The sequence below is a fragment of the Antechinus flavipes genome, chromosome 2, assembly GCF_016432865.1.
Source record: "Antechinus flavipes isolate AdamAnt ecotype Samford, QLD, Australia chromosome 2, AdamAnt_v2, whole genome shotgun sequence".
In the NCBI taxonomy this organism is placed as follows: domain Eukaryota; kingdom Metazoa; phylum Chordata; class Mammalia; order Dasyuromorphia; family Dasyuridae; genus Antechinus; species Antechinus flavipes.
The window spans coordinates 260,988,712-261,060,800 of NC_067399.1; the positions used below are offsets into that span (position 1 = coordinate 260,988,712).

General features: G+C 35.2%; 2 protein-coding genes and 7 non-coding genes across 10 annotated transcripts; 2 read left to right on the forward strand and 7 right to left on the reverse strand.

Moving 5' to 3' along the window:
- Positions 1 to 8,791: 8,791 nt before the first annotated feature.
- Positions 8,792 to 39,927, reverse strand: LOC127549136 (ribonuclease 4-like). 2 transcript variants are annotated; one of them, XM_051976958.1, is made up of 4 exons: positions 39,666 to 39,927; positions 39,384 to 39,477; positions 10,476 to 10,529; positions 8,792 to 9,752 (listed from the first exon to the last, which is right to left on the reverse strand). In XM_051976958.1, exon 4 carries the CDS (start codon positions 9,738 to 9,740, stop codon positions 9,312 to 9,314), a length of 429 nt encoding a protein of 142 aa, XP_051832918.1. In that variant the 5' UTR covers positions 9,741 to 9,752; positions 10,476 to 10,529; positions 39,384 to 39,477; positions 39,666 to 39,927; the 3' UTR covers positions 8,792 to 9,311. The 2 variants fall into 2 exon arrangements, with proteins under 2 accessions (XP_051832918.1, XP_051832919.1); XM_051976959.1 differs by lacking the exons at positions 39,384 to 39,477; positions 39,666 to 39,927 and adding an exon at positions 20,170 to 20,187.
- ANG (angiogenin) lies at positions 15,845 to 20,201 on the reverse strand. The gene is made up of 2 exons (XM_051976957.1): positions 20,170 to 20,201; positions 15,845 to 16,728 (listed from the first exon to the last, which is right to left on the reverse strand). Exon 2 carries the CDS (start codon positions 16,697 to 16,699, stop codon positions 16,247 to 16,249), a length of 453 nt encoding a protein of 150 aa, XP_051832917.1. The 5' UTR covers positions 16,700 to 16,728; positions 20,170 to 20,201; the 3' UTR covers positions 15,845 to 16,246.
- Positions 39,928 to 40,395: 468 nt separating the features above from the next.
- Positions 40,396 to 40,467, reverse strand: TRNAP-UGG (transfer RNA proline (anticodon UGG)). Its single transcript has one exon. It is a non-coding gene; the product is annotated as a tRNA-Pro (tRNA).
- A 1,524-nt stretch (positions 40,468 to 41,991) lies between these two features.
- On the forward strand, positions 41,992 to 42,081 carry TRNAY-GUA (transfer RNA tyrosine (anticodon GUA)). The gene is given in 2 exon segments: positions 41,992 to 42,028; positions 42,046 to 42,081. It is a non-coding gene; the product is annotated as a tRNA-Tyr (tRNA).
- Positions 42,082 to 43,077: 996 nt separating this feature from the next.
- TRNAY-GUA (transfer RNA tyrosine (anticodon GUA)) lies at positions 43,078 to 43,167 on the reverse strand. The gene is given in 2 exon segments: positions 43,078 to 43,113; positions 43,131 to 43,167. It is a non-coding gene; the product is annotated as a tRNA-Tyr (tRNA).
- A 13,855-nt stretch (positions 43,168 to 57,022) lies between these two features.
- TRNAT-UGU (transfer RNA threonine (anticodon UGU)) lies at positions 57,023 to 57,095 on the reverse strand. The gene has a single exon. It is a non-coding gene; the product is annotated as a tRNA-Thr (tRNA).
- Positions 57,096 to 57,954: 859 nt separating this feature from the next.
- Positions 57,955 to 58,026, reverse strand: TRNAP-CGG (transfer RNA proline (anticodon CGG)). Its single transcript has one exon. It is a non-coding gene; the product is annotated as a tRNA-Pro (tRNA).
- A 5,455-nt stretch (positions 58,027 to 63,481) lies between these two features.
- TRNAL-AAG (transfer RNA leucine (anticodon AAG)) lies at positions 63,482 to 63,563 on the reverse strand. Its single transcript has one exon. It is a non-coding gene; the product is annotated as a tRNA-Leu (tRNA).
- A 1,067-nt stretch (positions 63,564 to 64,630) lies between these two features.
- Positions 64,631 to 64,702, forward strand: TRNAP-AGG (transfer RNA proline (anticodon AGG)). The gene has a single exon. It is a non-coding gene; the product is annotated as a tRNA-Pro (tRNA).
- The last annotated feature ends 7,387 nt before the right edge of the window (positions 64,703 to 72,089 follow it).

Here is a 72,089-nt window from a genome sequence, read left to right on the forward strand (position 1 = left end):
AAGTTTCCATGCTGATTTCTTTCCATTCTATTTTCAATGTAGTCATTGACTTCCATGCGCAAATGGTCCTTGAATGGCTTGTTTATTGCAATATCAAGGGTCTGGAGATAGGCAGTCATTCCTACAGGAATCATTACTTGATCTATTCTTCTCTCTGCAAGGAAGTTCTTCATTTTTTTAGCGCAGTGAGTGCTGGCTGAGTTCTTCTTTTATCCTCCATCATGCCCCCTCATTCCTGCTTACATATCAGGTTTTTATGTTGTCCTACCTCAGCTCTCTTCCGCGGCACTGCTCTCAATGGCGCCAGCAAGCAAATCACTGGGGAAGAACAGGATGACGTGCTCACTGCTGCAGTTCTGATTGGATTCAGCTCAGAGCGCGGTGTGCGTTTTACCCGGGGAAGGGGGGAGAAGAGGGGGAACGGTGCATACAGAGGGTACCATAATGTAGCTTGTAGTGCAGGGGATCACCTTCACTACAGTAGCAATCTCAATAGGGCTTATTTTCGGGGGAGGGCTTATTTTAGAGGAATCATACACAGTAAGGGGAGGGCTTATTTTCAGGATAGGTCTTATTATCGGGGAAACATGGTATTACCCCAACAATAACAAATGTTAAGCATGCCTTTTAAAATGTAAAGGGTACTTGACTTGTGAGGCTCCTGACTATTAGATTTTTTCATATTCCTCACTTCTTACTGTCAGATATCATCAGAGTATAGGCAGGGTGGAATAGTAGGATAAATCAATGAACTTGGAGTTAAGAATCCCTGAGTTCAAATCTTCTCAACCCAGTTATTAGCTAAATAACATCAAACAACTCATCTTCTTTATGCCTCGGTATCCTGTTTTTAAGATTAGAGGGTCAGTTATTAGTTTTTAAATTATAGGGTCAGACTCAAAGGTCTCACAGGTTCATTCCAATTGATGCTATAATCCTCTGATCCCAGGAAAACCCTAGCTCCTCAGAAGCAACCAATTGTGAATATGATGACTGTTACTGAAAGATTGCTCATATCTTTATGGTAGATAACTCTTGGCGCATATCTACTTAGGGCATCTCATGTAGTGTGTAGTAACTTCTCAGACTTCCAACTAACAAGTTTAAAAACCTGTAACTGACAAATTATAATACTGAACAACTGAATTTCTAACAGCATGCTCCAGTGAACAAAAGATTTCAATAGCAACTTGATGTAATCCCTGAACTTTAATGACATTCACACTGTTTGGATCTAGGATCAGTTCTCAGACAAAGGTCTCCCTGCATGCCCTGGGAGTATAGCTACCATTGTTTAAATTTAAGTGAGAGATTTCTTCAAGAATAATCACCACTGCTAGAAAGGTCTATGAGGAGGTAATAAGTGAGGAGAAAGACTGAAGGAATCTGTCTGTCCCTCTCAGATTAGTTTAGATTAGAAAGAATTAATAAATGAAGGTCAAATATCTGCCTCATAATAGAAAATTTTTGCTAGGAAGTTCAGTGTACAGAGTGCTGCCCCTGGAGCCAGGCAGACCTGAATTCAAATCCAGTCTCAGATTATATATATACAATACATAACATAATATATAATTTTCTTTTTAACTCAGGACAGGATCTTAATAAGTTTTCAAAACCATTTTAAATAAGTCCTCTGGTTATATTAGACTTATTCCTCTTGTCCTGTATCAAATGCAAGACCCATATGTTAATTTAAAGACTATATATATGGGCTTTAATTAGATAATATTAATCACTATGAGTGATACATATACTTTTAGTTGGTTTTTCTAGTAGGGAAGAAAAAGGAAATAAGCACACACACACACACACACACACACACACACACACACGTACCTTCTCTGTACCTGGGCTAGGAAATTAGGGGGATATCACTGGGATGTAATAATGATGTATTTGTTAAGTGAGATCAATCAGATCCATGAGGGTCAGAACATATTTTAAATGAATAATTGGGGGAGACTAGATAAAACCAGAACTATTTCGAAATTGCTTTTTCTCCTGTAGTACAATGTGTAGTTGATTATGTGCACACAGGTTAGGGGTAGGAGCATACGTATGAAAAGAGGCAAATGAAGTTGCAAGATTTATAGCTATCTGGCCTGATCACTGGTGTACCTCAAGGAAAGGTAGAAGTGGTAGTATGATTGGAATGCACAAAGAATATTAAAAAAATGGTAGAATTGGGTTTGGGGAGGAGAGATTTCAAAGAAATAATTCCCTTATAAGGACTCTCAAAGGAAAAGGAGTCTCATACTTAATCCAAAAGAGTTTTAATTTGTCAATTTAATTTATTATTATAAATTATTTTATTACATTATTATATTATAAATTATATTATATGTTATATTATATTATGTTATATATTATAATTATATTTATATAATATAAATAAATTATATTATAAATTATATAAATTATAAATTAATTAACAATAAAGTGTTGATTTAATTGGTCAGATGTTCATGAGTAGGATAGAATCAGGAATAAGGGTGGATATGTTATCTTTTTGTAAAAGAAAATATATAGATAGAAGATTGAAAGATCAATATAAGCTCTTCCTGCAGACATTTTTATGCCTATTTAACTGATATCCAGTTCATGTAAGTCAGGGTATTTTAACCTGAGGTCCAAAGATCTCAGGACCAAGGATAAATTTCAGGGAATCCATGAATTTGGATGTTAAAAAAAATCTTTATTTCAATATAACTCCTTTCCTTTGTTATTCTATTTATTTTATTTTAGGAATTTAAAAACAAAAAACTAGGTTGAGATCACCTGTTCTAAATGAACCAGCTCTATAGAACTTGAAATAAGGACCTTCCTCCAGCATGGGATAAAATTGTTCTATTCCCTCTTTTGGGAACACTAATGTTGAAGGTGGGGAGAATGATAGTCATATCTCCTTTGTAAACAGATTCTGTATACAGTTGTTCTTTTGGAAAGGAGAAGTGGTTATTTTAGGCCTTTATCAGAAGCAGGGTAATTTTATTTCTCAATCCAATTAGTAAGTGAAATCTGTAATCTGAGTGTGTGTTCCTCAGTTAAAAAGGAGATAAAAATCTTTTTTAAATTAACTTTATGTTTCTCATATCATTATCATTATACCAAGTAATTCTACTTCTTCCCTTTCTAAAAAACCTTCCAACTTAACAAATACTATTTTTAATACAAGGGGAAAAAAATCAGTACAATTGAACAATTCATTGAAAAAGTCCAAAAGCCTGGATTGTACTTGTGGATCTCCCACCTCTATGAAGGTTGGAAGATGTCCTTTTTAAATATATATATATATTCATTTGAATTCTGCTTGATCTTTTAAATTTTGTTACATTAACTTCTGATTTTTTCAGTTTATAGTTGTTCTTTCCATTTATATTGTTTTATTATATGTGTGTGTGTGTGTGTGTATAAAATTTTCTTGGCTCTGATTACTTCACTGTGTGCAAGTTAATACAAATCTTTTCATGCTTCTCTATATTTATCGCACATATCACAAAGTAATATTCCATTATATTCATGGTCTACAATGTATCTAGCCATTCCCTAGTTAATGGGCATTGACTTGGTTTCTTTGTAAAATATCCTGCTATAAATATCATGGGACTTTCTTCTTACCAATATTTTCCTGGAGTATAAGCCCAGTAATGGAATCTTTGGTTCAAAGGATATGTACATTTTTATTTGTGTAACTCCAAATTGCCAAGATAAAAATTTCAATGGGAATAGGAGCACAAGCTATTTTGATAGAATCTGTGAAATGAGTTATGATCATAATATTTTAAATGTTTTAAAGAGGTAAATTGGAATACTTTCATGGTATTGAAGTTTGCATGGATTTGCATGGAGACCAGATGGTAAATACTCTAATCACCTTCCATCTTCATCTTATATACATATAAACCCTAAACTAAATAAGATAAAACTCAAGCAGACACAAGAAAGCTAGGAAGAGGAAACATGTAAGAAATCTAGATTGGCTTTGGTTTGCTGCCCCTCTTCATTATCTAAGGCATATTTTGAAACTGTACTCCTGCAACTGCTCCAACCTCACCTCTTGAAAGCAACTGGCTATACTTAGTTTGCCCAACTATCTTTCCAGTACCCAAATGTGATATTTGACTTTACTGTTATCTAAATGCTCTCAAGAGAATGTAAATCTTTGCCCTTCTTCCACATCCTCTCCACTTTTTGACTCTTCACTAAGCTGTAGATGCCTTCAAACTGAGGGAGTATCATATTACCATCCACTACTATTACTTATGGAGTAAGAGTTAAATGAAGCTATTTGTACAATACCCCAAATATATTGGTCAGAAGTGCCATTAACAATGAACATAAAGTTGAAAGTGACCATGATGTATAGGGACAGAGTCTCAGTGGACAGAGCCCTCGACCATATGGATACTATTAGCTCCTGAAAATGAACTTCCTATATAATTATTTATTTAGTCTGTGACTTGAAAATGTATGTTTTTTTTTTTTTTGTTAGTTGGCCAAAATGTTTGACTTCTTGGTGTAGAAACTGACCAGCACATGCAGTCTCTCATCTAATACAGAGAGCTAGTGCTCTGTAATTTATAATCTTAGGTATTTCTTTTAGGCAATGCAAGTTTCTGCAACTTGCTTATGGTTATATAGGCAGTACGTGTCAGAAACAGAATCTGAATCTTCTTCTTGACTACAAGATCAATCCCCAACTCAGACGCTCAAACCAGGGGATCTTGGAATCAGACCAGAAGAGTATCCCTGGGATACCATCCCTGATACACAAGATGGTTTAGGAAGTGGGGAAGAGTGCCCAAAAGTTTAGGAGGAATTATGGGTAGGAAAAAATGTTTGTATATCTGTTCTTGCTACACATTTGAAATAAATATTCTTTTAAAAAGCTAATCTAAAAGTTTAAAGAACTGGGTTGCTTAGACTTCCCCCTCCCCAGGGGAACATAATCAGTGGAAGCTTCAACTAGTGGCAAAAATGAGGAACACTTGCCCAACTTCTATGTATACAGGCCAACTCTGAAGGAGGGAGCAATGGGAGCCAGAGCCATCATTGATAGATGTAGAACCTTTTCTGGTATAAAATTGTGGGAATCCTTGGAGAGATTTCCTACCTAGGACTTTAAATTTTGGATATCTTAGTTTGTAAGATCTTAGAGAAACTGTCAAATATATTTAAGAATATAAATTTTACAGTTGATATTTTTCTAGTGTGTGTTTTCTTCCATTGATGTATTTTGACAAACTTTTTACTTTATATTAGTTGAATCTTTGAGTGTTTAGATATTTTAGGTACTATTGCTGAATTTTGCATGATTGATATTAAGTTACTAACAAAAATATGAAAAGTGTGGAATTTATATCATTTGAATGCCCTGAACTATTAAAGAATTGTTTTTGTTCTCCTCCTCTTCCTTCTCCTTTTTTCTTCCCGTCTTCTCATCTAAACAGACCTACACTTTTTTTCTTAATGTAAAAGTGTTTTCCCTACAACATCTTAAGGTAAAAACATTTTAGAATAGATAGGTTTTTTTTTTTTTTTTTTTTTTTTTTTTTTTTTTTTTTTTTGCTATGTTTCGCTAGCTAGGGCTACTTTTTTGTCTTATTGGTTGAATTTTTAACTCTACATGAATTACCATGTGGTAGTGGTAGGGACCTATTGACGTAATCTGGAGTGCTCTTTGCAATTAAAAACTCAGAGGAAATTTATCTGGAATTTTATAAGAATTGCCTATAGTACAGGGAGTCTTAGAGAATTTTTTGATGTACCCTTGTGGAGAAAGAGACACTTATCTGAGAGAGGAATGATGCCTAATTGAACCCAGGTCATAAATCCCTGGATGTAGAACTCCATAAAATATTCCTTATTTGTTGAATTTGCAAAACCTTTCTCCAAACCCTACTCAGCTATTTTAAATGAACTGTTGAAGCCTGGGTTAGGATCTTTTGCCTGATTAGTGATTGATAATACCATAAAGATGACTGAGAGGAGGAGTATATAATAACTGTCATTGTTAAAGATGAAGCTCAGGGAAGTACATAATCACAACAGCAATAACAATGACAATTATAATGAATAACAAAGTATCTTAAGATTAGAAACACAGTTTCCTCACAGCAATTCTTCAAGAGGAGTAGAAAACATTTATTATAGCTACAGTTACCTTTCCTCTAAGCAAGCTCCTTTCTTCTTAGTATCTCATGCAAATAATTTATCTTCTTAAACTAAGAAGAAAGGATTGTTATAATTGTCATTGTGATTATGTACCTCCCTGAGCTTCATCTTTAAAATGAGAGGTTTGATGGATCATCTCTAAAATTCCTTTTTACTCAAACATTATGAGTCAAAATGATGGAGTGGAAATAACTATGGGCTGAGTCCATAAAATCTCTTTTGGAATCACTAAAGTTCTACCTGTTCTGTGTATGACCCTGAATAAGCATTTTCCCATTCCAAGTCCTCATTTTCTTCATCTGTAAATGATGAACCAATTTACAGACCAATTAATCTCTAAAGTGCATGTCAACTATCAATCTTTGCAATCCTATAAATATAAAATTTCATATGTAGTGTCAGCAGATCATAGAGTGCAGTGGAGGAAAGAACCTAATGAAGAGGGATCCAGACAAAGTATCTTGTTAGAATAGAATGACACTAAACAGCAATCTTTTTGTAGACTACAAGTATAGATTTAATGAGAGTTTCAGAGAGACCTGGATAAATCAAATAATCCCCTGAAATTATACTAAAAGCACTATTATCAGACTGACCCTAGCCTTAGTCCTAGTAGGATATCAGCTAGGATATTTCTTTCATTCACAGCAAGAGAATCTATAATCAGTATAAGGATCAAAGAACATTCATACATACATACACATGTTTGTATATATATATGTATTGTTTATAAGAACCCATACGTACCTACATACATACATACATACATACACACACACACACACACACACACACATATGGTTGTCAAACTTCTCTTAGTGGTTTCTACACTCAAATTAAGAGGTATCAGGTTTCTAGTAATAAATATATGTTTTTATAATATACACTGCTTCTGGAGCCTTCAGAGCAGATTGTCGAGAGGATACAGAAAACTGCATTATGATAAAGTTTATCATAAGTCTCTTGGTAAACATAGGCCTTAGATCCAAGTGTTAGCTGCTTGTTTGGAGTGGGAAGGTAACTAGCTAAGGATCTTTAAGATGTGTGGATATTGAAGTAAGGGAAAAGAAAAATAACCCTCCTTGTCCCAAATATAACTGGTACCTCACAGTTATAAGTTAAAGTCTTTTATTACAAGACTTTCTTTATTACAGAAATGATAGAGAAATTCAATCATATCAAGATCTCTAACAAAGTATTAAGGTAATAATTGCTTTTTAAACACATGATTCTGAATCACTAAAGCAATTCCCAGGCTTGGGAGAAGGGAAAAAGGAAATTCAGTCTGATAATTTGATCCTATTCTAATATAGATAGAAACTGATGGGGCTGAAATCTTTCTACCATCCCAGCTCCAGAACTAATAAAGGCCTTTCACCACAATTGGTATTATTTGACTACTAAAAAGATTCTGATGCTTATCTCAGTATAGGGAAGAAGGAATCAGATTAGCAGACGTTTGGCTAAACCCTCCCTAACTAGCCTTTTGACTGAACAAGTCACTTAACCTCTCTAAACCTTATGGTCTCCATCTTTGAAGTGAGAATAGTAACATTTTTTGGGTTCATGTAATAACAGAAAAAGGTCTATACCTAAAGTCAAAAGTGACCAAGTTCTGCCTCCAACAATTATTTGTGTGAACATGGACTAGGTACCTTCTCTTAGCTTTAGTTTTCTTAGTCTTATGACAGGGATTGGGAATGAGGTTTATTGGGTTGTTATGAAACTAAAAAAGTGCTAAGTAAATTTGGAACTATGCTCAAAAAGTTATCAAACTTTGCATACCCTTTGAACCAGCAGTGTTTCTACTAGACTTATACCCCAAAGAGATATTAAAGAAGGGAAAGGGACCTGTATGTGCCAAAATGTTTGTGGCAGCCCTGTTTGTAGTGGCTAGAAACTGGAAAATGAATAAATGCCCATCAATTGGAGAATGGTTGTGTAAATTGTGGTATATGAGTGTTATGGAATATTATTGCTCTGTTAGAAATGACCAGCAGAATGAATACAGAGAGGATTGGTGAGACTTACATGAACTGATGCTAAGTGAAATGAGCAGAACCAGGAGATCATTATATACCTCAACAATGATACTGTATGAGGATGGATTCTGATGGAAGTGGATTTCTTCGACAAAGAGATCTAACTCAGTTTCAATTGATCAAGGATGGACAGAAGCAGCTACACTCAAAGAAAGAACACTGGGAAATGAATGTAAACTGCTTGCATTTTTGTTTTTCTTCCCAGGTTATTTTTAACTTCTGAATCCAATTCTTCCTGTGCAACAAGAGAACTGTTCGGTTCTGCACACATATATTGTATCTAGAATACACTGTGACATATTTAACTTGTACAGGACTGCTTGCCATCTGGGAGAGGGGGTGAAGGAAGGGAGGGGAAAAGTCAGAACAGAAGTGAGTGCAAAGGATAATGTGTAAAAAATTACCCAGGCATGGACTCTGTCAATAAAAAGTTATAATAAAAATAAAATAAAAAAAAGAAATAGAGAAAAAAATTAAAAAGTGCTAAGTAAAACTTTAGACACAATATAGTCTGTTAGCAGTGGTATCAAGAATCATTATATCATAAAAAAGAATACTGCAAGCCTCATATTGACTCAGTTTTAAAATGTACGATAATCTATATTTTATTGTATTTTTATTTATTTTCTTAAATGTCTCCCAATTACATTTTGGTCTAGTTTGATCTACACTCAGGAGTGTTACAGGCTATATATGACCCATAGGCCTAATGTTTAACACCTCTGGCATGTTAGTGTTATTGGGAGTATTATGACAATCACATGATAAAATAATATATCAAAAATGTTTTGGAAAGGAAAAAGTGATGTATATGTAAAAGCATTATTATTTGTCCTTTCTGCTGTTAAGAGGACAAAAAAAGAAGATTTAACCCTTCCACAACTATACAAGGAGATTTGTTAGGGGATATAATTCAGGTCTTTTGCAGATTTAGTTTCTTTTCCATTAGGATTAAAGTATACAATATCATGGACTAGTTATAGAAGAATAAACAAAGGATATTAGGAAATAAGGCCCTGGATAGCTCCCATCTTTCATTAGCAGACAATTATAAAGTGGGAACCAAGGCTGAGGATGAAGCCAGCAAGATGGGTCTTAATCATCAAAGTGAACAGGTGTTAAATTATCACAGGCAATGACAATATGCCTGGTTCTGGCCAGAGCCCGATACCTACAGTTTGGGGAAGTGGAACCACCTGTCACTCGGCAGTCTGTGACTTTCATAATGCCTTCATGGCAGTTCATTTGGCCATTCTTGCATTTGATGGCAGTGGTATGGCAGATACTATTGATGTTCCATATACTCTCATGGATGAAGGTGTTAACAGGCTTGCATCTTGGTATAGTCATTCGCCTCCTGTGCATCATCTGGTTGCAGTATGTAGCATCACCACCATCACTATCAGGGTCCACATGCTGTCGCAGGAATTTCTGGTATCTCCGATCCCCAGAAGAGGGATGCACCAGACATAGGCCAAGCAAGGTCAAAAGTAGCAGCAATGATCGAATCCCTTGCATGTCCATTATCTTCTGCCCCTAAAAAAAGAACAAAGCAAGTGGGGGGAGAGCAGACCATAACAATGCAGCATGAACTGTTCATCCCTTGCCAAAAGACAAAACATTCCTATTCTATACTTCCATATCCAACTTGTCCCCTCTCATACAAATTCTACTCTAGGTTTTCATTTCCCTGTTGTTCTAGATCAGTGGTTCTTAACCAGGGATTACTGACCATAGATTTCAAGTTATCCATGAACTTGAATGGAAAAACAGTTACATCTTTATTTCAATATCATTGTTTTCCATTATAATCCTATGTATTTTATTTAATGCATTTTAAAACATTCTGAGAAGGGGTTTGTTGATTTGCCTAGAGTGCAAAAGGAACACATAAAAGTTAAGAACACCTTGTTTAGGTCTTCTCTAAGGTAATTTTCCTCTCTAATCAATCAACATTTATTAAGGGCTTACTATGTGCCAGGTATTGTGCTAAGAGCTAAGAATATGAAAAAGGAAAAAACAGTGACTTCCCTCAACAAACTCATATTCTTCTATCTCTGACACACTGATATGCTGTGAATCTCCACCAACCATCTCTCCCACTTACAGACAGTATTGCTTCTTGTTCTTGCTTCTCTTGTTCGCAGCATTGTTCCCAAGTGATTGTTTCTAAACTATACATCAAAAGGCAAAGTTTCATCTCAGAAAAGTTAAGTACTAGGGATCCTACAGTGATCTAGGAGCAAAGATCCAGTTTACCTTTATTTGTTGAAAAAAGTGCAGATGGCCTTGATAAAAACGTCTGGTCAGGTCCTGAAAAGAAATCATAATATGTGACTAAAAGACAACCATGCATTATATCTACATGAAACCGGGGTGAAGAAGAAGTAGAGGAACACCTCTTGCCTGATTCCTATTTATGTCAACTACTCCCTGGGAGTACTTAATTCCTTGGAAAATTCCAATTCCAAGAATTGCGGTAGATTTAAATCTCAGAAAATATAGGCATATTGAACTTTCACAGTAACACACATTTTCTTTTTGTTTTGCTTTGTTTTGCTGAGGCAGTTGGGGTTAAGTGACTTGCCCAGGAAGTATTAAGTGTACAAATTTTCTTTATCTTATTATAAGTAACAGACTCAATTGAGGTTCAAATCAGAGATAGAATAGAAAAAGATAATGAATTAAAACTTTTATTTCAGTTTTCTTTTTTCCTTTGATATTTTCCCAATGGCAATAGAAGCCGGGACCTTTGTCAAGCTTATTAATCAGCATGGTCTGTGTATGTGTATACACACACACACACACACACACACACACACACACACACCTGGCATAGTACCTTGCATATGGGAAGGGTTGAGCAACCCTTGTTACCTTGTTGAATAAAGAAATCAGGGAATGAATAATGTGGGCAACAATATTGAAAGTCTCTCTTATGTCATCAATGACACTAAGTAAAAGAGAATTTATTTTTTCCAACTTATAGTAGGATTTTTTAATCGGTTTTTTAAATATATGTATAGATGTTTGCAACATTCATTTTTGTAAAACTTTGTGTTCTAATTTTTTTTCTCTCCTCTTGCCTCCCCTCCCTCCATCTGATATAGGTTAAATAGGTGCAATTCTTTTAAACATATTCCCATATTTATCATATTGTGCAAGAAAAATCAGATCAAAAATGAGAAAGAAAAAAAGTAGACAATAACAACAAAAGGTGAAAAGACTGTGCTTCAATTTATATTTAATCTCCATAGTTCTCTCTCTGGATGTGACTGGCATTTTGCATCCCAAATCTAGTGGAATTGCCCTTACATTTGATTCACATAATTTTGTTAGTACAATATTCTTTTGGTTCTGCTAACCTTACTCAGCATCAGTTCATGTAAGTTTTCCCAGGCTTTTTTGAAATCAGTCTGCTCATCATAACTTATAAAACAATAATATTCCATTACATCCATATGTCATAAGTCATTCAGCTATTCCCCAACTGATAAGCACCCATTCAATTTCCTTGCCACTATAAAAAGAGTTGCTACATTTTTGCACATGTGAATCCTTTTCATAAGAGAAGAATTTCAAGATGAATTGTGAGTAGTACAATCTGCTAAGTAATAACTAACATTTATATAGCATTTTGAGGTTTTCAAAGTATTTTATATACATTAACTAATTTGATACTCACAACAAAACTGTGATGTAAGTGCTATCATTATCCCCAATTTGTAGAAGAAAAAAATTGAGATTAGGAAAGATATAATTTTTCCAGAGACATGTGTTTACTAAATGTCTGAGACAACATTGGAATTTTGGTTTACCTCATTAAAGTACTGTACTCTTATCTACTTGCCACTTAGCTTTCTGTCAATATCATCAGCCTAAGAAGTAGTTTTTCTTATATATTTCTTAAGTAGTACTAAATGCTGTCAGACTTTGTGGTGAGAATAAAAGGTCATACTTCACAATCTCTATCTGCTCTTTCATGTCCTCAATAATTCTATATTTTTTCACTTTCTTTCTATTCTCATTCCTTTCCACATCTATACTTGGACCCAATCTCTCCTACTATTCATATTTGCTTTTGTACCTTAATCTGTACACACTGAGGAAAACAGTGGCATTCATTCTAGAGCTAGAAGTAATCCTCATTTGGTTTGCAAAACAAATCCATGAGCTAGGCTAAGCAGACTGTCACCATTTTTTTTTATAAATATGGATATGGAAGTTCAGAACAGATTAGTGACTTGGGTCCAAAGTCACATAAATAGTAATATTTAGAGAGGCTTTGAACTCCAATTCAAGAATGATAATAATAGCACTTCTATTCTATTTCAAGGTTTATAAAGTACTTTACAAATATCTCATTTTATCCTCAGAACCAACTTGGGAAGTAGGTATTAGTATTATCCCCATTTTATCAATGAGGAAATTGAGAGATACAATAGTTAAGTGATTTGACCAGAGTCCCAATTGTTAATTGTCTTGGATAGAATTTGAACTCAAGTTTTCTGACTCCAGTCCAGTACTCCATTACCACCTAGAAGCCCCTTCAAAGAATTGCTTTGTCCTTCCTATTAGCAGGGACATATCTATATTTTTCTGTCCACTGTCTCTTATCCTAGACCTTTTTAAAACAAATACTAACAATAGTCAATATATCATTTATATAATTAGGATACCTCAGACATTTACTAGTAGTGTGATTGGGCAAATCACTTAACCCTGCTTGTCTCAGTTTCCTTATCTATAAAACGATCTAAACGAGGAAGCATTCTAGTATCTTTGCCAAGAAAACTTAAATGGGGTCACGAGGAGTCATGAAATGACTTCACAAGAATAATAACAACATGTAAATAGCACTTATTTTGTGCGAAGTACTATGCTAAGCTCTTTGCAATTACTACCCTTTTTTGATCTTCACAATTACTTTACAAGGTAGATGCTATTATTATCTTGACTTTACCAATGTGGAAACTGAGACCAAGCAAAATAAAGTAATAGTATTTGAGACTGTATTTGAACTTATGTCTTTGTCACTCCAGACTCTAGATCTGCTTAGCTACCTTTCATGTTTTTGTGACTGTTGGCCACAAAGAAGACCTTGATAGTCCAAATGAATATCTGATCTGTAATCTTGGCCCTATTGTTAACTCACTACAAAAACCAACCATATAAAATATGGTATTTAAGATAAGGAGAAATCTCACATTTGGAGGGAAATGGAATTAATCTCCATTTCTAGCCTGGAATTTCAAAGGAAAGTAACTGGAAATCAAAAGTAGCTTAAGAAAAAGTGATGCATCCCAGTCTAAAGAAAGTATCCCTAATGCTCAGTAGTCATGATTTATAATGAGTCTCCCTAAAGAACTTGTGTCAAAATGCTTCCCCTATTCAAAGCCTCATAATACATTAGAACTGAAAAGAATCTTGGTTTGTTGAATATTGTCCTGCATTCTTGAAGAGGACCAAAATATTATCATGTTGGAGCCTTGGTTCAATGTGGCCAACCCTGGTTGATAAGACCAATATGACCTCAGAAGGCTCTACCACAAGTCAGATATAAATAATCCATATGAATATTTAGAGTGATGTCTTTTAATTTTTGAATCTTATTTTTCTTTTTAGCCATTGCAATCCTATTTTGTCCATAAAGAACAGTGTCCTCTTTGATGCAGGGTCACCACACAAGGTTCAGTGTCTCACAAATGATTCCAGAGTTCTTTAGAGAGTGTCCTTGTATCACTTTTTTTGGCATCCATGTGAACACTTGTCTTGTGTGAGTTCTCCACAAAATAGTCCTTTAGACAAATATGTTGGGAATTTGAATAACATGGCCAACACATCAGAATTTAAGTTCTCTAGAGTAGTTGCATAGTTGGTCAGCTCCAGAAAGGACTTCAGTTTCTAGAATATTATCTTGCCAGGTGATCTTTAGAATCTTCTTAAGACAATTCAAATGGACTTGATTCTGTTTCCTGGCATGGCACCAGTATTCTGTCCAAGTTTCACAGACATGCAATAACAGGGTCAGAACAATGGCTGTGAAGACCTTCATTTGGTAAGCAGAATGTAATACCTCTCTCCCACACTTTCCTTCAGAGCCTTCCAAACTCTGAGTTACTTTTGTCAATGTATGAATCAAATTCATCATCTGTGTGTATATCGCAAGAAAGTATACTGCCAAGATAAGTAAATTTGTCCGCAGAATTCAAACATTTCTCCATTTGTTATAACCAATGTTCCCTAAAGGATATCTCTTGTCCATCTTCTATATGATCTCCTTCCTTGATTTCATTCTTTCTCAAGTAATTTAATATCTAGGAATTCTTTATTCTTATTGCAGAGCCAGAAACACAGTCAAATTGAGATAAGAAAGACTTTGAAATCTTCCACAGCTCTGGTTTAATACACAATTACTTGAGCTGCTAAATTGGTATGTCACTGTACTTAGAATATTTGGTTATTGAATATGGTAAACTTGAATGTTTCAACTGAATATGTCTTGTAGCTGAGTGTATTCAGGATAGCTACCCTCCATTTAGACCCTTAAGTAGACAAAGTAGTATTTCCAGCCTATGACAAAAACCACTTATAGATCTCCAATGTGTCACCAACATCAGACAAAGGGTCTAAGCCAGTGGTTCTCAAACTTTTGTTCTCAGTATTTTTATGTTGTTAAAAAACCATCGAGGATCTATTCAAAGAATTTTTCTTCACGTGGGTTATATTGATAGCTATTTACTATATTAGAAATAAAAAAGAATTTTGAATTTGTAGACCCTCTGAAAGGGTTTCAGAGACCTCAACAATTCTTTGGACTACACTTTGAGGACCACTGACAATTAATGCCATAAGTGAGCTAACTGAGGTGGTTGAGAGATATTATAATTAGAGAGATTTTAATGTAAGAATAAAGAATATATCTATTATTCTCTTTTTAATGACCCACATGACTCTTTTATCTTTGACAAAGGAAATTGCCTATATAATAGCAACTGAACCCAAGTCAAGGAGATAGCAATAAATAAAGATATTCTAGAATTTTAACATTAATATAATTCTTCTTTGAGTAAAGGTTTGGATGTATAATATCAATTTTTTAACATCTAATATTTAGGAAACTTCTTTCTCCTATCTCAGGTGGCCAATGGGTTTCGATAGAAAACAAGTTTCTTTCTTAAGGAAGTAGAGATAAGAAGATTCCTATAATGAGTTCAACAAGCATTAATCCATTTTTCTATCTTCTACAATCAATTTGAGGTCTGCCAATACGGCAGGATTATCATTGCAATCTGGGGTAATTTCTCAGTAGCCCATGGGGAAAGTAACCTATTATTCTTTCATTTTCCAAGGTTATGAGATGAGTAATGCCCAACTCAACTAAATTATTTACCTAGTGATCTAGAACTAAGAGAATTTTTCAAACTACTTTGAGAAGGATATCCAATCAACACTAACTTTATAGAGACAATTATGAGATTCACACATCAACAATTTCTAGCAAATACTCATAAGAGGATACAGAGGAAAGAAAGGGATTTCCATACCATTAGTTTCCCTCTAAGAAACTAGTGAGTGAGAAAAATGAAAAACAAGTTTAATATTCAATGAGCCAGTAAGAAGACTGATTTTACTGATTTCAGAGTTGTTTTATTTGTTCAAAACGCCCAAAGGCTGAAAATAGAAGGAACTGAACAATTCAACTTTTAAGAAACTCCGAATGAGTATTATAAACATTCCTGAATGTAAGGACATAACATTAAGGAACAAATATGTAGTTCCAATTGCTTGCAGTAATAAAAATCAACAAGGGTTGGCAATCCTGCCAAAAAAACTTACCAACATCCCAAATTCAGGATGCTGGAGGTATGCAAAAAATATAAAAACATATAAAAAATACAACTATCTGTCAACTAGAAAAGAGTTGGGAAGCTAGCAACAGGTATGTGAACATAATACAGCATTAGTATTAATCTAAATCTAAGATTTGGGGTACCCATGTCTTAGGTTGCCAAACTCCCTTATGTAAATTAATTTGCAATAATAGTATGATCAAGGTGTACAGGCAAACCATGTTCACATGCAATGACAATATATTTAAAGCCAGGAGTAGCCCTATACTTGCAGGGAGATCTTGCAGACCCTCCTTGATGTTTACAGCTGGTGATCTGAAATGGTGAGCTGCTTATCCTAAACTTCCCCTCTTTGTAGGGCTTCCCAGCTTCATCTCCACAGACAGCCTTGATTCTGCGGTAATCACCATGAATGAAAGTATTCAATTCCTTGCAGGGCTGGGTCAAACCTCTCCTTCTCATGATCTTTTCACAGTACTTGTCATCCCGACCCTTTGGTTTGGAGTCATAGTGCTGAGTCAAGAAGTGTCTCTCCCTGTCATTTCCTTGTGTCAAAGAAGATGAAACCAGCCAGAACCCGAGGATGAAGAGCAGCAAAAGAGGGCCCATGCCCTTCAGAAACATCACCATCTCTCCCAACCAGACGTTCCTGTCAAGGGCTAGAGGATGAAGGTTAGGACAAACATTATAGAACATCTTTCTAAATGTAACCCAAATAGATAGGGAAATTTTTGTTCATTTTTTATTTTGTTTTTTACCAGGAAAACAGAATTCTCTAACTTCAAAGTTCCCACTATGGGACTAGAGTCATGAATTAAGATTCTTCTTCATTCCTAATCCCTTAGCCACAGACTACTAACCATTAGAGTGATATGTTCACCAAGATGCCAGTGCCTAGCCACCTGGAACATTTGGCCATCTGCTTTTCTATCCTCTTCTCTTTATCATGAATACTTATACTCCTATCCAGATGTGCAGAGATGTTGCCCCCATATCCACTACAGGCAGGTTAATCCATTCAGTTTGGAAAATGCAGAACTGTCCAGGTTATAGGGTAAGTTGATTCTGATCTTAGCCTTCTTTACTTCTCAATCTTCGAATTATGCATCTTCCTATTCAATCACCCACTAATATATCAGATCTAGTTAATAAGATTATCTTGCCATCTACTCTGTTCTGGCCCACATACTCACGTCAACTTTCAATCTTTTCACTATTTCCCCAACAAATATTGAATTTTCCTAGTAGAATATAAATTCCTTGAGGGAAGGATCTATTTCATTTTATACTTGTATTCCCATTACATAGTATGGATCACACACACACACACACACACACACACACACACACACACAAAATGCTTTTTGATTGATTCATTCATTCATTGGATATTCGTTAGATTACGTAGATATGGAAAGCTATGCAGCTTTCTAGGTATATGATCATAGTCAAGTTATTAGAATCCTTCTGGGTCTCAATTACCTTACATTTAAAAGGAGGAGTTGGATTCAATAACCTCTAAGGTCACTTCTAGCTCTACAACTATGATCTGTCCATTGGTTCCACAATACAATTTTATTGGTTTTTAACAGTTGATATTTAATTCTATTATGAAACACTAGATGGCAGTGGTTGATATGAACTGTGAAATACATCCTAACAGCCCTGACACTAAACTTAAATGATCCCAAAATGGTTAAGGGGAAAAAAAAAAAAACAAAAAAACAAGAAGATGGCTTAAGATTATGATTTTTTGCTTGTTTGTTTATTATCAAATATTTTGTATGAGAAATTTCATACATGACAATATCTCTCTTATTATTACTCTTATTTTAAAAGTGAGAAAAAGCTTTAGAACTTTGTGATATGACCAAGATATCATCCAGATAATATATGCTCCAAAATGAAATAAAAATCAAGGCTTTCTGGTGGTTAGTCTGGTTTCCTTAGGTTACTTATTCTTCTTATATTCAGATACCAATCAGACTTGGATTTAATTTGAACTAGTTCACTATTTTAAAACAAAATGGCAGCTAATAAAAGATTAGAACTCAATGGAATTTGTTTTATTGGAAAAGAGTAATAGGAAAGGTAAAATGAGCATCTTATAGATACACAATATTGACTCATAATTCCCACTGAAATTATTTTGCTTATATCATTTTGTGATATATTTCCCAAAGTTTGCCAAGTCTTTCCATATCGTTATTCATTATTTAATATATGTTATCCCAAAAATGTTTCCTCTTTGAATTACATGAGAAAAAAATCAGAGTTTTATTCACTATGATCGCAGGACAACTTGTCCTGCAATGGAAAAAGGTTTGCTTTTTAAAGTTGAAGATAACTGAAGACAATGGGGAGAACATTACCAATATATTAAAGAGTCATTAGATGTGGATCAGGATGGTCATTTAGCTGTCTCAAAGCTTTCTTTTCTATTCCAGGGAGTCTTTCTTAATATAGAGAAGGGATATAAAAAAAAAACTGGGAGAATGATCTTCTTAAACTGTATTCTCTCAATAATGGTGAAAGGTTACATGTACAAGTCACAAGGACATTACTAATTAGAGAAGTCAGGAAGCATCCAACCTTATCTAGAAGTCTCTGCCACTCCTACAATAGACTCTAAGATTTAAATCCATGTTGTCATACTAGAGATGATTGGTGTTAGGTGAATGATGAAGTGGAATGTTCTAATCACATGAATATTACAGGAAAATTGAATTGTTTGGAATTCATCCTTGTCACTGAAAAATTAACCTTTTATGTAGTAGAAATTAAGTGATCAAAACATTGCTATTCCAGTGTACTCTATAGTCACACATAACATAGTTTGCCAAAGTTTAAAAAGAGTTTAAAGATAAGTTCAGTTCCTCTGTCATTAATACTTACCTTCACTTTGCCCCACTGAAGAGCACAATTCAGGCCCAACAATTCAGTCCACATATATCATCTGAAATTAAGGCATTGGACTGTCTGACTATATAGGGGCACTTTGTCTACTGAGAATGGTGCTACAAAGCAGTTATTATAATGCATTAGAAACTGAAGTATCCCAGGTACCAGCTTAGGGTAGACACTATTAACATAGTTTCTAACTCTCATTGTCTACAAATTCATTCCAATTGATAACTCCAATATAGTTTCCCTCTGATTAATTGTGACTTTAACCTGGTTATAAGCAAGTTCCCTCTAGGTGCAACAGAAACTCATCTGCCCTGCTCTACCATATAATTTGTCCTTTGAAAAAATAAAAAATTGACCAAAAATGTAGAGTCCCAATGTATCTGTCTATTTTCTTTTCTTCTCCCCAACCCCACACCTCCATCCCCTCATCTCTTTCTTTCTGTTTCTATCTCTCTCTGTGTGAGTGTGAGTGTGTCTCTGTCTCCATTTCCTCTATGTCTTTATTTCTTTCTCTGTTTCTACCTCTGTCTTTCTGATACTGGTATCACAAGCAACATAATATGTTTAAACTTTTAAATTATTATTAGTACTGGGAATAAAATTTTCCTGAATGTGGCTTTGGATTCATATTTATTCCCAAGTGATCTTCCATAGAATGAAGGGATTGTACAAGTCATACCTTTCTGCCTTCATAAATATCTTTAATTCTGTTTCTAAGTGGAGCAATTGGCAAGGAGACATCCAATGAAACAGATGGAGAGTCTCAAGAACAAACTACTTCATCTTCCTAAACACTGCCAAATTGAAATATTATAATATTTCCTAATTTGCCTATATTTGATTCTAGCCTGAGAAACCTTTAATTTAACCTAATTATATCTGAAATCAATTAGGGGGATGGTATTGAAAGGTTAGGTTAGGTTCCTTCTGTCAATCTGCCATCTCACTGATAACAACCATTAAACCTTGGTTGAAGAAGTGGCTTTAACAGTCTAGCTTATTTATATTTAGCTCTTTAGAATCAAAAATTTTAAGTAGGAGAGAAAGGATCATCCTACAAAAATTTCGTTAATATCTGTTAATTACAAGATTAATAAATTCAATGACAAATAGATAGATGATAAATAGGCAAATTGATAGATTAAATTATTTCAAAGAAAAGAAGTCTTACAAAAATCAATTTCCCTTACTAGAGAGAAGTTCCAGTTGTTTCTTCCCTGGTAGAGAGCTCCTAGCACTTCCTCCTCCCTTGATTCTGATTATATAGTTTTCAAATAGATTAGGGGTGGAGATAATTGATTTGATAATTCCCAAGCTCTTTTAGAGACAAGAAAACCAAGGTCATTAGATTTGTACAAACAAGAGAAAAGTCATTCACCTCCTCCTTGGGGGTGGTTAAGTGAAATATTAACTGCCCAAAGGGATTTAGGGATTAGCTCTGAAAGTCAAAATCTGTTGAATATGGCCAAATCTATCTAGAATCTACACTATATGCAGAAGACACCTTTAATCTATTGTTTTTATAAATAGTTTTTCTAATAGGTCTGCACATTTGGGAAATAAGAAATATCCAAACCTTCATGGTATTCCCAAGCTGACTACTTGATGTAGGAGGTACACCTGCCTTTCCATGATTACAGATCTTGGAATTCTCAAAAATGGAAAGTTGAAGATCTGCTTTAGATGAACATGACTATGTTTCTGGTTGCTCTGAGCATATGAAAAAGCAAGGGACCAAAATGGGGGCTTTTCACAACATGATTAAGTGGCATACTTAGGAATAGAATCCAAATTCTCAGATTCTTGATCCAATGCCCTCATTACTCCAGTACCTTTTATGACATTTATTAGTTCTCTAATCATAAGTAAGTAATTTACTCTTCTGAGTCTCATTTTTCTTATCTGTAAAATAGCAATAATGCTACTATTACCTGCCTTTTTCAATTGTGAGGAAAGCAACTTTTTAAACTTTACAGAATTGTAGAAATTTGTTATTGATATTAACTACCCTATGTGTCCATTTCTCCTTTTATGGACCTTACTGATCCTCATCCCCAAATTCTATCAATTGTAAAATCTAGAGGAGGAAGAATAATAAAGAATTATAACTACAGAAGAGGACTCTCAAATGTGTTTAGCACAAAGCTTCCATTTACTGCAACATGTTACAAAAATGGCTCCCACCATTATTTTATAGCAAAGAAAACATACTATCATATTAAACATTGTAAAAGAAAGGGCTTCAAACAATATTATGTGATACAAAGGTGAAAGAATTTCTCTGGTTCTATGATCATCATTGTTGATGAAGTAACAGTCTCTGAGAAAGTGTTACTTGTATGGGATCATTAGTTTACAAAATACAGACAATCAAGGAGATCTCTATTGTCTACCAACACATATCATAGTCACGGTAATAATTTGTTATATAGGGACCCAGCACTTTCTATCTTATTTTATTCTCCTCCCCAATCTCTGCTGAAGCCATTAACTCCACAATCCACAATCCAAATTTTCTATCTACTATTTATGAAAAAAGATCAATTGCAAAGAAGCTGTAACTTGAAGAAAAAAAAAACTAAAAGGGTTGGTACCTGAAGATTCAACTCTTGCTGGTGCAGACAAACTATCTGGAAGTCCTATATCTAGAGACTCCAAGAATGGAACCTTTAACCAAGAAAGTCCCAGAGATAGTTGAAAACTCACATGAGGGGCCTTGAAAGTATCCAAGAGCAGCAATGACCAATCCACAATAACCTAGACCTCAGTTGTGAGGTGCTACAAAGGATCCTAAAGATCCAGCATTCTAAATCTTAAAGATTCAAGGAGGGAATTTAATCTCAGGAAGTAGAAGTCAATGTGGAAACTCAGGGGACCAAGCAGAGCAGACCATCTCACCCAAAAGAATAGCAAGTGCTGAAGCCTAAGCCTGATACAAAGTCCCAATCCAAGAATTAAAACTGTAAAGATTTATAAATACAAGAAGATACAGATCATTATAAACAACTATAATAGATCCAGAGGTGGACAAAAATCCAACCTAGAAGGAGAAAGTTCATAACAATTTCCAGATTAAAAGAGAAGGAAAAATGGATTTTCTTAAGAACTTCGTGAATACTCAGAAGTAATAAAGCAAGAAATAAAAATTTAAATAAAAATGCTGGATGAAGGAATTGGAAGAAGAATAACTTAGAATGTGGAAAAGTAATTAATGAGGAAAAATGGAAGATCTGGGGAGAGATGATTGGTTAGATTCTGAGAGGTGTGAGAGGAAAAAGAAAAAGTAGAATAAAAGGAATAAGAAGCTGGAATTTGCTATTTCTCAGAATAAGGTACATAAGAAAAAAGTGTACAAATATGAAGAATAGAGAGGTCAGACAAGCCTCATTTTTATTTGAATTTGACAGAGAAGGCACACACACACACCCACACACACGCACACACACATACACAAACATGAGTTTGCTGTTGCACATCAGACTCAGCAAATAAGTAAACAAGGATTTGGAGAAAGAAATTAAGACAAGGAAATGAATAGTTCAAAGTCAAATAAAGTTTCTAATCCTTAAGAGAAATTTAAAAGAAAAAATAAAATAAAAATAAAATAATTGGAAACTAAGAGATTTCCCCAGTCAGGGAATGTCTGAAGAAATTGTGGTCTATGGATATAACGGAATAGTTTGTGTTGGCAGAAGTTATGGAAAGAGGTAATTTCCAAGAATATTGGCATGCGAGAAATGATGCAGAATGAAATGACTAGAACTAAAAAGACAATGTTTACAAAAATAAATGAGGAAAAAAAACAACTGAACAATTTAAAAACTGATCAAAACAACAATCAACACCTCCAAAGGATCCATGATGAAAGGGTCCTGACCAAGAAGTGATATAATCAAGATTTGGAAGGAGATATACATTTTTGGATATTGTCACAGTATGGATTTGATTTTCTTGAATAATCTTTTTTTTCCTGCCGTCAGTGAAGGGAAAGGAAGTGCAAATAGAACAAAAAAGAAAAAGGGGGGCAGGTAAATATTGTTTTAAGTGTAGAAGGAAGCATAAAGCAAAATAGTTTTGAAAGCAATGGGCTGAGATTATTACATATTTCTTTTAAAAGCATAAAGTGGAGCTGACCAGGCTGCAACTATGGTCCAGAAGGAATGAATACTCACACACCCAGTGAGTGCAATATCTGCAGAAGCAAGAACATTGTTGAAACAATGTGATTAGGGCCCATGACACTGGGTTAGCACAGAAAAGGAGAGCCTGAGGTTGAGCACCCTCAACAAAATTCAGAAAATAACTATAAGAAGGACTTGAGGTCTTGGGCACCATTACCCACAATTTGGGATTAAAACCTGATTCCAATAATAACCTGCTAAAATAAAATAATACAAAATAAAAATAATAATGAGTAAGCAAAGGAAAAAGAATGTGACCATAGATAGCTACAATAGTATAGAAGAATATATGGGTTTATATTCAAAGGAATTTTTTAAAAGATTGTTTAAAAAGTACTCCTGTCCCAAAGATTTACCATATCAAATGATCACAAGCCCAAATATAGTTGCTACAACAACTTAAAAACGAATTTAAAAATCAAATAAGAGAGATAAAGGAAAGATTGTGGGAAAAAAATTAAAGCAATCCAAGAAAATTATTTGAAAGGAAAGTTAACCAATTGGAAAAAGAAGTCCAAATTGTAAGGAAGAAAATAACTCCCTGAAAATTATAATTGAACAATGGGAATAGAATGACATTATAAGATACCAAGAAATAATAAAACTTCAGAAAAATAGAAGAAGATAGAAAACATCATATTATACAAATATATGATTTGGAGAACAGATCAAGAAAAAACAATATGAGAATGTTGGAATGCCTGAAAATAATGATTTAAAAAGAATCTTGATTTGATATTACCAGAAATTATTAAGGAAAAATGCCTTAAAGTTTAGAACAAGAAGATAAAGTAGAAGTAGAAAAAAAAAATCTACTGTTCACCATCTCATAGAGATCTCAGAATCTCTTACAGGAATGTCACAGCCAAGTTTCAAAACTCCAGGTTAAAGAAACAATATTGTAAGCAACAACAACAACAACAAAAATTCAAATACTGTGGAAATATAAACACAAGACCTTAAGGCTTCTATGCTAAATGACCATAGATCTTAGAATGTTGCATTTGAAAGAGCAAAAGAGCTAGAGGTACAACCAAGAATAATTTATCCAATAAAGAAAAGAATCCTGAATGGGTGAAAAATGAACATTTAATGACCTAAAGGAAAGGTATCTGTGATTTTTTTAAAAAGACAAGAACTAAATAGAAAATTCAATATATAATATCCAGAAAAAAATATTAAAGACTAATGATAAAGAACTCATTAAAGTCAAACTGTTTACTTCTTATACATGCAGATGTTATCTTAAGACTCATTATTATTAGAATAGTTTGAAAGAAAAATTGGGGTTGAGTTGAGTACAATGGAGGATTCTAAAAAACAAAATTTGGAGGGGAAAAGATGAAAAGGAGCAATTATCTTCTATAAATGCAGACTAAAAAGAAGTAAGTAGGAATGGAGGTCCAGTAATGCTGGAAACTTATTTTCATAAGATGTAGATTAAAGAGGAAATAATATATACATGTAAAAAATATAAAAATCTTCTAAATCTATGAATCAGTAAAAGGAGTAGGAGATTAAGAAGAACTTCTAAAAAGGTGTGTAGATTAAGATTTAGGAGGGCAAAGGATAAGGGAGGGAGTCTTAGAGGAATGAGTAAAATAAGGAATAGGAAGGTTAGGGGAAAAGATGAAGTAGCAAGGATAGGGTAAGAAGATATGCTAAAAGGGACAATAATGAGACAAAATAAGGTGAAGGGAAATTCACAAGTAGTAATTATAACTTTGTATGTCAATGGGATGAATTCACCAATAAAATGGAAATGGATAGTAGAATGGATTGAAAATCAGAATTCAATAATGTTAATTACAAGGAACACATTTAGAAAAAAAGAAATATACACAGAATTAAAATGAAGGATCGGAATAGAATTTATTATGTTTCAGCTGATAAAAAAAGGCAGGGGTGGCAATCATGATCTCAAACAAAGTTATGGATAAAATAGATTTAGTTAAAAGAGATAAACAGGGTAACTATATTTTGATAAAAAAAAAAAAGAAAGAAAAAGAAAAAAGGTACTATAGTGTAAGGAATCCTAGTGAGAAATCCAATAAGTCTTGAGCATGCCTTTGTGTAAATTTGTTTGCTGAGAACTTTGAAATGCACTCTTAGTTATCTAATAGAGTCTCAAGATGCATTAGGAGGATATGCTATTCTCCCGGCACCTTAATTAATGAAAATCCTTTATGACAGACCTGTGTTTACCCCAGGAATGTATTCAGTTTCTGGAGTAAATATAATCCTCCTAAAGGAATAAACAAATATTCTCTTTGATGGGACTCTTGTGATGGAAAAATTCTGTACCTGAAGGGATTACTTTATCTCAAGAGTCATGCATTAACTGAAAATATTTAGTGTAATGCCTTCTTTGTTCTCAGCCTATAAAAAAGCCTATATTAGTGGAAAGGGACTTTGAGAATTCAGTTACTAAGCTTGGTACTATACTAAGACAACCTTTCATTGGAGACTCTGAATAGCTGTGACACAGATTCTCACAACCAAGGAATTCAAAAAATTGGTGCTTCCTCATAGTAGTGATGATATATATTGTCTGTTTATTTCTTATATTGTCTAGCTGATTACTGTGTTTGTTAATTGTGTATTACTTGTATACTATAAGTTTCTTCTTTTTTTAAATCTTGTTCAAATCAATGTTCTGAGCAACAATAAGCTTCTGTATTTCCCCTTTTTAAGTCTGTGCCTGTTGAATGCAAAACCTTTTGAACCTAGGTTAATCCTACCTATAGACAATAAAGCAATATCAATACTGAACTTATATGTATCAAACATATAGCATCTAAATTTTTAAAAGAATGGAATTATAGGTGTAGATTGTGGTGTTCTCTTTTTTTTTAATAATATATGATGGTTCTTTGGGAGCAGGTTTCTTGGGGAGGTTTCTGGAGGCAGCCTTAGTTTCAGTTCAATGTAATAATCACCCCAAATGCAGCCAGATGTTAAAATCCAAACGTTTATTTTCTCCTTCCAAGTCTTATCTCTTTCCTTGGGCCCGATTAGTTTTCTTGGTTCCAAGAGCTCTTGCAGCTTGTCTTTTAGCTCTTCCAGCTTCTGCCTCTAGCTCAATTCCAACTTGTGGCTTCTCAATCTCCAAGTGATTCTCCCCTCTCAATCTTTTCAACTGAATTCTCCTGACAGCTCAACTGTTTTTATGCTCTTTTAGAGGTGTAAACTCAAAGGTTGACTCCTCCTCTGAGAATGGGATTATGGGAGGTATGAATTTGGATATCTCATACTAAACCCTGAAATCTCCCAAACGTGTGAACTAATGTGTGAGCTAATGTGTGAACTCTCAAAGGTGTTAACTTAAGCATTGTTTCTATCAACTCTAATGAGTTAACACCTTGTTTTAAGTTCTGGCCCATAACAGTAGATAGATAATAGTACAATAATAATGGGGGAGTTTAAATATAACAAATAAACAAAAAAAGAAAAAAGTCAATGAAATGAATAGAATTTTAGATAAGCTAGATAAGATAAACATCTGAAGAGGATTGAATGGAAAGAGAAAGTAATATACTTTTTTCTCAATGACTCATGGTACCTTTATAAAGATTGACTTTATATTAGGATATAAAAAGTTTATAGTTAAAAGCAAAAATATTAAAAGTATCCTTTTCAGATCACAATACAATAAAAATGTATCTAAAAGGGGATTACAGATACATAGATTAAAAATTAATTGAAGATTCAACCTAATCTTAAAGAATTAGTGGATTAATGGACAAATAACAAAAAAAAATCAATAATTTTATAAAAGAGAATGAAAATAATGAGACAACATATAAAAACCTATGGGATGGTAGCAGTAATCAGAGGAAACTGTATATCTTTAAATGTTTATTTCAATAAAATAGAAAAAAACAGACCAATTAATTAGGTATACAATTATAATAAGCAAAGAAGAGATTCTACCAAGTTCCTTTTATGAAACAAATATGATACTGATACCTAAATCAGGAAGAGTGAAATCACAGAAAGAATATTATATATTTCATAAATGAATATGGATGTAAAAATCCTAAATAAAATACCAACTAAAAAATTATAAAAATATACTTTTAAAATGATACGTTATTATCAAGTGGGATTTATACCAGGAATGTGGGGACAGTTTAACGTAAAGCAAACTATTAACATAATTGATCATATCCATAATAAAAAAAATTTTTAATCATATGATCATATTAATAGATGTAGAAAAGGCTTTTTTGATAAAGTATAACACTCATTTGTGTTAAAAAATACTTGAAAGTATAAATATATATTAATTTTTTCCCTTAAATTTAATACATTTATCTAAAACCATTAACAAGCATAATTTATAATGGACAAAAGCTAGAAATTTTTTTAGTAAGACAAGATGTGACTCAAGAATTCACATTGTAATCAATATTACAATAACAGTAGCAATAAGAGAAGAATAAAGAAATAGAAGGAATTAAAATAGGGAATTATGTAATAAAACTACCTCTTATTGCAGATGATAAGATGATATATTTATAAAATCTTAAAAACTCAACTAAGAAGTTAGTTGAAAAAAATAATTTACATGAAAACTTTATTATATCTTTAAAAGAAATAAGAAGTTATACAGATAATATATTTGCAGCTTCATGTGTAATCATCTTTTATTTTCTACTATGTTAGAGAAATGCTTATTTATTTCATAAACAATAAAATAAACTTTAAAAATTTTAATGTATACACAGTATGGAATAGAAATTAACAATTTCATATAGAATCCTATTTTTCTATTCTAACTTTGCATACAAAATGCTTATGTTGAGGGACAAGAATGGTGTTTTTCAAGTTCAAAATAAAAAAATTATTAAAAAAAAAAAGAAAAGAAAAAACAGCTTAAATAAATTAGAAGAAATTTGTTGACAGTCCCTGCTACAGGTTCTGAATGAGGATGGAGAAGAAATTATATTTTTCCTCTTCTTGAATTGATCCCAAGCAGTGTTACTAGCCAGTAGTCTCAGTTTGTATAGTACACAGTCTTTCTCCAGATTTTTAATAGGTTTATCAATGAACAAAAGAACTCTGGCCAAATCAACAGCTCCCAGAGTTAGTCTCCCTGTTTCTCCAGTGTAAACATTGCCTTTCTCCCTTTCCTCAACTATTGTAAACCTTCCTCATTCCAGTAACAGAACATATATTGTACTCTTTTTGCTACAATTCCCAAAGATTCCTATGACTATGATCAGGAAGTCTGGTTGTGAGCATAGGAAGGAGTCAGGAATGCAATTTAGCCAGTGGCAGAGAAAATGACTTTGGACCTCTGGACTTGCCTTTGTCTTTTGTGCTTTTTTCTACCCACTCATCTACAAAGGCTAACAGAGATTTAGGGTTTGGAAACTGGTGAATCCTGAAAACTAAAGCTATTTGGTTGTTATTAGGCAAATAATTGTTGTTTGATATTGTTGTTTCAGATATTAAAATTTGGGAAATGTATAGAATATTTACCATTAACTATAGTTAATGGTAAGTTTTCTGACTGAAGGACTTAAATTCCTCACAGAGGAAGAGAAATGCAAAAAAAAAAAAAAAAGACTAAGGTTTCAAATTTTAGTCAACTGGGAGGACCATGTTCTTTGTTTCTAAAGAAATTGACACCTGAACCTAGTTATCTCCTGCTAGGGAAATGAAAGAGGGGAGGCTTGTTACATGTCCTAGGACAAAGGTTTTCTGTTTTTTTCTAAAAGAGCTGGAAAAGCCTACTAGCTGAAAGAGCATGGCAGCACCCACTTTTCCCTGAAGACTATAATTAAGCAGAATCTGGCACAAACTTCATAGCCAGCTTATAATCAGTATTTGATAGAAATGATGAACTCGACAATCCTAACCTAAGCAGTATGAACTCATGGACCTTCCTATAAAGTTAAAGAATGAGTTTCTTCTCTATGTATTTACCCTGGATACAAACCTCTATTTTTGTGCTTTGTCTACATATATATCCCCAACATATATACCTCTCCATCTGTATTCCCTGCTGATGTGGATATTTATTGGAAAATGTGCCCTAGGTTTATGAGGGACTGTTTTGTTAGTACTTTTCTTACCATTATATTTTATTTAGTTAGTTAGTTTTTGTTGAGGCAATTGAGGTTAAGTGACTTGCCAGAGTCACACAGTTAGGAAGTGTTAAATGTCTGAGGCCAGATTTCAGGGCTGGTGCTCTAAACACTGCGGCACCTCGTTGCCCCACCATTATATATTTTTAAATTGTCTTTGCTTTAAACTCATCGAGTTTTTTTGTTTTGGGGTTTTGTTTTTATTTTTGTTTTGTTTTGGTTTTGGTTGACCATTAAAATTGAACAAACCAGGGACTTCCAGTTAAGATGGCGGAGAGGAGGCTCACAGTTGCATAAGCTCCGCGCTTTCTCTCACTATCCACTTCATTACAAGCCTCTGAATCAATGCTTGACTGAAAAAAACCCACATATAGTTACCAAGAGAAGCCATCCTTGAGATCCGCCAAGAAAGGTCTGTCTTTACTGGAGGGCTGGGGCAGTTTTAGATTGGGCGCAGGCTGAGGGCAGCGGCAGTGAGAGCACGGGAGCAGAGCTGAGAGGGGGTGGGGAGTGATCACAGCCGTCTCTGCGGGGAGAGCTTCGCTACAGGTTTGGATACTTTGCAAGTCAGCAGCCCAGCAGAGAAGCTAAAAACACCGGGGCTGAAGAACACAACCCCAAACAGCTGGAGTCTCTCGGGACCTGGCCGCCCCTCCCCTTCCCCCCCACAGTGACTCAGCACGCTCTGGGATCTCAGAGCGCAGGCGCAGCACAGTCCTGCTAGTGCCTCACTGCTGCCCCCTGCAGTCTGGAGAGGAAGCTCGATAACACACCCAGCCCCCCACCAAAGAAAGACTCCAGTTTTTTCTGTTTTTCTTTGGTAGTTTGTCTCTGATTAATAGACAGAATGAGCAAGAAGCTGAAGAGGACTTTAACCCTTGACAGCTTCTATACAGATAGAGAGCAGACTCTAAATCCTGAGGAGACTAAAAACAGGCAGTCCCCAGGTGATTCCCCAAAGGAGGAGACCATCTGTTCCTCAGCACAGATGAACCTCATAGAAGTGATTAAAAAGGCTCTCACAAGGGAGCTAGAAGAAAAATGGGGAAAGCAGAGTGAGGCTTGGCAAAAGGAGAGAGAAGCTTGGGAAAAGGAGAGGGAGGCTTGGCAAAAGAGCCTGGAGAAAGTTAAAGAGAGAGTGGATAAAGAAGTAAAATCCTTGAAAAATAGGATTAGTGAACTGGAAACAGAAAACAGCTCTCTAAAAAACAAAATTGGCGAAATGGAAAAAAATTCCACAGAACAAAAGAACTCAATTGGACAATTAGAAAAAGATTTTTAAAAAGTGAGTGAAGAGAACACTTCACTGAAAATCAGACTTGAACAAGTGGAATTGAATGACTCAAGGAGACAAGAAGAATCAGTCAAGCAAATCCAAAAAAATCAAACAATGGAGAAAAATGTGAAATACCTTCTGGGGAAGACAACAGACCTGGAAAACAGATCCAGGAGAGACAATCTGAGAATCATTGGACTCCCAGAAAAACATGATGAAAAAAAAAGCCTGGACACTATTTTCCAGGAAATTATCAAAGAGAACTGCCCAGAAGTCATAGGAACAGAGGAAAAAATAAACATTGAAAGGATTCATCGATCACCCACTGAAAGGGATCCTAAAATCAAAATACCAAGGAATATAGTGGCCAAATGCCAGAACCCTCAGATGAAGGAAAAAATATTGCAAGCGGCTAGAAAAACCCAATTCAAGTATCAAGGAGCCACAATAAGGATCACCCAGGATCTGGCAGCATCCACATTAAAAGATCGAAGGGCCTGGAATATGATATTCCGAAAGGCTAAGGAACTTGATATGCAACCAAAAATAACTTACCCAGCGAGAATGAGCATCTTTTTCCAGGGAAGAAGATGGACATTCAACGAAGTAAGCGAATTTCATCTATTTCTGATGAAAAAACCAGAACTTAACAAAAAGTTTGATCTACAAATATAGAACTCAAGAGAAATCTAAAAAGGTAAAGATTAATCTTGGGAACTATATTTGGACTATATAGATGTATAAAGAATACATGTATACCTTGTTCTAGAAATTGATGTGGAAAGGACATTGTATCAGAAAAAGGGTAAAGTGGGGGTAGTACATCTCATGAAGAGGCATAGGAAACCTATTATATCTGAGAGAAAGAATGGAGGGGGATGAATATAGTGGGTATCTTACTGCCTTCAGAATTGGCTTTAAGTGAAAAATCTTAAGACATATTCAATCTATGGTAAAACTTCTCCCACCTCATTGAAAAGTGAGAAGGGAAAAGTGAAAAGGGAAGGAATAAGCTAAGCGGAAGGGAATACGGGAACTGGGAGGGAAAGGGGTAAGATAGGGGGAGGAACTCTAAGGTGGGGGGAGGGATACTAAAAAGGGAGAGCTGTGAGAAGCAAGTGGTGCTCACAAGCTTAATACTGGGAAGGGGGGGAAAGGGGAAAGAAGGGAGAAAAGCATAAACCGGGGTTAACAAGATGGCAAGTAATACAGAATTGGTCATTCTAACCATAAATGTGAATGGGGTAAACTCCCCCATAAAGAGGAAGCGGTTAGCAGAATGGATTAAAAGCCAGAATCCTACAATATGTTGTTTACAGGAAACACACCTGAAGCGGGGAGATACATGCAGGTTAAAGGTAAAAGGTTGGAGCAAAATCTACTATGCTTCAGGTGAAGTCAAAAAAGCAGGGGTAGCCATCCTGATCTCAGATCAAGCTAAAGCAAAAATTAACCTAATTAAAAGAGATAAGGAAGGACACTATATCTTGCTAAAGGGTAGCATGGATAATGAAGCACTATCTATATTAAACATATATGCACCAAGTGGGGTAGCATCTAAATTCTTAAAAGAGAAATTAAGAGAGCTGCAAGAAGAAATAGACAGTAAAACTATAATAGTGGGAGATCTCAACCTTGCACTCTCAGAATTAGATAAATCAAACCACAAAATAAATAAGAAAGAAGTCAAAGAGGTAAATAGAATACTAGAAAAGTTAGATATGATAGATCTCTGGAGAAAATGTAATGGAGACAGAAAGGAATACACTTTCTTTTCAGCAGTTCATGGAACCTATACAAAAATTGACCATATATTAGGACATAAAAACCTCAAACTCAAATGCAGTAAGGCAGAAATAGTAAATGCATCCTTTTCAGACCACGATGCAATGAAAATTACATTCAACAAAAAACCAGGGGGAAGTAGACCAAAAAATAATTGGAAACTAAATAATCTCATACTAAAGAATGATTGGGTGAAACAGCAAATCATAGACATAATTAATAACTTCACCCAAGAAAACGATAATAATGAGACATCATACCAAAATGTATGGGATGCAGCCAAAGCGGTAATAAGGGGAAATTTCATATCTCTAGAGGCCTATTTGTATAAAATAGAGAAAGAGAAGATCAATGAATTGGGTTTGCAATTAAAAATGCTAGAAAAGGAACAAATTAAAAACCCCCAGTCAAACACTAAACTTGAAATTCTAAAAATAAAAGGTGAGATCAATAAAATTGAAAGTAAAAAAACTATTGAATTGATTAATAAAACTAAGAGTTGGTTCTATGAAAAAACCAACAAAATAGACAAACCCTTAGTAAATCTGATTAAAAAAAGGAAAGAGGAAAATCAAATTGTTAGTCTTAAAAATGAAAAGGGAGAACTCGCCACTAACGAAGAGGAAATTAGAGTAATAATTAGGAGTTACTTTGCCCAACTTTATGCCAATAAATTCAACAACTTAAATGAAATAGAAAAATACCTCCAAAAATATAGCTTGCCCAAACTAACAGAGGAAGAAGTAAATATCCTAAACAGTCCCATCTCAGAAAAAGAAATAGAACAAACTATCAATCAACTCCCTAAGAAAAAATCCCCAGGACCAGATGGATTTACATGTGAATTCTACCAAACATTTAAAGAACAATTAACTCCAATGTTATATAAACTATTTGAAAAAATAGGGATTGAAGGAGTCCTACCAAACTCCTTTTATGACACAGACATGGTATTGATACCTAAACCAGGTAGGCTGAAAACAGAGAAAGAAAATTATAGACCAATCTCCCTAATGAATATTGATGCTAAAATCTTAAATAAAATATTAGCAAAAAGATTACAGAAAATCATCACCAGGATAATACACTATGACCAAGTAGGATTTATACCAGGAATGCAGGGCTGGTTCAATATTAGGAAAACTATTAGCATAATTGACTATATCAATAACCAAACAAACAAAAACCATATGATCATCTCAATAGATGCAGAAAAAGCATTTGATAAAATCCAACATCCATTCCTAATAAAAACACTTGAGAGCATAGGAATAAATGGACTTTTCCTTAAAATAGTCAGGAGCATATATTTAAAACCATCAGTAAGCATCATATGCAATGGGGAAACATTGGAACCTTTCCCAGTAAGATCTGGAGTGAAGCAAGGTTGCCCGCTATCACCATTATTATTTAATATCGTATTAGAAACACTAGCCTCGGCAATAAGAGTCGAGAAAGAAATTAAAGGAATTAGAGTAGGCAATGAGGAAACCAAACTATCACTCTTTGCAGATGATATGATGGTATACCTAGAGAACCCCAGAGATTCTACTAAAAAGCTATTGGAAATAATTCATAATTTTAGCAAAGTAGCTGGCTACAAAATAAATCCCCATAAATCCTCAGCATTTTTATATATCACCAACAAAACCCAACAGCAAGAGATACAAAGAGAAATTCCATTCAGAATAACTGTTGATACCATAAAATATTTGGGAATCTATCTACCAAAGGAAAGTCAGGAATTATATGAGCAAAATTATAAAAAAGTCTCCACACAAATAAAGTCAGACTTAAATAATTGGAAAAATATTAAGTGCTCTTGGATCGGCAGAGCGAACATAATAAAGATGACAATACTCCCTAAACTAATCTATTTATTTAGTGCTATACCAATCAGACTTCCAAGAAAATATTTTATTGATCTAGAAAAAATAACAACAAAATTCATATGGAACAATAAAAAGTCGAGAATCTCAAAGGAATTAATGAAAAAAAAATCAAATGAAGGTGGCCTAGCTGTACCTGATCTAAAATTATATTATAAAGCAGCAGTCACCAAAACCATTTGGTATTGGCTAAGAAATAGATTAGTGGATCAGTGGAAAAGGCTAGGTTCACAAGACAGAATAGTCAATTATAGCAATCTAGTGTTTGACAAACCCAAAGCCCCTAACTTCTGGGAAAAGAATTCATTATTTGATAAAAACTGCTGGGATAATTGGAAATTAGTATGGCAGAAATTAGGCATGGACCCACACTTAACACCATATACCAAGATAAGATCAAAATGGGTCTATGACCTAGGCATAAAGAATGAGATTATAAATAAATTAGAGGAACATAGAATAGTTTATCTCTCAGACTTGTGGAGGAGAAAGAAATCTGTGACCAAAGATGAACTAGAGACCATTACTGATCACAAAATAGAAAATTTCGATTACATCAAATTAAAAAGCCTTTGTACAAATAAAACTAATGCAAACAAGATTAGAAGGGAAGCAACAAACTGGGAAAACATTTTCACAGTTAAAGGTTCTGATAAAGGCCTCATTTCCAAAATATATAGAGAACTGACTCAAATTTATAAGAAATCAAGCCATTCTCCAATTGATAAATGGTCAAAGGATATGAACAGACAATTCTCAGAGGATGAAATTGAAACTATTACCACTCATATGAAAGAGTGTTCCAAATCATTATTGATCAGAGAAATGCAAATTAAGACAACTCTGAGATACCACTACACACCTGTCAGATTGGCTAAGATGACAGGAAAAAATAATGATGAATGTTGGAGGGGATGCGGGAAAATTGGGACACTATTGCATTGTTGGTGGAGTTGTGAACGAATCCAACCATTCTGGAGAGCAATCTGGAATTATGCCCAAAAAATTATCAAATTGTGCATACCCTTTGATCCAGCAGTGTTTCTATTGGGCTTATATCCCAAAGAAATACTAAAGAAGGGAAAGGGACTTGTATGTGCCAAAATGTTTGTAGCAGCCCTGTTTGTAGTGGCTAGAAACTGGAAAATGAATGGATGCCCATCAATTGGAGAATGGCTGGGTAAATTATGGTATATGAATGTTATGGAATATTATTGTTCTGTAAGAAATGACCAGCAGGATGAATACAGAGAGGACTGGCGAGACTTACATGAACTGATGCTAAGTGAAATGAGCAGAACTAGGAGATCATTATACACTTCGACAACAATATTGTATGAGGACATATTTTGATGGAAGGGGATTTCTTTGACAAAGAGATCTGAGTTTCAATTGATAAATGACGGACAAAAGCAGCTACACCCAAAGAAAGAACACTGGGAAACGAATGTGAACTATCTGCATTTTTGTTTTTCTTCCCGGGTTATTTATACCTTCTGAATCCAATTCTCCCTATGCAACAAGAGAACTGTTCGGTTCTGCAAACATATATTGTATCTAGGATATACTGCAACATATCCAACATATAAAGGACTGCTTGCCATCTAGGGGAGGGGGTGGAGGGAGGGAGGGAAAAAAAAATTGGAACAGAAACGAGTGTCAATATAAAGTAATTATTAAATTAAAAAAAAATAATAAATAAAAAAATAAATAAATAAAAAATTGAACAAACCATAATGGACAGCTTCTACTGTGGGTCTGCCCTACATGATGAGAAGTGACCCCAGGTGATACACGTAGATACTCCAGGTTTTTAAAGTCTTCATTAGATATCATCTAGATGTGATGTCATCCAACTGACTTTCCCTATCCAATCCATCAAAAAGTTGCCAGCTTAATCTTCTTCATGAGCACATAAATTCATACCACTCTACTACCAGAAATCTTCAATGGCTCCTCCTTAGTGTCCAGGGGAAAAAATAGCCCATTCTTTATGTAGAATTCAAAGCCCTCCAACTTGCTTTTCTAGTCATATATCAAATTACTTTTTATTTATCTTTGTGTTTATGTTCCAGCTACATTGGGCTCCTTAAATTCCTCTTATGTTGTTCTGCATTAGTATTACTAATATTATTATTCCTTTTTTCCTTTCATTCCAAGTGTTTAGTACAATGGCTTGAACATAATGGGTGCTTCATAAAGGTTTTTTGAGTGAATGAATGAATGCTATTAGATTGAACACAGAAGTTAAAAAGTAAGCTGACAGTCAAACAACATTCTGCCATCCTGCCTAGGTAGTATAAAGGGAAATAAATGTAACTAGAAACTATTGAAAAAACTTTCTTTAGATAGGCAAAAGTACCATGAACTCTTAGAAATGTCTTTTTGAATAACTTCCATACAGTCATATCTCAGAGATATTGTGAATTTCTTTCTAGACCTCTGCAATAAAGTATCACAATAAAATAAATCGCATGAACTTTTTGTTTTCCCAAAAGTTATATTAATATTATACTCTATTAAGCATGCAATAGTATTATATCTAAGAAAATGTACATAGCTTTTTAAATACTTTATTGTTTAAAAAAAAAAAAGACTAACAACCATCATCTAAGTTTTCAATGTATTACCATCCTTTTGCTGGTAGAAGGTCTTGCCTTCCATGTTTTTTTTTTTTAATTTAAATTTTATTCTATTTAATAATAACTTTGTATTGACAGAATCCATGCCAGGGTAATTTTTTACAACATTATCCCTTGCACTCGCTTATGTTTTTTTTTTCCCCTCCCTCCTTCCACCCCTCCCCCCCAAGATTTGCCTTCCATATTGATGGTTGCTGAGTGATCAGGGGAAAGTTAAGGTGGCTGTGGCAATTTCTTAAAATAAGACAATAAAATTTGCTTATCCATTGATTCTTCCTTTTGTTTAAATACTTAGAAGACATCGTTGGGTTAATGATTGGTCTTATTTCAATATTGCTCTGTCTCAGGGAATAAAGAGATCAAAGGAGAGAGAGAAAAACAGAACAGCCAGTCAGTGAAGCAGTCAAAAAGATACAATATGTATCAATTAATTTCACCATGTCATATGGGCATGGTTTGTAGCATCCCACAGCTGACAAGAGATACTATGTAAGTACATGCTGTTAGACAAATGTCATTAATAGACTTGTTTGACATGGAATTGTCACCAATGTTTAGTTTGTAAAAATCACAATATAAGTAAAATGTAATATCTTCAAAGTATACAATAAAGCAAAATGCAATAAAATGGAGTATGCCTGTACTTGAAAAAAGGAACTGAACTCTAAAAAAGACTTCTTGATGGCCAGGTATCAAATAAGTACCACTTTTCTCTTAGTAGTGATGACTGAAACAATCCAAATATCCACTACTTGCATCTGGAAATACTCAACCAATAAATTCCTTCCCTAATGTGAATGCCTAACTACAGAGGACACCATAGGAATTCAAGCTCAAGACTAAGCACTCAAGTACAGCACGCACGCGCACACACGCAAAACTCCATCAAATATTATAAGAATATCCAGAGCCTCCAGTCTCACGATGTATACCTATTCCACTGTTAGTCAACCCCTGTACAACTTGTTCCTTCTTCTTTCTCTGTCTCTCTGCTACTGTAAACCCAGCAAACCAGCCTGAGCAATTTGTTTTGCACAGGGATTAGAATTTGTGCACACTATTGCCAATGGAAAAATCTCACTTGGGTAATTTCTTGGAGAGGGAACAAAAATGTACTCTGCGTGTTTCCTGTGGTGATAGTCAGGAATCTTGTTGACTAAAGAAGAAAAGGGACAAAGTCTTGCTTACATACTTATTTTTCCAAATAGAGACAGGGATTAAATATTCACTTTTCAGCAAACTCTGAGACAACCCCAGAACAGAGAGACTTTGTATATGTAATTATTTACACAGGTTATATTTTTCATATGTACATATCAAATTAAATATTCAACAATGAGTTTCAATCTTTCATCAATAAGTCCCTCTAAGCATGCCTGTACTTATAGACATATTTACAAATTATTCTCCTATATGAAAATAGCAATGCTTAATCCACTGAGTTAAAGTCATTATTCTTTTTCACATACTCCAATCTCAATTGCTATTTATGGCCAGATTGTCTTCTTCTTTCCTTCTTCAATGATTTAGGGCAGGCCTCCCTTCATATCTGAATCTACTTTGTTTTTAAGGCTCATCTCAGATGCTTTCTGCTTCATATTTTTGGTTCCTCTTCTAATTATTTTGCATTCTAAGGATATTTAATAAATGTTTCCTTATAGAATATAGGAAGGAGAAGGCTGAAATAAGAGGTTATAATAAGAATTACTTATCCAGCCTTCCTTTTCATCCACAACTAGAACTAACATCTGCTAATAATCATTATATGACGAGTCCCAAGCCAGGGTTGAAAATTTTCCTAAAATTCTAATAAGAAGCCTAAGAGCCATACATATCAGAAGCTCCTGTCTTAGGGTTCTGGCATATGCAGCTGCAGAAAACACAGGTTTGTTCTACTTAGGATAAGGGATGTTGCATGACCTTTAAACCTCAAAAAGTTGGCCCACATACCAATAGAAAAACAAAACATTCAACTTCAACTTTAAAGGAAGACTGATGTTTCCAACATACTGACTTCTTATACATTTGACTTAACTGATTAAGAGTCTGGGTGCCCTTATGGAGAAGTAACTAAATCGACACATGTGAATGTAATGTGGGAGTGTTACACTCTGAGAAATAGCTAATGCAAGATGTTAGACAAAAGAGTAGAAGAAACTGAGGCAGACCCTAAGTTAACAAGATAATTACATGATGACACAATAACAAAAGCAAAAACTCCTGAATGATTTCATTAAAAAGACCAACATAGTGGACCAATCGTTCCTTAAAGGACTGAGTGAAGCATGCCTCTGGCCTCTCAGAAGAGAGGAAGTGGATTATAGATGGTCAGACTTATACAAAATGTTGAATTGTTTTGTTTGACTGAAATTCTTGGAAGGTGGGGGCATCATCTGACTCCGAACTCTTTTTTTTCTTTTCTTTTCTTTTTCTTTAAAGACAAAGTGAGTCCAAGACTGAAAATCAAGGAATTTCCTATCCCTCCCTGCCCTTTCTCTAAATAACAACAATTTAAAAAAAAAAAAAAGTAACTCACTGTGTGATGGTGGAGCACCAGACTTGTTTGTTTCTTCCTTCAGTAATTTGGTTCCTTTTAGGACTAAAAGAGGGTTCCTTTTAGAACAGAGAATCTATGAAATGAAAACGGGAGAAGAAGAATTAGCAAAAGGTAAAAGATTTATTCTATCACCAGACACTAGTTCCTGATAAGAAATTAATGCAACAACAGTTCATAGGACTCCTACTATGAGCTTCTAGGCTCAGAATGGGGAAAAATAAGCCAAGATAATACAAAAAAAGTGCAAACTGAGGAACATACGCTATATGTTGTCTTTGGGGCGAGTTAATGGCCAGTAGAAGAGTCGGTAAAGTGAAACGAAACCCAGAAGTGAGAAGAGGAAAAAGGGAGGATGTTAGCAGAGGAAAGGAAACAGATGTTGTGGGCGTGTTTGTGTGTAACTATTGTGTATGCGTATTCGTGTGTGGTGTATATGTACATGTTGTACGTGTTAGTACAGTGTGCCGATTTGAGAGACAATATAACACAGGCCTCTGACAAACTTGTTAGGAATTAAGATCAATACTATAATTTCAGCCTGGGAATGCGCCCTTTTCCCCAACCTAACACTAGGAAACTTGTTGCTGCATTTTTGTTCTCCCCAGGATGGGAGCGGCTGGTATGGCTCTGAGGGTTGTTTTTTGGACCTCAGAGCCAGAAATCAGCGAAATGGGAACCGCAGTCGGAGTCCTGGAGCTTGTTCCTGAAATACCTCCAGGGGGCAACAGAGGGAAGAAAAGGATTGTATTCAGGGTTGGGGAAGAGTTATAACTCCAAACGGCAGGACACAGCTGGCTTGCAAGCTTGAGACTGGCGGACGGGAATTGAAACGTTGAAATAGAGTAACCTTACTCTAGTAACGAGGTTCCCAATACTTTCCCTTTACTCTGTTTAAACAGGGAAGAGTGGAGGCCAAAAAAAGTTTTGATAGACTTTGTTCATACGTTTCAAAAGAGAAACTCCACCAAAACTAGGAAGAAGAAAAAAAAAAGGGCTCGTCCGGGATTTGAACCCGGGACCTCTCGCACCCAAAGCGAGAATCATACCCCTAGACCAACGAGCCACACATGTTTATACCTAATTGAACTCCTTCTGTGTCATGTGCGAATGGATTTTTGTTTTCTGGTTTGAATTATATAATTGGATTTTTTTCCCCTATTTTTCATCTATTATTTATTCTGCCACAACATCATTTACTCCTTCCTTTCCCATTTCTCCTCCCGACCCGTTCCCAAACCCATATTTTTTGGCTGATTTTACTTCTAACTTTGTTCTCAGCAAAAGCTGTCAGGAGACCACGACTACTACTTAGATTAAGAGATGGAAGAGAAGCGGAGGAATAGTGTCATTTACATTTTGAGCAGAAAGAAGTCTGTTGAATTCAGAGACCAATTAACTATAGACTTCTGTGTGCTTTCTGTCATGAATGCGAAGAAAAACCAGGAATCCTTATTACTGGGCAGAGAACAGCGCGGCAAGATACTGCTTGAGTACTGAGCCGTTCCTTCTCCGTATAGGGGACAGTCGTTTTTGTGCGTTCTTTGAGAAAGGACAAAGTTAGACAACAGAAAAGCTCCCAGGGGCATTTATTAATCTTTGGGATTGAGCAAAATTGTAGCCCTTAGATTGAACCATTCTAGGGAAGAAGGAAACTTCCTTAAAAATAATAGTAGTTCAATAGACTTTTAATAGAATTTGGAGAGGGGGGAGAGAGGGAAACTCTATCAAAATGAACTATTTCGTGATTCCTTTACCATATATTATATTTTGCAGTCAGAAGTGATTTGATTCCACCCATTTCTATCCCTCAAAATCTTGCACATCTCTCCAAGACAAACTCAAATGTCTCCTTTTCACAGAAGCCCTCTTTGATCCTCAGTAGAATGTGATCTTATTCTATTAGGAACTTTTAAAATAGTTTTTGTATATTTCTTTTGTGGTTTTTTCTTTTTTTTAAGATTCACTGAATCTTGGAGTGTAAAGGGATTTAAAATCATTTTATCCAATACCCTGCTTGATACAAAGATCCATTCTACAATATACCTAGTGGTATATTGTCACCTAGCTTCTGCTTGAATAGCTCCAGGGATGTGGAACTCAACTTTCTCAAGTAGTAAATAGGTCTTAGAACAGCTCTCAACTTTAGGGAAGTTATACTGAGCTGAAATCTGCTTTACTCCTAATATGAATCTCCATTGTCCCTTTTTCATCTTTGGGAAGCAAGCAGAGTAAGTCTAATTGTCTTCCATGCCTTCATATATTTGCAGAAGGAGATAAATCTCTCCACTCTTTTCTTCTCTAGGCTAAATCAGACTGACCACATAAGCAGTAGTCTTACTGCAATTCGCATAAATTGACCTCTTTTATTATATTGTATCCTCCTTGAGAGACGATCATCTTATTCACTACTGTATTGCCCCACAATTCCTTGCTGTATAGTAGTCGTTCAGTTATTTGTTGAATGAATGCACCTTTAAAAGGTATGTAAATAAGAATCTGGTTCAAAAAGTTCTGGTTCAAGAAATGAATGCCAAGACTATGTAATCTCCTCCTGAAAAGTCAACCACAAAATTAACATAGAATAACCCCTTCGATAGCTCAGCTGGTAGAGCGGAGGACTGTAGAAAGTAAATCTGAGGCAATCCTTAGGTCGCTGGTTCGATTCCGGCTCGAAGGAGGTCTGTTTTTCTTGTTGAAAGCACATAGTATATCATTTCCTGGGAGATAGTTCATGGCTTGTATTCTAACACTCTTTATTCATCCCATAAACCAGAAGTGATTGTGTCATTCGCGTGCCACCAAAAATATATATATATAAGTTTCTTAGCCTTCTTGACCTCATCTTCTGAATATGAACAATATTTAACAAAGTGACGTGACTTGCCCAAAGTCCTAATAGTATATGGCAGAAACCAAGTATCCTAAATCCAAAGCAATGTCCCTGCTTTGCGCTTTTGGTAAACTTGAAATCTATGTAACTAAGAACTATTATACTGAGTTGGTAATAGAGATAGACATCATCCGTAGGATTTTATGGCAAGAAAGAATGAAAGGGAAATGAAAAGGGTTGACTTGATGTGCTGGGTTTTAGAGGTCATAGTCAAGAATGAAAGAATGGAGCTATCCCAATGAGAAATTGCCGGTCTTCCAGTGAAGGTTGTATGGCTATCAGAATTATTTGAGGAGATTCCTGATGAGATACCAGTTGAACTAGAAAGCTTTTGCAGTCACTTTCAAGATTTCTTAGTTCAGAATAAAGTATTAGTAGGGAAAATGTTGGGGGGAGGGGGGTTGAAGGAGAAGAGGAGCAGGATGGTTATAGTAGGGAGAGGGACAATATAGAAAAAAGAAACGTTTGAGATTTTAGTACTTAATTCTCTACTTGAGTATTGTAGTGTTACCGAAGGTTCAAAACAATTTTTTTTTTTAATTAAGAAAAAAGGATTAAGCAGGAGAAGTTTGTTTCCTGCCATCATTCCGAAGTTTCAAACGAAACCACTTCCCTCGGGAATTACTGACCCACCAGAGCAGGGGTAAATCTCACATTAGAGACTTTCGAGTTTGGGAGAGTTTTTGCCCAGAAAGGGAGGACACAAACACCTTTATCGAATTTCATTTGTAAACAAGTAGGGGTAAACACCCTTGGGAGAGTGTCTTCTAAAACGTTTGTACCTCCTTCGAGCCGGATTCGAACCAGCGACCTAAGGATCACTACAGATGTACAACCTACAGTCCTCCGCTCTACCAACTGAGCTATCGAAGGGTACATAACACACACAGCTTCTATAATCCTCTTTATAAAATAAGTACCTCTGGAAAGACTAGTAGGTAGCATTTTATTTTGTTTTTTAAGAATACTTTAGTGGCTACTTCAATGGCTCGTCATATTCACCATGAATAATTACACTAGCACTTTGATCTTCAAAATATATTGATTTACCACCAATTAGTAAATACCCACCCAGGTGCAAAAAAATCTCACTAGAAGTTTTCAATGATTTGCCCTCTGCTAGCTCCCTAAGAGTTGCTTCCTACTACTGCTAAAAGGCTTTATGTAGGAGCTATAAATGATCTTCTTTTTGACCAGATTTCTATAAAATATGCGGATCTAAAACTGATGAGACCATGATCTTTAACAACAATTGTCATTAAAAGAGGAGAAAATATAAACGCCTGGCGTCTTGCCATGAGGGAAGAATAGTTCAGAAACAACCATAGAATCTCATAATTGGAAGAAACACAAAAGCCAACTTATCCAACCTAAACCTGCACATAATTATACAACAAACTCAACAAGTGCTCAATCAATCTATGCTAATCTGGTCCTCCAATGAAAACTCTGTTTCCCAAATTGCATCTCTATTGCCATATATGTAATTTTAAAAAATCATTTCTACCATCAACACTTAAGTTTTGTTCAATGGTCCCATTTGGTCCTGTTTGGGTCCCGAATCGCTTAGATTGAATAGCAATCATTTCTGCTTTAGCCAGAAATCCAGAGGATCTTCCCCTCCCTGGTTTATTTACTTGTTTGTTTGTTTACTTGTTTGGATTTTTTTTTTTTTTTTTTTTGGATGAGGTGAAAGGAGATTTTTTGCTTCAATTGCTACTCAGCCGTAATCATTCAATGGGTGTAGCTTCGGTCAAACTGACACCTGTTGAACACTTTACCTTAAAAAGGCCAAGATCTCCCATTGCACTCAGGGCAATGTCCAGTCGTCCTGATCTATATCTGGCCAGTGGACCCAGACAGCTTTGGAAGGGAAAGTGAGGCAGATTACCTTGCACAGCCTTCCCTCACTTAAATTCAATTCACTTACATGTCAAGACATCACCTCCCTGATGTCATGGTCCTCTTTGAAAACAAAGAACAACATCCCCTGATATAAAGCCTGTCTCTACTTGTTTCTTTGCTTTGATCATTACATAGGGTACTGTACCATTCCAATACAGAAGAACATATAAACTCTTATCGTTAGCATTGAAGGCCCTCTGGAATCAAATTCAAATTTACATTTTCAATCTACTCCCTTTGGTGCACTTTACATAATCTATAAAATGGAATACTATCCGTATCCATTTTCTTCTTGCTCTTTCCCATTGTTATTCCTTTTTTCCTTTAGTACTGTCCTTCACTCATAGCCCAACTGGAATCCCACGTTCAATGTGAAGTAGACTTAAATAAAGGGAGGACCTGCCCAGAACGATAATCTGCTCCTATTGAATTCCTTTTGTATCTCTTTAAAGAGCTGTCAATACATTAACAAGAAGACTTCGTTCCCCCAAAATGTCTATTTACTAGACCCTTGGTACTTATGCCCCTTGCCTCCTTAAGAGAAAATGCAAAATTCAATTCACCTTCTACTAAGTCATGCCTGGAACAAAGAATAAAATGAAGAAAGGGAAGAAAAATCAGTTTAGAAAAAAAAAAAAAAGCAATATATTATCTGGATTTGTCACTGCATTCAAAACTCCAAGTTGTCCCTAACTTTTGAAAATAAAAGAGAGGTTCATGTTCTCATCTTTTCTTTGGAACCATTACACTCAGTATGATTGCTGATTTTGTTGAATGTTAGTAGTGGAATCACTACAGTTGAAAATCACAGGCTCTTATGGGCTGATAGTAAATAATGAATAGAAAACAGGAAGGAAAAATGTCAATAAAGAAAACAATAATGAGAGGAGTAAACAGAGTGTACTTCCTTATCAAAGAAAACACTTTCTTCCTCCCCCCACCCCCAAGCACTGAAAAACATTGAAGAATCTATTTTTTACAGTATATTAAAGAGGAAAGGATGCAAAAAACAAAGTATGTGGTGAGGATAGGGATATTTCAGACTTTATTATCATACCCATCATACTCCCTACCTCCTGTGGCCAAAATGGCATTAAAAACTGCCCTTCAATATACTTCCTTTCCTATCTTTACAAATATTTATGAGAATAATCTGTGTTTTAAAGTCCTTCAAAACCTCTTCTTTTCCCATTTCCCTTTGGCTTGTAAGCAACTTGAGCGAAGGAACTGTTCTTTACCTCTTTTTGCATTTCACGTTTTTAGCACAATACCTGGGACATAATAGATGCTCAAATTATTTATTGAATTGAATTTTCCAGTTTTCTTAAAATTTACTACCATCCTTGTAGTCTACCATACAGGAACACTGATTTCCTTGTAGTTCCTCCCATTAGAAACTTCAATTCTTCATCCATCCAGTCAGTCAGTCAATAGCCATTCATTCTCCATGTATTAGATGCCAAAAACTGTGCTAAGCATTGTAGAGACAAAGAAAGCCAGCCTCTGCTCTCAAGGTGCTTTCAGTCTAATGCAAATATATAAAGTATACACAGGATAAATTGGACATAATCAACAGAGGAAAGAAAGTATAATTCAAAAGCCTTGGGAAAAGTGTCTTAAATTTTTGCTGGAACTTGAAGGAAGTCAAGGAAGCCAGGATGTAGAAATAAGATAGAGCATTACAGGCATTCAGTGCATTTTCACTGGCTGTGGCCTAGACCAAATGCTTTTTCTTCCAGGCTCTGCCCCCTAGCTTTCTCTATCTTTCTTCAAATCCCAGATAAAACCCTATTTTCTTCTCTAAGTCTTTTTGCTTCTCACTTAATGCTAGTGTCTTCCCTCTGAAATTACCTCAAAAATATCAGTGTGTGTGTGTGTGTGTGTGTGTGTGTGTGTGAGTTTGTGTGTGTCGTACGTAGTTATTTACATATCTCCCTTATTAGAGTGCAAGTTCATTGAGTGAAGGAGTTGATTTTGTCTTTCTTTGTATCCTTAGCACTTAGCATGGTGCCTTACACAAAATAAATAATGAATAAATACTTATTGACTTGAAAAGGGGCATCTTTGTTGAAAGTAGGAGAATTCATGAATTATTTTCTAGCAATTTTTGCAACTAACTGAAAAATATAGAGAATACATGAGCTTATTTCATTTCTTGTTTGTTGACTATTATTTATCTGGATACTAAGGTTCTGGGTATTGCACAGTGCCAAATAAAGGAGTCACTCTTTCTTAGAGGTAATCTATGAGAATGCAGAACTTGGGAAGTCAAATTAAAAAATGTCTCAAAGAAGGAATGGTCTACATTGTTAAGTGCTATGAAGAAGTCAAGGACAGAAAAGTGTCATTGGTTTTGATGACTTAAAAATAGGAAACTCAATAGAATAGTAGTGAATAGAGCCCATAAAAGTAGAGTTAGTGAATGGAGCCTTATTTCTAGAAGTTTGGTAGTGAGGGAAAGGAGAGAGATACAATGATAGATTAACACCAAAGTAGGATGGAGAATTTTTTTTTTAAATTTGCTTTGGGTTGTGATTTATTTTGGTTTTTTAAAAAGTGATATGACAAAAAAAAAAGTGATATAAAAAAGCATATGACAAAGGAAAAAAAATCTGATTCACACCTCTCAGATTTCTTAAGATGACAGGAAAAGATAATGACAAATGTTTGAGGGGATGTGGGACACTAATACATTGTTGGTAGAGTTGTGAACTGATCCAACCATTCTGAAGGGTAATTTGGAACTATGCCCAAAGGGCTATCAAAATGTGCATACGCTTTGATCCAGCAGTGTTTCTACTGGGCTTATATCCCATAGAGATCTTAAAGGAGGGAAACGGACCCACATGTGCAAAAATGTTTGTGGCAGCCTTCTCTGTAGTAGCTAGAAACTGGAAACCAAGTGAATGCCCATCAACTAGAGAATGGCTGAATCAGTTATGATATATGAATGTCATGGAATATTAATGTTCTGTAAGAAATGATCAACAGGATGATTTTAGAGAGGCCTGGAAAGACTTCTACGAACTGATGCTAAGTGGAATCAGTAGAACCAGGAAATCATTGTACAATGCAACAATGAAGATCAATTCTGATGGACATGGCTCTTTTTAACAATAAGATGATTGAGTCCAAGCCCAATGATTTTGTGATGAAGAGAATCATGTACACCCAGAGAAAGGACTGTAGGAACTGAGTGTGGATCACAACATAGTATTTTCACTCTTTTTCATTTCTTTGCATTTTGCTTTCTTTCTCATTTTTTTCCTTTTTAATCTGATTTTTCTTGTGTAGCACAATAATTGCATAAATATGTATACATTATTGTATTTAACATATATTTTAAACATGTTTAACATATATTGGATTATTGGAAAACAAGATTTTGCAAGGGTCACTGTTGAAAAATTCTCTGTATGTGTGTGTGTGTGTGTGTATACAGGCAATCGGTGTTAAATGACTTGCCCAGGATCCATAGCTAGGAAGTGTTAAGTATCTGAAATCAGTCTGAGGTCAAACTTGAATTCAGGTCCTCCTGACTTCAGGGCTGGTCCTCTGTCCACTGAACCACGTAGCTGTCTATATACACACACATATATATGTGTGTGTGTGTATGTATATATGTACATATGTGTATATATATATAAAGTGTAATAAAAAATAAAATTTTTAAAAAAGAAAAAAGTCCAATTCATCTTTCATATGACAACCATTCAAACACTTAAATAACTATTCTAGCTCTCCTATGTCTTTTTTTAAAAGTTGATATTTCTCTCTCTCAAGGCTAAAAGCTCAATATCCACATACAAGACCTTTTCCATATAGACTATCAAAGAAACATTAGCATGTCCTATTTTCTATTCACCCCTCCTTGGGCACTATGATGGTCTTCTGCTTCTGAGAGCTCATTCTATTTTTGTCAGATTTAGTGTAGAGATCTGAAAGAATTCAGCTTCATTGTAGGTCAAAAATGAAAAAATTAAGCAGCCTCAATCTTCCCAGGAATAGAGAATATTGGCAAGTGCAATTATATCTGTCCCCTCCTATATCTTGTCAAAATAAAGTATTCCATTATTGTTCTGTAAGAAATGACCAGCAGGAAGATTTCAGAGAGGCCTAGAGTGACTTACATGAACTGATGCTGAGTGAAATGAGCAGGACCAGGAGATCATTATATACTTCAACAACAATACTGTATGATGATGAGTGTAGCGAAAGAACGCTGGGAAATGACTATGAACTACTACATAGAATTCCCAATCCCTCTATTTTTGTCTGCCTGCATTTTTGATTTCCTTCACAGGCTAATTGTACACTATTTCAAAGTCTGGCTCTTTTTGTACAGCAAGATAACTGTATGGACATGTATACATATATTGTATTTAACTTATACTTTAACATATTTAACATGTATTGGTCAACCTGCCATCTGGGGGAGGCGTGAAGGGAAGGAAGGGAAAAATTAGAAGAAAAGGTTTTGCAATTGTAAATGCTGAAAAATTACCCATGCATATATCTTGTAAATAAAAACCTATAATAAAAAAGATGAAAAAAAAAAGATAAAGTATTCCACGTTTATTTAAAAATTCATTTAATTCCCTAACAATTATGGTCTCCCTCCTTCACCTCCAAATTTTCAGGGGAGGACTTTTAATCAAAAGTACCACATAATAATGCCCCACAGTTCACAGTGCTTTAAAGATCATGATATCATTCTATGACAATTCTCTTCATTTATTATTATAAGAAATAAGCTATTTAAAGGCATATGGTACTTCCACTGTAGCATACCTTTTTACAGACTGTTGTTGTCATGGAGCAGAGAGGTAATGCTATTTTTTTAAAGTTTTATTGAAAAACCTAGAAAGATTTGTGTGAACTGATGCTGAGTGAGGTAAGCAGAACCAGGAGATCATTGTACATCATATTAGCAACATTATGCAGATAAACAACTTTGATAAGCTTTTGCTCTTCTCAGTCATATAGTAATTTCAAAAGATTTATGATGGAAAATGCTGCACATATCCAGAGAGCGAACGCTGGAATTTGAATGCAGATTGAAGCATGCTATTTTACATTTTTTGTTGTTTTCCCCTTTTGTTTGGATTCTTCTTTCACATGATGACTACTTCAAGATATGTTTAATACGATTGTACACATATAACCCATATCAGCTAGCTTGCTACCTAGGGAAGGGAGAGAGGGAGAAAAAATGGAAATGAAAATCTTATTAAAGTAAATTTTGCAAACTAATAAATAAATGAAAAATTTTTTTAAGTTTTATTGATATCTTGTGTAGCCTACACATTCTCTGGGATCTCTTACCCTAATTGTCACTCTTCCTGGCAAGTTGCATAAAGTGAATAAGAGTAAATCTTTCCTTCAGTGTTCTACATGTACTAGAAGGAGTCTAAGTATCTTTTTTAATGCTTTTGATAGAAGCCACCATTACAATGTGTTCCCCCAGTATCAATGACTAAATTATCTCTTCAATATCATCTAAGCAATGCCAGTTAATATCTTCTCAGTATCATCTATGACATTGATTATTGCCCAAGTATTATTTTACTAATTACCATTAACTAGCTTTTACAAAAGGGGTTTTTACTGAAAAGATATACCAAGAACAGAAGCGTTAAATAATCTTTTCATAAAACATAGGAATGTCTCCTATATTTTGCCCCAACATAGTCTTTAGAAAAGTAAATTGTCCTCAAATTTATAATGGTTATTAGAAACTATTTGCCTCATAACGTTCACTTCCAAATCCATAGACCACTTAATGATAACTGCCTTATTTAAATAAAATAACATTCTAGTTTCTAGTCAAATTCACTGTGACGCTGATTCCTGTAGGTCACCCTTCATTTAATTCAGCTGCCAATAAACTCTGTTATGGACTCCAGTTCCTGAACCACTGTGGGCTCATTCCTTTTCCCTTTTAAAGCTCACAAAGTCAAAGCTAGCTCCAATACTCCTTTACCCAGGGGCAAGAAACAATAAGCAGGACAGAGTCAGAAGCAAAACCAGGGCTAAATGTCCATAGGTCTCAGCCTGAGTGAAAGAGAACCAAGGGCTGCTGTGCATTGGAGGCCCACATCAGATTAGTTTCCTCATTCTAATGAAGTCAGACCCAAAAAAGTCCCTCTGTATAAGGACCTAACACTCCAGCTGAACAACCACTTAAAAAAAAAAAAACCAGTTAAAATGGCTTGGAAACAGTGGAAATGTTATACTCTGGGCACATACTCTGAAATAAAAAGACTTAAATAATGAACAAATTACTAAGGGAAAATTATCTAAATAAGTAAAAGCGGTATCCTCAATTATACTTGTTGAAAAAAGGTTCACCAGCCAGCCACGTGCGTCCCCTGTCCATGCTCGTAAGACTAGGATATCATTGGCCAGACCACATGGTTATTGGAGTTCGGCTCCAGTGAATACTAATAGTGTGAATCTAAAGTGACTGTTTCATGACCCAGGTGGGAAAATATGTTTTGCAATTTTTCGTTTATTAATTTGAGAGGCAGAGTTTATATACTTTTTAGGCTAGTGTTGCATTAAAACCAGTTACCTCCAGATGGCACTATGTACATTCCAGGTATAAAACATTCTTCGATATTTCATTTTCAACTTTACTAGCAATAACAAGGCATCTATCAAAACGAGGTCGTAAATAATATTTATTATTAATAATATTGTTATTAAAAGAAATTAATATTATTAATAACAAGGTATTTGTCAAAATAGAGTTGTAAATAGCATAATTATGATGACTTGTTCTTGTCAAATGCATTCTCCATCAAGATTATCCTAACTTTATCTGAAGTATGTCGTTCATTCATTGTTAAGGGAAGTGGTGAGCAAATGTTTCGAATTGTTCGCCCTTACAGAGAGAGCAGGCTTCAAGTAAAACCAGAAGCGGACTATTCCTGTACGTGGACTTATTCAGTACTGGCCCTCTTTACACATGGTACCTGTTTTTATATCATCTTTCATTTCCAAATATGTCCCTTTCCTCTCTATTATCCAGGAGTCTTCCACAGTAACAAAAATAAGAACAAAAAAGGGGGTGGGGATGGGGTTGGGAGGAAGGGGAGAAGCAGTCCAATAATAACAATTAATAGTCTGTGTTAGGTCATCTGGGGAGATTAAAATGTACATAGATTTAAAATGCTCTAGTTCATGCCATATGCTTAAAGAAAACGCCATGTACTATATGATGTAATGATTCTATAGGCTAATATTCTGGGTGTGTGCTATGGCTCTTTTGTCCTCATGGTATTAGGAGCCAAACACAAATTCACTTCACTTCACGGAGAGGAAATGGAGTTTTTGAAGAAAATGGTTAAAGTAGTAGACCTGGGAATTGGATGCAGGAATATGGACTTCCAAATCCAGGACTTTTTCCTCATTACAACATTAAATAGAATGAAGTATCAATTGGGTACAGTGAGACTGTAGAGACAGAAAATTATAAAGGATGTTTACTGTGGTGATTGGGAGAGCTGACAGCATTTGATTTCATTATAGAAAAATACTGACATTAATATAACATCATTTCTTGGCATGCATAGGAATTTTTGAGATGATACAGAGAGTTGTTGTTGAGGTTTTGTTTTATATTGTTTTGTTTTTTCCATAAGCACTTTGACAGGATTTCCACAAACTCAATTGCTGTAGCATAAAAGGCAATTCTGTTTCATTCTATAAGGGAAGGAGAGAGAGAAATGTTGAAAAATAGCATCACTATCTTATACAGTGTCCCTAAAAAACAATACATTTTTAACTTATTAGTCAATCAATAAGCATTTATTAAGTAATATATCAGTCATTGTGCAAAACACTGGGGATGCAGAGAAAGGCAAAAGATAATTTCTGCTCTAAAGGAATTCATAGTCTGAAGAGAGACAACATGTAAACAACTATAGTCAAACAAAAATATACATATGAGATATGTATGTGTATTTGCACATATGTACATGCATATATGCATATATACATACATACGTGTGAAAAGTGATTTGACTGGTGTGACATTTTCCCCCATCTCCATCTCTCAGGGTGTATATATGCTAAGGCTAATAAATCCTTGTTTGGAGTATTACACACATACACACACATGCACACACACACATACACACCAGCCTCTTTTTAGATTGCACAGAATTCTCTGTAACCCTGTCCTCCACCAAAACAAACTTATTATTTATTATTATTTATATTTTATTTTTTGTTTTTGTTATTCATCTTTCATTATTAAAGAGGACTAATGACTTCAGGAAGGTAATGACTTGCAAGTGAATTGGATTTAAGTGAAAGTGGATTGTGCAAAGTCATCAATTTCATTTCTCTTCCAGGCCCCATATGAGTGAATCCTGTGGCAAATGACAAGACATGACTTGGATGCAGTGGGATAACTTGACCTTTATGAGCTAGGGTCTTTCCCAGATCTTAATTTGTCTGAGGCAATGCCCATTCAGTAATTAAAAGCTAATAAGAATGGAGGCCAAAGATGACTTAGTTTGCCTTCATAAAAAATTTAATTGAAGAGAGGAAGACCCTGAGAATTTACTTTTATTTCACTGGTCTTAACTATATATATAAATATAACTGGAACTTAACTATAAAGAAGGTTCTCCTTCTTTATGTAGGGAAAGTCTTTTTGGTGCCAGCTTTGTCTACAACTTTATAAAAGTTTGATGTTAAAGACCTTTGATTGGAGTGGATTTCACATCTAGAAGCTACTCCATCGAGTGTTTCCCTCAACCAAAGGCAGTGAGGGCCCAAACACAAAAGCTTTTATTTTAAAAATTATTTTAAATGATAATAGCGAGTTTTCAACATTCACCCTTGTAGAACCTTACCAAATGCAAAATCATATATTAAAATCTGTCAGAAATAAATATGCCTTTCTTTGTCTCTGTAAACTGCACTGATAGTCATCAAATGACACCAATAGGAGACTAGCAGTTATCATCCTACTTTTCACATTTAACAGGGAAAGGAAATTCTAACCCTCTTTTTGTGAAAAACTATGTTGGAATAAAGATTAGTTATGAAAGTCATAGGGAGATTTCAAGATGCTTTGATAAGAAATTAGAAAGTGAGGATCAAGGATGGGTTCATCAGACCATAAACAGAGGTGAAAGATTCTGCAGATTAGAGATCATTGAGGGTGTCCTTATTCATTTTATATATGAAGAAACTGAGTCACTGTTGGGGAGATGAAGTTGTGACTTCATGCTCAGGTCCTATAAATTCAAATCTAGCCTCATTCTATGTTTGAATTAGAAAGATGGGAAAATATATATGAAGAGAATGTAAAATTAATTGCAAAGGAAAATGTGCTATTTACTTATACATTCAAACATTTATTAAGCAATACTATGTGCAAGAAAAGTACATTATGTTTTCCCTCTATATAAGATGGAGATGTGTAGGGTAGAGAGGAGCTTCTTAAACTGTGGTTCCAGACTTTATATTGGCTCTCATAACTGAATGTGGAGGTTGCAAACTTATGATTTATTATCGGTAAATGTTTGACTTATATACCTATATATCCTGGTCACATAACCATTTCTCCAGATAAAAGGGGTCTAAAATTGGAAGAGTTTTTGATGTCTTAGGCTAGTGAATAGTACAAGTAGGTGGAATAAAGATGTCCTGAATGAAGCTTCCTGAAACTGGTCATCAATAAATAGATTTCAACTCGAAGGAAGTTTTGTCCTAGGTCCTATGCTGTTTTCCCTTCCCTTTAACAAAAACTTGGAAGAAGGTAGATTAATACATGTAGAGGGCCAGAACTCTGGAGATGTATAATTGAAACAAGGATACTTACAACAAGTTATTAACTCAGTGGAACTGATAATATAATGGTTCTCTAGTTTACATATACCTTAGTACTTAGTATGGTGATGTAATAGTTCTCTAATTAACACATATTTAGTATGTTGTAATTGTAATAGGGTATTTAAGGGCAGAGAAGGACTGGAAATGGAACATTCCATTTTTGACCATCTTCCTGGTGGCTCGCCTGCCTCCTGCACTCCTCCACTAAAATCAAGACTGGGTCAGATTGGGATAGACACAGACTGTAAAGGAGAAAGACTGTGAAGGAGACAATAAAGACTCTAGACTCTATTCCTGATCATTCTCCTGGTGAGACCAAGGCTCAACCGAAAGATCTCCAGAAAGCTAACCCAAACATTACAGATACATAGGTAGATAGTAGACATAATAGATGGATGGATGGATGGATAGATTGGTTAATTGATTTGAGACAGCTAGATGTTTTAATGAATAGACTGTTGACTTTAGAGAAAAAAAACAACTTGTGAATCTATCCTTATATCATAACTATGACTCAGGAGAAATCATTTAACATCTTTCAGGCTCAGTTTTCTATTCTGTAAAATGGGGTAATAATATCACTTAACATCAAGGGTGATTGTGAAGAAAAAATAGAATAACTTATCTTTATATACAATATGGTGTACTGTTATGGGCCAGAACTCTGAACTTGTAACAAAGGATTCTTACAAGGTACTAAGTCAGTGGAATTGCTAGAGACAATAGTTATCTAATTACATGGTTCGGTATGATTGATTTAATCCTACAAAGAGATGTTATGGGCCAGAACTTGAAACAAGATACTAAGTGGAATTGAGGAGACAATGGTTAAATCTAGTTCATCATTGACTTAATCTTACAACAAATAATGGTTTCCATTATATATATATATATATATATATATATATATATATATATTCCATATTTATTGATATAATGATTGGTTTGTACTCAGTGTAGAGCATATAATCTAGAAGCTCTCAGGGCCAGAAAAGACAACCACACTAGAAGCTATCAGAGGCTGAGATATTCATTCCACCTTTGTGGTGGCTGGAGGCTGAAGCACAAATCTTTGGATTCAGAGAGATTCAGAGGGCAGAGAAGGAGGCAGGAGCTCAAGCTCTCGAAACCAAGGAGAGGATAGGCCTCTAAGAAAGCTAACGGAGCCCTAGGAAGGAGACAAGACTTTGAAAGAGACAATAAAGGATTTGGACTCTTAACACCTGGCTGTACTTGTGGTGATTACTGAACTGAAACGAAGGCTGCCTCCAGAGGCCCCAAGAAAGCAAACTAACAGAGAACATTACATTTTGGAGAGAACATTACAGTGTACTTTGCTGACAAATTGCAATATAAATGGTAGGTATTGTTATAAATTATTATAGAGCTTTATTAAGAGTTTACGGGCTTTATGTTAAATGGACAGTGAAAGAAGGATACAAAGACAAATAAGCAAAATAGTCCCAGCCCAGAAGAGTTGTTTTTTGTTTTTGTTTTTGTTTTTGTTTTTGTTTTTTTTTTTAAATAGAGTGGGAAAAAGAAGGAAAGGCGAGCACTCAGTGGCAGGCTGTGAGAATAACCTAGGAAGTAGTCTGGTACCCAAGATGGTTCCAAAGTAGGAATCCAAGGTTTGCAAAGGATGATAGTTTGAATGGAGGCGCTCTGGACAAAAATATATATGCAATTTTCGTGGAGCAGGAATAGATAACTTAAATCTCAGAGCCAGGATTCTAAAAGATTTCTCTGTTGCCCAGACAGGATCTTCACTAACTTCTTCCAGCCTTAATTCGTGGTCCCAGAGAATCAGTATTCTCTCCTCCAGCCTGTACCCAATTATGCCCTTAATTTTTTTTTTCCTTTTCTTGATTTCTGGATGTGTTGAGATGGAGCAATGTTCTCTTTGAGAAACCTCCCCACTTCGTTGCCATTTATTACTCGAGCAAATGTGATTGGTTGGGAGTTTATGTGAGTTAAAGATGACAGATAAAAGTAAATACGTGAATGTTACAGATTACGTTCCTTCTTTGAAACAATTAGCAACAGTCACACTTTAAATACTTTGTGGATCTCTAGGTAACTAAGAATCTATCTTCCAATGAAAGCGTTTTCTCCAGTCTCCCTCGCTACAACATATGTCAGAAAGTGGGAGAGTTTTACGAAGGTCTTATTTAGAGATAAGGCCAAGCTCCCTCAGCACTACGTAGCATCTTTGTATTGGTTAGGAACAGTAAGATTTTTGGAGAGCTGTTCGGAAGCTAGGGAAAGACGAGTTCTCTGAGGAGAGTAATAGGAGCAGGAAGGAAAAAAGAGAAGAAAAAGGAGCCTTTGTGACTTTTGCTCGCTATCCCTAAGATCTCTACCCCTAATTTTGCGACTCGTGAAATAATTATCGGAAAGACGAAATGCAGACACGGAAGTGGCTTGACATGGAGCTTCTTCCGGGGCTTGGAGAGGGGCGGAGTTTGAAGACTGCGTCCTTTCCCATCTTGCTTTCAGATCTGGAGGTGACCCCTCCTCAAACCAAAACGGGCCTTACCTCTGTATTATAAGGGCGAATACTTACATTTTGTTCTTTCGCGCCCGCTCCTGACGGACACCATTCCAGAAGCGGTGTCTCCAGCTGAGCTAAAGCTTCTAGAGCCCTTCCATATCTCAGATTATGCAATCCACAGCCGCACCCTTCCCGGGACTAACTAGATCGATTAAAAACTACCGATTTCTATTGCAAAAACCGCTTTCCTCCTGTCGTGGGCGCTTTTGTAGTTGTGAACCTGATTTAAGGAATTCTGCTGAGTACAGTTTGTAAAGGCAAGGGCAGTTTCTGTACTTGGTAAATTCGCTTTTGTCGAGTCAGACAACGAACCTTAAATTAAATGTGATAAGGAAGGATATAATGTATAACCAGGATACTCTAGTTGAAAAAAAAGATACGAGTTGGTTTCAAACTGAAGTTGAAAAATATTGCTAACTCAGGCCCCAGCGAGATTTGAACTCGCGACCCCTGGTTTACAAGACCAGTGCTCTAACCCCTGAGCTATGGAGCCAGGTATAGCAAGATTCTTAATTTGTGCCTAGAAGACATCTCTCTTCCTTTTCGTCTTCCAGCTAAATGAATTATTTGGTTTTTTTTTTTTCTAATTACTAATTTTCTAAATGTTTAAGTCTCAGATGGAGAGAAAAAGGAAAATCTGAGTCTGAGTCTTTGGCTTGGAGATAAAGAAGAAATTTATTTTCAATTGTGGCATTTCATAGACATCAATTCCCAAAGAATTCTTTTCTTCAAGTAACTAGATAGTGCAGAGCATAACATGATGGGCCGGGAATTGGGAAAAACAAATTCAAATCCGACTTCAGACCTTACTTGATGTAGAAAAACCTCCATTTTCTCAGATGCTAAATAGTGCCTCACATGGTTGTTATGGAGATTAAATAAGCTATTTTTTAAAGCGCTAAGTACAACGCTTGGCGTATAGCAAATGCTTAACAAATTCCCCTTTTTCCAAGTTTCTTAGTACTTAATTGCATCCTATCATGGTGTGATGTCAAAGTACTTGAGTATATGAAATTGTATTCCCTCTGGCCTCTGTCCAACTCATCAATGTCCTCACAGAAGTGAACCTAATTGTCGTGGGTCTAGCGCTTACCACTTGCTTTTTGGGCAACACACATTATTTTTTCATTGTTAAGTAGTAGGTATTGTCCTGATGTTTAAAAAAAAAAAAAAAAAACTTCCAAGTATTGGGTCTCGCCCAATATCCAAATTTCACGGTTAGGGAAAGTAGTTTTCGAAGCTGGCAACTGGAGTTTGGTGAGCAGTTCGACAGGAAATTAATTGTAGTCATCTGTCCTTTCTGATATAGAAGTTCAAAGAATAAATGATGATACAAACAATAAAGGAACCCTGGGCTCGTCCGGGATTTGAACCCGGGACCTCTCGCACCCGAAGCGAGAATCATACCCCTAGACCAACGAGCCAGCTACATGGCAAGCTCTCTTTTCGAATTTCATTTAAGGCACTTCTCTTAGGAGGTAGTTTTATTTGTATATATAGTACCGATTTTAATCATATATTTTCCCCTAAATCTCTCAATGCTCTTTTCTTTGATTTAATCTTCCAGCCTCTTCACTTTCAATTATCTACACTTCATTTACATCATTTTATTCTATACATTTTGATCCTTTATTTTCTTACTAACTCCTGCACTATAACAGAAAGAATAATACAGGCATCTGTGTGAGATGAAGTACAATTGTGGGGGAGAGGAGAAGGCAACGATGGCCTCCATTAAATCCAGGAAGGAAAACCCTTTTGCCAGATTAATTCATCTTTCCAAACCTGACACAAACTTTGTCCAACACAAAGACAAAGGTAATTCAGGATCTCAATGCTTTTCTCGAGGGTGTGATATTCGTATAACTACCAAGGTTTAGCCAAAGCTATGATTGTACTTATCAGGGCCTACCTGGACTTTTGCATTTATTGGGTGCATTCGGCACTCTTCTCTTGTCTCTTTCAGGATTTGTCTTATACGAACTCTAAAAACTCCACCAATTATTACATATTGGACTCTAACAAGTATAGAACAGATTTCTACCCATTCTCTTTAGGAAAATAGCTAAACGTCATCTATTGCCCTAAAGGAAGTCCGTCTGTGAGAAATCATCTCGACCTAGGAACTTTCAAATAAGGGAAAGAGGGATAAAACACACCTCTTTGTAAAACATGGGTTTTGTTTTTGTTTTTATTAGAATTCAGTAAATTTGATAGATGTTCAATGTGCTCAATGTAAAGTCTTTAATTAGTCCACGGTTATTAGAACTGGATTTGGTTATGTTGTTTCTAGTTAAAATTACATATCCCATCCACTTTTTTCTATCATATATTGCTTGAATCTTTACATACACAATGCCCTTTTTATTGGAGGAATCCAGTGATTATTGTAGGAAGTCCAGGAGATGACTTTCTGGACATACTTTCAAGAAATTTATCAGGACTTGAAAATAACTGGTGTTTCTTCTCAGATTGACTAAGATGACAGGAAAAGATAATGACGACTGTTGGAGGGGATGTGGGAAAACTGGGACACTGATACATTGTTGCTGGAATTGTGAACGGATCCAACCATTCTGGAGAGCAATTTGGAACTATGATCAAAAAGTTATCAAACTGTGCATACCCTTTGATCCAGCAGTATTACTACTGGGCTTATACCCAAAGAGAGCTTTAAAAAGGGAAAGGGACCAGTATGTGCAAAAATGTTTGTGGTAGCCTTTTTTGTAGTGGCTAGAAACTGGAAATTGAATGGATGTCCATCAATTGGAGAATGGCTGAATAAATTGTGGTATATGCATGTTATGTAATATAATTTGTTTTATAAGAAATGATCAGCAGGATGATTTCAGAGAGGCCTGGAGAGACTTACATGAACTGATACTGAGTGAAATGTGCAGAACCAGATCATTGTACACAGCAACAATACTATATGATGATCAGTTCTGATGGATGTGGCTCTCTTCAACAATGAGATGATTCAAACCAGTTTGAATTGTTCAGTAATGAAGAGAACCAATTACATCCAGCAAAAGAACTATGGGATATGAGTGTGGACCACAACATAGCACAACCTTTGGTTTTTGTCCACTTGCATTTTTGTTTTCCTTCTCAGGTTATTTTTACCTTATTTCTAAGTCCGATTTTTCTTGTGCAGCAAAATAACAGTATGGATATGTTTACATATATTGTGTTTAACATATACTTTAACATATTTAACATGTATTGGTCTACCTGCCATCTAGGGGAGGAGGTGGGGGGAAAAGGGGAAAAGTTGGAACAGGTTCTGCAAGGGTCAATGATGAAATGCATTTGTGTTGTATTGTAAATAAAAAGCTATATAAAAATTAATAATAAAAACATATGTGTGCATATGCATATGCATATGCATATGTGTTTACATATATATTTATTTTCTTATTAATAAAGTTAAAGCTATTAATATTTTTAAAAGAAAATGAATAGTGTTTGATATGATAGGGAGGCTTTTAGAAAAAGTCATTAAGTTCAGGCTTCCCAAAATTAGAGGATAAAGACTGATAAAGGTGGGAAATAATCATGAGAGAGGACCATTGTGGTGGTTTCAGTGTGTTCCAAAGGAAAAAAAAAAAAAAAACCATAGAGCAATGGGTTGTGACTGTAACAGGAACTTTCCTCTGGGTTCAGGGATTACTTTTAAAGTACAGACACCAACTTAGCAAATTTCTTAACAACTCAAAGTTCATTGAGCAAAATGCCTGGCACAGAATAGGCCTTGCATAAATGCCAAGTTAACCTGATCTATAGTTTTTCTTCCTACCTGTCTTTTCATGTCAGTAACTCTGGGGAATGAAGGTTAGAGAATGGGGAACAGAACAAATTCTCAAAATTCTTATCTGTCTAAATCTGTTTGTTAATGGTTGCTTTGCCCCACATTATGATAAAGAAATTTTGACTGATGAGTCAAATTAAAAATGTTAAATTCTCATTTCATATTCTTAAGTTGTTTTTATGGTCTATATAAAAATTCTACTTTCCTATGAAGTTAATTTCCCCATTTCCTATAAAATCAATCTTTTCCCTAAAGAAAGGGAAAAAAGGATTGAATCTTGGCAGGAATGGTTATTATAATAATAGCATTTTATATCTATTTTTAATATATCTGTCCCCCAAGATTAGGGTTGGGTTTTTATACTTTGTGTTAATTGATCAATAAATCAACAATTATGTAAATACCTACAATGTATCAGGTTCTGTGATGAGCAGTAGTTAAGTCTTTATGCAAATAAAATAAATAAAAACAGCCCTACCTCAAATTCACAGTCTTCGGAGGAAAACAATATATGCACTTTAACATATTTGCAACATATACAAAGCTTTTATAATGAAATTCTATGAGGAGAAATAAGAATGTTAAGAAGAAAACTGGGTTTCCAGGCAGGACAATGGGTTCTGTTTGGATGAAGTTGGGCTTGAGATGCTGGCATGACATTCAGTTAGAAATGTTCCATTAGCAGCTATCTGGTAATGCAGAATTGGAGCTCAGGAGAGAAAGTACTGTTAGATATGGGAACCATCTGTGTAGGAATGATTACTGAATTCATAGAAGCTAATTAAATTATCAAAACAGAGAGAAGAATTAGATCAGACATTGGAATTGAGCTCATAGTTGAGAAAATAGGAAGGAAAGAAGGAAGGAAGGAAGGAAGGAAGGAAGGAAGGAAGGAAGGAAGGAAGGAAGGAAGGAAGGAAGGAAGGAAGGAAGGAAGGAAGGAAGGAAGGAAGGAAAACCATGGGAGCCTTTTTTTTTTAAAGGGGAAAAAAACAGAAAAAAAGGAAGTGAACATAACATGTGTTGATTTACATTCAATCTCCTCAATTCTTTTTCTGGTTGCAGATGATATTTTCTGTCCAAAGTCTATTGGGATCAATTTGGAGAGAAATGAATATCGAGCTTGACAGTTAAGAGACAGTTTTAGGCTGTATTATAAGGTTATGATACCTCTCATAGGGGCTTGTGAATTAAATGCCAGCAAGTGCAAGCAACCAGTTTGGAGTATAAATGGATTTTTCTAGAATTTGGCAAGAAAGATAAAAGAGATAGTGATAGTATAAGGGGAAGGTATGAAAGGATATTCAAAGGGAGGGAGGAAGGGAGGGAGAGGAAGAGGAAGAGGGAGAGGGAAAGGGACTGAAAGAATATTCTGTGGAAGTAATCTTATTCTATAGTTTGATAGACCATGATATAAAATGGAGTCTGCTATTCTCACATTCTTTCTTCTCCCCTTCCCTTCCCTTCTCTCTACCCCTCAAAAAAGGGAGAAAAGAAAATTCTGATTTGACAAAGTATCTCAATTATTATTTAATTTAACTATTCTTCTTTCTTCTTTAAAATGTGAGTCTCTTGGTGACTGAACTGTTTTCTAATTATCTTCATACTATCAGCATTTGGAAGTTCTTGGCACATAGTAAGCTCTTAATAATTAATGTTTGTTGATTGGTTTGGTGTTTTAAATATTTATTAAATCTTCGAACCTTGCTTTAAAAGATTTCAACTTTTTACCTTAAGTGGGAAATTAGAGGAAATTAGTAAGGTAATGACAGACAGAAAATGAATCAGTGTTTAAAAAAAAAAAAAACAAGGGGAAGGAAGAGTCACATCAAAATAGCTGTTAGATCTCTCTTAGTAGTCAGCCTTGGATTATTAGTCCCTGAATACTGAGTTTGAAGAGTTCTTGATGCTTTCCCCAAAATACTTCTGATAACTTTTTTTTTGATTTAAACACACATTATGTTACTTTAACCAAAATTAATTGTAAAATTATAATCGACGTCAGGATTCTAGCAATAAATTTGTCATTACCCCCCACCCCCACCCCCTTTGTGGTGAATTCTTTTCCTGAGACATTTTCCTTTCAGAGGTTCACTGAGATCAGGAAATTAACAAGAATGGTTTTGATGGAATAGGGAGTATTAAAGATTCTGTAAATTCTCTAATATAAACTTTTTTTAAAATAGTATTCCGTCAGCTTCCAAGGCTAGCTTTAAGAAGCAGATAGTTTTCATGAGTTGCTCTGATCAATGTTTGTCAAACTTCCAGTGATGAAATTTTTTTATCCAATTCTAGTTTTTCCCATTTAAAACTTGGTAAAGATACTGTTTGAATGGTAAAACTCCTTTGAATGGTAAAACTCCGGAATGTTCAAGATACACAGAAGATATAAATATTTTATCTTTTAACAGCTTTTTAATTTTTCCAAATGCAAAAGATAATTTTCATCATTCACCTTCACAAAATCTAGTTACACATTTTTCTCCCTTCTTCCTCCTTCAATTCCTTCCTTTGACAGCAAGCAATCCAATATAGGTTAAACATGAGCAATTCTTCTAAATATATTTCCATATTCTTCATGCTGAGCAAAAAAAAAAAAATCACATCAAAAGATGAAAGAAAAACACGAGAAAGGAAAAAACACATAAGCAAAATAAACAACAGCAACAACAAGGTGAAAACATTATGCTTCAATCCACATTCAGTCTCTATAGTTCTCTGCCTTGATATAAATGACTCTTTCCAAACCAAATCTATTGGAATTGCCTTGAATCACTCCATTGTTGCAAAAAGCCCAGTCCATCCCAGTTGATTATCATATAATCTTGTAGCTGTGTACAATGTTCTCTTGTTCTACTCCATTCAGCATCAGTTCATGTAAGTCTCTCAGGGTTTTTCTGAAATTACCTTGCTCGTCATTTCTTATAGAACCATAACATTCCATTATTTTTATATACCATAACTCATTCACCTATTACCTCAACTGATGGGCATCCACTCATTTTCTAATTTCTCACTAAAAGATATTAACTGAAAATTGCAGATTGATTGAGTAGCTCAAAAAGCTGTGGCAGCGGTGGGATTCGAACCCACGCCCCCGAAGAGACTGGAGCCTTAATCCAGCGCCTTAGACCGCTCGGCCACGCTACCAACCGCAAAACCTTAAAAAAAAGCCCGAAAAAGTTGATCGTTCTGTTTTTGGCTATATGGTTAGATGTGTTAGTTGTTTGTAATTGCATTGTCATTTCTTTTTCCATAATAAAGGGAATTTGAAAGAGCTGAATTGGACTTGTTTAGAAATTTCAGTTAGATGGAGAGAACTGTATAAGGACTGTTCTAACGAAGACATATTTAGCTTCTTTGTCTTAGAAGTGGGAAATGAGGGATAAGAAATAAACGGGGTTGAAAAGAAATGGGGAAGAAAGAAGATGAAAATGAGGTAAAATGAAGGATGGAAAGAGGAAAAATATATTGAGAGCAGAGAGGGGCGGTACGATTATGAAGAGGGTGGGTAGGATAACAAAGATGGCGGGAAGGAAGACTGGGGAGAGAAAACTGGGAAAGGAAGGAAGACTGATGAGAGAAGGAGGAGGACAATGGGGTAAGAGGAAAGAGGAAAAATCGAAGAAGAAGAGAGGAGGACACATGGCAGGAAGGGGAAGGACAGAGTGGGGAGAGAGGAAGAAGTAAGTAATATCTTCTTGTCTCGTACTCTTGTGGGACACAGTCGGAATGAGAGAAGAAAAGAAGCACAGACCCAAATCAAAATGAGGCACACAAAGGGTGGCATCTCCTATATCCATAACCGGGAGTGAAAAAGACTTACAAGGTCATTTCCTATATCCCTAGGCCTTCAGATAGAGCAATAACTTAACCACTGCAGACACAGTAAAGTATTTCTTGCTTTAAAACACCTCTAAACGTTGCACAGACACAGGCTCTCCTCTTCCCTCATTGGACATTCCCAAAGATCCCTCTCTTTTCCTCATATCTCTAATTTTCGATCATATTTCAACGCTGTAATTTTGCCCCAGTTCAAAGATACAGGAGAAAATCTTCATTAGTAATTCAAGTTTGAAAATGTACATTTATTTATAGCGTCCAGCAGGTGGCTCCGGATTCCCAACTGTTGCTTAAAAAAAAAAAGTACGAAAAAGTTTGACGTGGCTGAAATTTTCTTTCCAGAAGTAAAGGAATCCTAGGGTCCCTGTGTAGATGGCTCGTTGGTCTAGGGGTATGATTCTCGCTTAGGGTGCGAGAGGTCCCGGGTTCAAATCCCGGACGAGCCCTTTTTCTTTCCTAACCAGTCTGCCCATACGGACTTTTGGTTTTCTGTTTTCATATACAAAAAAGAGAAACATTTCAGTCCAACAAAATCCTGATACCACTTTAAAGTTGTAAGAGTGTTTTACGTACATTATTTCATTTGATAGACGCGACAAACCTGAAAAGTAGGTATTATCAACCCATTCTTCCGATGAGAAAATTGAGATTCAGAATTTTACTACGTAGACCTACTGATAATCTAAAGTCAACATCTTCTCTGAAAGGAACCTATCTTTTTTTATCCTGCATGCTTTATATGAAATAGATTACCTCTCTAATAGGATATAGGAGAGAATAGGAAAGACCCCTGACTTCCAATAACTCTGCAGGGATAGGGGATGCCTCCTTTCCTCCTAAGAATCATAGGATTCTTAGGCTTAAAGTTAATCAATCATTCGACAAGCATTTATTGAGATATCCAGGAACTGTACTAGGAGTTGAAGATATAGACGAGGAGACAGATAGACAGACAGACAGACACACACACACACACACAGAGAGAGAGAGACAGAGGCAGAAAGGGAGAGGGAGGGAGGGAGGAAAAGAAAGAGGGAAGAAAAAAGGAAGGGAAAAAGAAAGAATTGCTACACTTTGAGATAGAGGTGAGAAGAAACGTGTGTATCCGATATATTTGTGCAAAGACTGGGGAGATAGGTGGAATGTCAGAAATGAGGAGGAGAAAATGCATAGTTTGGCTGAACCAAAGAATGCATAGAAGGCAAGGGAGAGTAAAGTAAAACAAATACGGTGCAATAGGTTGAAGTAAGATTGTGAAAGGTTTTACACGCTAAACAGAGGATTTTGTATTTGATCCTAGAGGTAACAGGGAACTTTTGGAGTTCATTAAACAGGAAAATGTGATAACCAGAACTTTCCCTTAAAGATCAATTTAAAAGCTGAGTAGATGATGCTGGAGTGGGAAACTACTTGAAGCAGAGCAAGGAATCAGAAGGGTTACTGAAACAATCAAATTGGAAGGTAATGACCTCCTGTAGTCGGGGAGACGGCTCTTTGAGAATAGATGGAAACATATATGAGTGATGTAACTACTGTGGAATCCACAGAACTTGGCAACAGATGTTATATCTGGAATGATTGTGATGACAACTAGGATGAACGCCTGAGTGACTGGGAAGGGAAAGGAAATGATTTATTAAGTATCTACTATGTGGCAGACACATGCTAAGTTCTTCACAAATATTCTGATATCAATGACTATAGTAATCAGTATTTAATAAATATCAGTTTCTGGATAAGAACTCAATATTTGACAAAAATTCCTGAGAAAACTGGAAAATAATGTCAGAAAATCAGCATAAACCTACATCTCACACCTCATACTAAAATAAGGTTAAAATGAAGACATGATTTAGGCATAAAGGGTGATACTATAAGTAAATTAGGAGAGCAAGAAATATTTTATCTGTCAGATCTTTGGAGATGAGAGGAAATTATGGCCAAAAAATAATTAGAGAACATTATGAAATGCAAAATGGACAACTTTGATTACATTAAATTAAAAAGGTTTTGTACAAACAAAATCAATGCAGCCAAAATAATAAGGGGAAAAAAATCTTACAATCAGTGTTTTTGATAAAGGCTTCATTCCAAAATATATAAAGATCTGAGTCAAGTTTATAAGAATACAAGAATACCAATTGATAAATGGTCAAATGATATGAACAGATAATTTTCACATGAAGAAATTAAAGTCATCTATAGTTATATTTAAAAAGGCTCTAAATCACTATTGATTAGAAAAATACAAATTTAAACAACTCTGAGATACCACCTTACACCTCTCAGATGGGCTAAAATGGCAGGGAAAAAAGGATAATAAATCTTGGAGGGATGTGGGAAAATTGGGACACTAATGCAACTGATCCAAACTTTCTGGAAAGAAATTTGGAACTATGCCCAAAGGGCTATAAAACTGCATACCCTTTGATCCAACAGTGCTGCTATTGATTCTGTCTCCTAAAGAGATCATTTAAAAAAAAAAAAAAAAAAGGAAAAGGATTTACATGTGCAAAAATGTTTGTAGTAATCTTTTTATGATGGCAAAGAATTGGAAAATGAGTAGATACCCATCAATTGGAGAATGGCTAAATAAGTTGTGATATATGAAAGTAATGGTATATTATTGTTCTATAAAAAATGATGAACAGGCTGGTTTTAGAAAGACCTGGAAAGATTTACGTAAACTGATGCTGAATGAAAACATTGTACACAGCAACAGCAAGATTGTTTGATAATCAACTATAATAGGCTTGGTTCCTTTCATCAGGTCAGTGATCCAAAGCAATTCCAATAAACTTTGGATAGAAAACACCATGAAGACTGAATGTAAATCAACACATGTTACTATGTTCACTGTTTCCCTCCTTTTTTTATTTTTTTTTCCCTCTCATGGTTTTCCCCTTTTATTCTTATTTTTCTCTCCCAACATGATTCATAAGGAAGTATGTTTAATTTTTTTAAAAAAATGTACATGTATAACCAAAAAAAAAAAAAGTTTTTATGTGTATCTGGGAAAAACAAGCATTTCTTTAAAAATCAAAAAAAAAAAAAAAAAAAAACAAATATTACCTTATTTGATTCTCACAAAAACTCTGTGCAAAAGGTGGAATTATTACTTTTATTTTACTGTTGAGAAAACTAAGACAAACAGGTTAAGTAACTTGCCCAGTATTTCACAGGTAGTAAATGTTTCAAGCCTGATGTGAATTCAGCTCTTTCTAACTTTAGATACATGGTTCTGTACAATGTACCACACAGCTGCTTGGAAGAATGATGGTGCCCCCAGCAAAATCGAAAAAGTGCAAAAAAAAAAAAGTGGGGGGGGGAGGTGGGTTGGGGGAGGAAGGTGAGTTCCATTTTGTACATGTTGAGTTGAAAATGTTTATAAGAAATATGGTTCAATCTGTTTAATAGACACCAATAGTGATATGAGCCTGGAGTTCAGGAGAGAGGCTAAGCAGAGATAAATGTGTCAGAGAATCATCTACATGGAAATGATAATTAAATCCATGGGACATGATAAGATCATTAAACAAAATAGTATAAAGAAGAGAACTCGGTAGATAATTGGAGAACACCTCAGATTGACAGATGTTACTTGGATGAAGATTCATCTAACACTGAGAAAGAAGAGTCAAAGAGGTAGGGAAAAGACCAGAGAAAGCAGTGCTCCCAAAAATAAACAATCAAAAAAAACCTGGAGAGAAGAAAGCGCTCAATTTAAAGGTTTGAGAGAGATAAAGAATGACTAGGACTGAAAAAAAAAAAAAGCCATTAGACTTCAGTTAAGAGATCACTTGGAGAGAATAGTTTCAATTGAATTACAAGATTGGAAGTCAGAATTCAGAGTGTGAAAGAGACTGATAAGAGAGGATGTTCAGGCACTGGACTATAGATTACTCTCTCAAGGAGTTTAGTCATGAAGGATAGCTAAGGGGGATAGATGGGTCAAAGAAGAGTTGTTTTTTGTTTGTTTTTTAGGATGGGGAGACATGGTCTTGTTTGTAAATAGTAGGAAAACTGTCAGTAGACAGGGAGAAGAAGATTTATGAAAGTAGGGATGATAGAGGGGACAATCTGCTAGAGAAGGTGAGACAGAATTGGACCAGATATGCATGTAAAGGAGCATATTTTGACAAGGAAAAGGTCTACCTCTTAAGATAAGGTAGGGGTGAAGGAAAAAATAAAAGTAAAAAAATAATCTAAATTATGTAAAATGAAGGGGAGAAGAGAAGATGGACATAAATGATCTCATGTGTTTATCATTGTTGTTTCAGTAAAGTATATGAGACAAGGATTTTCAAATGAGAGGGTTGGGGAGGTAAAGAGATTCAAGAAAGGCTTGAGAAGAACTGAAAATGTTTGGAAAAAATGATGTAGTGGTTGCAATAGTAAATCATGTAGAGGAATGTAAAATAATTGCCTTTTATCATATGTATCATTATGTCTCATAATTTGATGGTAATGCCTTCCCTCTAAGATTATCTCCTATTTACATTGGCATCCTCTTTATAGATTGGCTATTTGCAGGTCTCTCTCTTTAGACTGTGAGCTGTTTGAGAGCAGACTTATGTATACCCAGCATTTAACACTATACCTGGACCTTATAGGCATTTAATATTTATTGATTTGACTTGACTTGCAATGGATCCCGTCAGCACAGTTTTGTGAATTCCTCCAGCTTTTTTCAGCATCACATAAATAAAAGTGAAGACAGAAGATGATGGGAGTGATCTATAAAGATGGAGCTTGGCAAGACAAGATTGACAACAGAATAAGCATCCAAAATCTGGAGAACAGAGGAAAGTCTAGCATAGAACTGTTTCATCAAGAGATTGATGTAGGGAAAGGAGAAGAATGCAGGTATGATGGTCTGGTAAACTGAGCAGAAGGATTGGAAGTGAGAATGAAGTACAGGATAAGGGAAGTTAAAGTAGAGGGAAAGATAGAAGTGATAAAGATTATGATCAGATTAAAGGAATTCCAGAATGCATGATGATCTAAGTAGAACATTTGAAAGAGGCAACATCAAGAATATGACCATCTCTGTATATAACTGAGATGGGATGGAGATGGTCATAGAAAATAAGTTAGTTGAAGAACTAAGATGTTCAAATGTTTAAGAGAATGCCAATATGTATATTGAAGTCTCTAAGTATGAGGGCAGGTGAAGTCATTGAGGAAGGAAGGATTATGCCACTAGAATTTTATTTGGCTAATAAATACAAATTGAAAGACCAACAGAGGGGAAGGTGCTACGAAGTGATGGTGGGAGAAGAAGAGTATGAAAGTGATATTGAGGAGCAAGGATTATTCTAATTTCCTATCATGACCAGTGACTTGGGAGATATGAATATAAAAATGCAAGTGTTACTTAAAAGAATGGCTAGGGAAGCTATATCATCAGAAGAGACTCAGGTTTAATAAAAAGCAAAAAATGAAAGAGAGTGAGAAAGGAAAATTTTAAAGATAAAATCAGATTTCTTAAATATAGAGCAGTATTCCAAAGGTGGGGATGGGAGTAAAAGAACAGAATTAAAAGAGGAGGTTTGTGCATTTACAGCTATGGGTTCAAAATCATTGGGGTGGGCAGAATATGATGAAATGGGAGTATGTTAACCAATGGAGAATGATTTCAGGAATATTATCAGAGCTCTTTCCCGGAAAAGAAATAAATAGATATTTTAGAGTGCAGTGTTCCCCCCCACTCCCATGTCCAATCTTGAAGCATTTAGTAATATTGAGTTCTCCGAAGCTGAGAACAGCCCTTAGAGTACTGGGGAAAGCCCTCTGGCAAACACAGAAGTCAAAGGCCTGTATTTGAGGCTAACCAGGGCTCCCTGGGAAGATTCAGGAGGAAGTGATGCACAGGTATGCTTGGTGCATCAGGGCTGATGCGGGGAGAGGAGGGGAAAGCAGAGAACAAAGGTTATCTGGGGTTTGAGGAAATCAAAATATACAGAGAGAAAAGGTGTTGGGGAGAGATTTGGACATTCATCCATAGTTAAAAGTTAGGACACAAACCATGACCCACCAAAAGATTTAGAGAATGATGTATCAGAAGTGATGAGGGAATCAGAGATATTACTCCACCAAATTGGTTCTCTTAATGTATAAAAGCATAAGATGTGTAGCCTGTGCTCTGTCTTTGCCTGTGGTTGACTGATTCATATAAATGTGAGAAAACACAGGCCAAAAAACAGTATTTTCCATGGAGTAAATCAAAAACCACATATGGACCAAAAGTGCCCAAACCTTATTGTAACAAAGCACTGGTCTCCCTTGATCCCAGTTTTACTTATCTTTATTTTTTGAGATTACGCTATGAAATGGCTCAGGAAAAGAAAAAAAAAAGTGGGGGAGAAGTAAATAAGAAGTCATTTGGTGGAATGTCTCAGATGCCGGATTTAGGCTCTAATTTTTTCGGAGTTTTGGTTCAAATCTCATTGCTGCCATCATGTGGTTTTTCTATGTAAAAAATTTTATATCTTTAAAACTTTAGGTGGAATTTTAAAGGAAAATGAAAAGATATATATATATATAAACTTGAAATTGAACAAATTCCAAGTGCAATGGAAAGATGAGGTAAAGTTTAGCTATTACTGCTAAAAGCAGTCACGGGCTTCCTTGCCATCTTCTTTAAAACAAAAACTAAATAAACAAGCAAACAAACAAAAACCACAAATGATTGCCTCTTTGAAATTTTCTTTTATTCCGATTCGTAGAGCTGGAAAAGTCCTCATAAAATCCTCTATTTTTACTCTGAATCCAAGTCCAGAGACTGTGAAGTAAGTGACTTTCCTTAAAGTCAAGAAAGTTTTCTATCTAAAAATTTTAGTATCTTTAAAAACTGAAGATTGAGCCTTGAACTACCTTTCCAGATTCCCAATCTATTACATTTTCCTCAATAGTGAGCTGCCTTTTTCGCAATCTGGGTTTTCCTTCTCCCTTTTCCCGATTGCAAATAAAGTTTTTCACAAGGATCTTATGGTTGATTTGGATGTAATTGCAGTCATGCTGCCTCACTGTGTACCTAAGGATGTGCAAAGTGGATAAAGAAAGGCTCTGAGACAATGGTTCCACCTCTAGAAGAGAATACTTAAGGCAGGAAACAAGTGAAAATTAAAGATGCCTCCTTAATTGTTTGGGCAGAGAAAGTTAAAAATTAACCAGACTTCCACACTTGAGCATGGGAGCTCTCACAATCATAAGGACTCGTATGTTTTCTTTCTCTGGTCTTTTTAAAAGTCAATCAAAAGTTGTTCTTCCTTTTCTTCTGCAATTATTTTCTTCAGATATTGTTACACACACGTTATTCTCTCCCTACAAATTAATCTATGACCTAAGTTTTCTTCTTTTACATCGTCCTCCTTTAAGTCTCTTACGGTTGTTGTACATCTCTTCTTAATTTTCCACATACATTTCAACTTTCTCCAGAAACTTTAGTTCAATTAAAAGAAAACTATAGTCATCTGCAGAAAATATGATCCTAACTTGGCTTTAAACAGTCAGCTTCTCCTATTTTCAAGCTGCTTTTTTCCACTTCTCGTCCAAGAGAAACTAAACATTATTAGGAAACAACACTTCCTCAACTGAGGGGGAAAAATCATATTAGCATTTCCACAACAGAAGTTAGTTCCAGAAACAGTCATTAAATCAAGAATTGGGAGATAAATAAAAGCCGTGTATGGCTCTTCCTTCTTCTTAATCTAATTGTATTTTTGGTTCCGCCTTTATTACTTTTCATCTTCTCATTCTGCTCCCACACCTACTATACTATGATAATTGCTACTCCTATTCTTGTACCTTTTATCTGTCTTTTATTCTTCA

Excerpts from the sequence above, each read along its gene's own strand:
- LOC127549136 (XM_051976958.1), bottom strand. The coding sequence starts at position 9,740 with ATGGACATGCAAGGGATTCGATCATTGCTGCTACTTTTGACCTTGCTT.
- ANG (XM_051976957.1), bottom strand. The coding sequence starts at position 16,699 with ATGGTGATGTTTCTGAAGGGCATGGGCCCTCTTTTGCTGCTCTTCATC.